The sequence below is a fragment of the Emydura macquarii genome, unplaced genomic scaffold, assembly GCF_026122565.2.
Source record: "Emydura macquarii macquarii isolate MOO-44397 ecotype Brisbane River unplaced genomic scaffold, CSIRO-AGI_Emac_v2 contig_2362, whole genome shotgun sequence".
NCBI lineage: Eukaryota > Metazoa > Chordata > Testudines > Chelidae > Emydura > Emydura macquarii.
In genome coordinates this window covers 3894122-3966210 of record NW_027132499.1, presented here as the reverse complement: position 1 = coordinate 3966210, position 72089 = coordinate 3894122, and the positions used below count along the sequence as shown (strand labels likewise).

The 72089-nt window shown below is 39.1% G+C and overlaps 1 long non-coding RNA gene across 1 annotated transcript; it reads right to left on the bottom strand.

The window, feature by feature from the left end:
* Positions 1 to 19802: 19802 nt before the first annotated feature.
* LOC137161619 (uncharacterized) lies at positions 19803 to 71877 on the bottom strand. Its single transcript, XR_010922141.1, has 4 exons — positions 71820 to 71877; positions 51740 to 51854; positions 50906 to 50979; positions 19803 to 19981 (listed from the first exon to the last, which is right to left on the bottom strand). It is a non-coding gene; the product is annotated as an uncharacterized lncRNA (long non-coding RNA).
* Positions 71878 to 72089: the final 212 nt, after the last annotated feature.

The window sequence follows — 72089 nt, the reverse complement described above, 5'->3', positions numbered from 1 at the left end:
TCCCACCTTCAGTAACCACCTGCTGTGCCTCTTCTTCATTTTCCAACTCCGCAAACCTGTTTCTGAGCTCTATTTCTCCTTCACTCCCTCATCTTTTCCTCTGCCGGGTTCTCACAATCACATGCTTCCACTGGCCTCTTTCCTCACCCAGCATTCTCCCTTCAGAGTTCATTGGTACTGCTTCCATCTGCAAGTCTGAGTTTTCTCCCTTCAGCCTCCTCATTCCTTTGTGCCATCATCTGCTCGAACTACCTTCTAAACTCAACCAGAGTTTCCACCTGCATCTCCAACCCTCAAATCTTCTTTTCCATCAGCTCTGAGGTGGCACTTCATACAAATGAAGCTCTTTTAAGGTACCCCCTCCAGGATCATGTACATCCAATCATCTTCACTGCTTGAGTGACTACCACTACTGCCTCTGTATCTGTCATAGCCTTTCCCCTATTTCCTGTCAGTGAGAGACACAAAAACAAAACAAAAAACCCACCAAAACAACCCCAACGAGCACCCCAACAATACCAGAATACCACACACTCCCTCCCCAAACTCCCACTCAAACTCCCCTGTTTTCAGCTCTCTTTCCTGGTTCTTGTGCCGCTGCCTGATTGAGTGGCTGTCTTTATAGGCCCACTAATTAGGGTCAGCTGATCTCATTACACCACGCAGTTCCCTGCAAACTGAAGGGGAAAAAAACCAAAAAAACCCAAAAACCAAAGACACACAACTCCACAAAACTCACCCCCTACCCGTAAGGACCACTCAAACTGGTTAAGTTCATGGTGAATAGGTCCATGAATGGATATTAGCCAGAATGGTTAGGGATGCAGCCCTATGCTGGGGAGATCCTAAACCTCTGACTACCAGAAGCCAAGAGCGGAAATGAGAGGATCATTCTATAATTGCCCTATTCTTTACACTCTCCCTGAAGCTCTGGTACAGACCACTGTTAAAGGCAGTATACTAGGCAAGATAAACCATGGACTGGCCCAGCATGGCAGTTCTTCTGTTCTAATTGGACCAAGTGCCTTTTAATAACTATTTCCCAAATGAAACACACTATAAAACAAAATTTGTTTCCTCTATACACTTCTAGAAATCAAGAATGATACTCTAGAGGTTTCAGATCAGGCTTCTTAAATTAATTTCTTTAATTTGATCATTGAGCTACCAACTTTTACCTGCTGTTCCATGGCCACTCCACACATACACTGAACTTGGTTCCAAAACCTGTTAGTTTTGAATCAAATACAAAACTAAGCGGGGCTTATTTGTGGATCCATTGTAGATGCTTCACAAAGGGATGGCAATCTCATTAGGACAGCTGAAATTCTGAATTTTCCACCAGTCACCCTAGCAGAAATCTCACCAGTTGGGGTCAAACTTTTGTGAGAACTGTTTGCCATGGAATCTTAGCCTCGGTCGAGTCTTGAACTGGAGTATCACAACCTCGCCTAATCCTAATCTACATCTGGATCTGAACACTGTTTCTGTGGCCCTTTGCTAAACAAAATTTTCTGATTGCTAAATTAAAGCATTAAAGGGTAAATAAGACCTAAAATTAAGTGTATTCAAAATGCCAACTGCACAATATGAAAAGGGGTCTGTTCACCTTGTCCTACAAAGGCAACTAAATCTCATTTATGTCTATGGGAGTTACACACATAAGGAAAACTAGACCCCATTTGTTTTGTTTTTTGTATGATGGAGAAAAATTACACTCATCACGTCCCTTGCCTTCATAACTCAGCATTTATTGATTGTTCCTTCATGTGCGGGGGATTGTTTGCCTTAGTTCTTGGATAATTGCTGTGATTGTTACTTCACATGCACATTTATAACTGTTTTCAGGAAAATAAAATCCTGGGTTTTGTTTTGAATAAATATTTCATTAAACACCATAATTATATCAGCAAGAATTAAATTGTCCCAAGCAGTAAAACCTGTTTCTTTAACGTCTTTTTTTTTTTTTTTTTTTTTTTTTTTTTAATGAACATAAATTAAAGCTGCGCAAGGCTGGAAAAAATGCTCTCTGGTGTGCAAAAACTGTCTATATAAAGCAAAAAGGCTTCCACGTCTACTGAGCACAAGGAGACAGTATGAGTAAAGTCAATGGAGAAATCTTTCAAAAAAACAAATATTTGTATTTTAAAATGCTGATTTTGTTCTGGGCTCACAAAGTTTCTTTCTTCTTAATTGCTCATACTCCAGGGGGAAAAAACAACTTAACCCCCACTATTAATTGTATCACTATCAACGAAATAGTTAAGGAACCATTAGCATTCCCATTCTAGTTTACACTTTTGTATTTTTATTGATGTAAACTTGGCCAAAATAGCAACAATAAATTTGTCATTGGAATTAAGGGCTCAGTTGAGGCCACATTAACATCTTCATCGGGTCATAGGCTGTTCGGGAGACTGTATCCTCTGCTGAAAGGGAATGTCTGACATACAGTTTCATTGTTGATATTACCCAAGTTGTCCCCTTCCCATCTTCCACTCAACTCAGTTGTCATATTTAATAAATATGAATGTCATTGAAACCTAGTGTTAATATCATAGTTTGATAGAAACAAACTCAATATTTAAAAATGTTCCCAACTTTAGACCTTCTATATCCATACAAGTACATACATACTGAAGGAGAGAATAAAGAGAAACAATGATATTTGATCCATATTGCAAATGCTACTCTAGAGCTAATTAAAAAGTCTCCTACGAAATGTTGTTCCCTCAGGAAAATGTTTCAACAAAATTGAAATGTTTTTGTAGGAATGTTTTTATTTCATCAAAACTTTTGGTGGGGAAATTATCAAATGAAAAATATTTTGGTATTGTCAATATGCTGTTTTGTTGAAGCTCAAACATTTCATGGAGATACTAATTTAGAAAACGTTTTTGTGATAATGTTTCAGAGGTCCAGATGGACTAACCAGTCAGAGAAAGAAAAACCCAATCTGAAAATAGATGTTTTGATATAATTCCATTTTGCAAAAACATTCAAAATGTTTTGTTTTTGTTCCAATGCAGAATGAAAACAAATTTCAAAATACTGAAAGTTCTCACAAAACAGAGTTGTTGTTTTTCCATCACCTCTAGTCAAAATATTTTGAGTTTATCAAAACATTTCAATTCAAATTTATCTTTTAGATAAAATATAATGTAAAAATTGAAACATTTCAAATGAAATTTTAAAATCGTAGCATTTTCCCTGGGATGGAAATTCTGTTTTTCACTGACTCTACCACCAAAGTTTAGGGGAGTCTGAAATCTGGAGTTTTGTTTCATGCTCAACTCTGGACTTCATCCAGCTCTACCAGAACCCATTTTAAAGCAAGAGTTGATACAGTAGCCATCTTTTTCTCCACAATGAGATTACCTCAACCCACTGATACACAGGGAAAGCGGAAGACCAAACCAAGGAGAAGGAGTTGCAGATGGTGAGAGGAAGAACACTTAGAATTTTCTACACAATTCCTGACTGCAGCATTTATTCATTAATAGTTAGTGGATATAGTGCATGATTGATTGTCAAAGTTTTTGAAGGCCAGTATTTATCAAAAGCAGAGGAAGCAGTAGCTTTGGTTTCTCTGGTTCCCTGAGCCCAAAGCTGGAAAGACTGTCTCTACAGATGAGAGGATAACTAAATTGGCTTGGCCCATTCAATAATTGACTTCTCTATCTGAAATTGACAACCAGGGCATCAGTTAATGTCAGCTTTGGTGGTAGGTTTGGGATATGTCCTATGTCCGGTAGGAAACTGACTGAGTCCATCAACTCACTTCTCAAAGGCCACTAAACAGCAATCACAACTACTGACTTGATAAGGACTAGAACAGGCACCCAATAATAGAGTCTCTAAAACCCATTGCTAAGCTTGATGGTTTGCCATGGTGTCTCAGAATCTGTGTTTTTTGCCCTTTTAAAAAAGTCACAGATGTTCAAAACAAGACATCACAGTATTCATCTGATACAGAATCAGCAGAACTGTTGAGCGACAGAAATATGTATAGTGTATAGGCCATCTGAAGAGTGGCCTTTTAAGACTCATACATAGCTGACTCCATTATCAAGAAGGCTTCTTACTCATCTTGTTATCTGAAATGAAGTGTCTCCTATCTGAATTCACTTTGTTTTTTTTAAATAAAAAAGAACAAGAGAAGGGATAATTAACAAGCCCTTTGTTTAAGATGGTTTAAAGCTATTTTGGTCTGTATTCTATATAAATGATGAACCATTTCAAGCTGATTTGTCACCTCTTGGCCTAGGGCAAACAGCATTAAGAGTTCAGGAGCTTTTCCAAGGGGATTTAAACAGGCTAATTTCCCATGGTTCTATTCCTGGGGTGAAATCCATGCCCCATTTAAGTCCGTTGGAGCTTTGGCATTGACAATGGTGCCAGGATTTCATCAGCTCTCTGCAACCATAGTTTCGTTTTAACTCCCATTAAATTCTTAGTGCCTGTGTTTCTTCAGAGAAATGTAAACTTCAGACACTGAGTTCTTACTGAAAGAACATCTGTTCATATTAACATTAGATAGACAGCGTTGGGATGTGTGGGTCTTACAGATCCAGTAGGTGCAATTTTAAACCAAACACAGCTGGAGAAAAGTAAAAAGATCTCATGTGTTGGAAATGCTATTATTTCACAGTTGACTTATGTAAGCCTGTGTGTGTATGTGTTTAAGAAAAATGAAACATTTGTCAGCTTCTGGATGCATTCAGAAGGCTGAGAGCAACAGTTTAGTCTACATTTTTCCTAAATCCACTTTTGGCCAAACATTTTTACAAGTTGGTGCCTAACTAAGTGACACCACTGAATAATGGAAAAACTAAAACTAGTTCTGGGGAATCATATTGAATTAATTACATATGGTGCTTAATTCCTTTCCTGCTCTGTAACTCCTGCGTATATTATTCATTTTAAAAGTGTCAATGAAGCATACAAAGATAATTTTAATATTTTAGCATTAAGAACAGTATTAAAAAGGAAAATTCAGTGAGTAAATCTGTCATCCAGGGCAAAGTTATTGATAGTGAAATGCTAGTGCTCTGCCTGTAAACCTGCAAATCTGTCTTTTAATTGCAGACCACAAGGTCATAGTATAACTGGGATAACCACTCCATGTTTTCCTCAAAAACCTTTGATATCTTTTTTTTTCTTTTAATAAATCTCAATAGATTAGGGGGGAAATTCATAACTTTAACTTCTGAAATTTGGTTAAACAAAACACATTTGTTAGTATATGGGTTTCTCAGTATAAAACATTGTGACAAAGACCAAATATGTGTCTCTTTTAGTCTGGGATTTATAATTCAGCTTTCAAATAACCTTTTAGAGCTGTGATGGCTGCTAATGCTGATCTTTCCCCCTGAAATTTAAATTGTCATTTGCCATTGGCCCACCAGACTGCTTATGACAGATTTACAATGTGTTCTGAAAACAAATGTTAAAAAGGTAGAGAACAAAAAAAGTATATAAATGACTCCATCTTCAGAGCCACTCAGCAGAGCCTGATGTGGGAGAAATAGCTTTTCATGGCACTGCTCTGAGCCTTGGGGTGGTCTCAAGGCTGCTCAACATGTCATTACATTTGATTGCAGTATTCACTCCTCCTTCTTCTGCCCCCTTCCCCATTATGCCAGCTGGGAGTGCTAGGGCACAACAAGATCAAGCCATACCCCCACCATTCTTTTCACACTGAAGGTGGAAGAAGGGGTTGGAGCAGTACTCAGCTGCTTTTTAAAGGCAGCTGGAATTGGCCCTTGTACCATTCTGGGGTCAGACAGGATCTAGTCCCAGCAATAGAAAAGGAGGATCCATTCAGATAATATTTACATTTAAAACAAATCAGAGTTTCATTCAGTTATTTCTGACAATCCAAATATATTTATTTCATACCGTATGCATTAAAGCACATTAGTTCTCTGAAGAATCACCTTTGCAAAGCACGGATAACAACATTTTAAAGAAAATAATCACATCTTTTTTTAAGTATTGTATTTTCCCCATATTTCAATCTTTGCTGGATTATAATTCATATTTGTAACTGAAAATAAGGCCAAGGAGAAATACAAGTCAAAGTTATGATCCGATTTAGTATCAATTTCTCAATGAATATTAGTCGAAATTTGAGAATGAATAGAATTTGCCTAATCATTTCACTGTGATTGTAAGAACTCTGTAGTATTTGTTTAAATTGTATATTTCTCAGCCCTGTTTACCCTCGCAGATGAAGCTAGTAATGTTGACAATAAAAGTTATTATTGGGCAATGCTCTATTGTGTCAGTGCTTTGACAATCCCAGGCACTTGGCACAAGTCTAACACCCTGGAGATTTAAAATCCATTATTGGAAAGTGAAGGAGGTCATTTCATCCGTATCTGAAGCATCTATAGTGAGCTGCTAGCTTTCAAGCACAATATTCACTTGGCCCAATACTTTATGAATTTTCCTTGGAGGAAACTTTTGTTTGACTCATTTCTGATTACATTCCCTTCCACTCAAATGTAAAATAAAAAGAAGGATGAGAGAGAAAAACAACCTAAATAAAAAAGGGTGCTCTCCAATTCCAGCAAGACGACAGAAGCATAGTCAATATGGATTCAAAAGTAATAGTTTTCAATGTCTGACAGGAATAGAGATAGATTTGAAAATCCTTGGGTCTAATGGCTGTGGAGAATGATTTGTTTGTTGGAACTAGATTTAATTCTGTGGGAGTTACACAGCAGACAGCAGATCCAACAAAACAAACTATGAGATGGACCCAATGTACTTATTACTGTGCATAGCAACAAACAGACCTGATTTTCTAACCTGTCCACATGCACTTATAGTGCCTATATGCAGTAATTTGGTAACTGTATATTGAAATGTCCATTAACAACCCTAACTGACCATTTGCATGTGTATTTACCTGATTTATGAGTGGTAATAGGGCAAGTTAGATGTGTAAATTGCTCACATATTTTTCAGAAAGCTATTGTGGAAAGAGAATTTAGAAAAAGAAAACCTGCTAAATCCACATACTTGAATATTCAATAGTATAAACTGCCACTATATAATATAAAAGGCAATTGTCCCAAACAGAAGTCTAGTTAAATTACTGTTAGAAATTGGATGAAGACAAGACTAAAAATCATTGCAAATTTTATCCCCAGGATTTATCTCTGAGTTAATGATAAATAAATAATATATAAAATAAGAACAATAAGGGGCTAGATCATGACTTAATGATCTTGTAACATACTTTGGGCCAGATTCTCCTTTGATTTCTCAGCAGTTCAACATCACTGACATCAGTAGAGTTACTCATAATTTACCCAGGTGTAATGGTTCAAAATTAAGAGAGAACTAGATCACTCAAGAGAATGCATTATATCTAAACCTTCCAGTTAAAGTGAGGCATCAAGTTATATGATCGGCTTGCCTTTCTCAAGATGCTCTCCTTGCTGTTATCATCCCTTTTGGCTAAATTAAACTAGATTAGGTAAAATTAAAGGTTAAAGAAAGCACGTGGCATATTGAGGGTACCTGGAAGTTGTAATCATATTGAGGTTCATATTTTATCTGAATTTCATCTTGACTTGTTACAAGGCAAAATGATACAACTCAGATTACGAGCAAGATGGCAGCAATTCAGTGAACAATTTCAGTTAAAGGAAAGCAACCCAGCTCTGAGAGATAGACATGGGATCAACCTCAAGTCCATCCTTAGTAGTTAAGACTGCAATGCTATAGAGAACAATGAACAACCATGCATCCTAACTGCCACAATCTCATTTAGTTGTATGCTTGATAGACACATGACAATGCAGCAGGTTAAGTGTTTCATTCTTATATACATGTGAAGACTTGTCTATTAGAGTAACAGATTCCTCTCTGCTGCTACAACCAACACATGCCACACCAAATTCTTCCCTCATTTAATGCATTAAAATCAGGTGAGTAAGAGAGTTTAGGGGGTGAGGAGTGAATGAATGAAAAGATGGGTGATTGTATAGTGATGCGGAACAAGAGAGGTGGCTTTGTGGGTAAGAAATGAAAAGGAGAGACTATTGGCAATAGGGAAGAGACTGGGGACGATTTTAGAAGAAGATGAATTGAAATAGCATAGAAAATAAGTCTCCTAAGAGATTGTGGATAGGGTATAAAGACAGAAAGAAATAAGGAGAGAAGGAGAGACTAAGACAAAATGGGGTAGCAAGGTGGTAGATAAATTAGAGAAAACAACAAACGTAAGAGAAGGAAATACATCTTAAGTGAAGGAATGAAAAAGAAAAAAAGAAAGGATAAATTAAAGCAATAACAAGATCAGAATCTGGGGAACTCTTATACACAATGTTAATATGGAAGAAAGTTTGTGCATATTCCACAAATGCATATAATAAACAACAAGACAGAAGCTGTTAAGTTGTTGAGAACTACAGCAAGAATAACAAGATAGGGCTGAAGTCTGTGCATAGTGAAAGGGAGGTAGTTGAGATTAAAAACAGGGACTGATGAATGGAGCATAGACATCATGTCAAATGATTTAACCATTTATATCCTTGCATTTTACAGTTTGAATGAGTGGAATATGCACTCTAGTAGTCTTAATTCAAAGTTAGCAACCTTTTATTGTTTATGGTGGGAATATATATTACACACACACAGAGAACAAATGGTTCATGGTAGATTAATAGAATTTTATGAGCCATTCAAAATATATTACCCAGACTGCATTCACTCACTAGTGCAGGTCTGGGATGGGGCGTTTGGGGCCTCAGAGGAAGTGGCTGGGAAAGTGGAGAGGGAGATGTCAGACTCAGGTGGGAGGAAGAGTGAATCAAGGGAGCTCCTAACTAGAAGGAAGTGCCTATCAGAGGAAAAGCAGGAGGGACGCTAAATCCCTGGGGTAGGGGAAATATCTGGTTGATAAGACTCCAATTAGTCTTAATTCACCTCTGAATTTAAAGGGAAGACTGTTTTTTAACTGTCAGTCTTGTTTTTTCTGGAATGAGATTTAATGTGTTATGTGCTAAGGAATGCAAATTTTATTTCAGTGTGAATCTGACATTGTCTTACACTGTTGGAACAAAGGTATATAAAAGAGGCAGTGAAACATACTGCATATGACAGTTTGAGAACAGATGTATATTTTATGTATAAAGAGTTCAATGGTTTTGAGCTCTAGCTGCTCTGTCTATGTGAAATAAAAATATAAAGGCAGTCTTAAGCACCGTGGCTGTTTTATGTCAGAGAAAAACAATGACAATTGTAATTTTAAATGACTTGGAATTGTACAGCACAGGGCATTATAGTTAAGGCTTTTTCTTTTAAAACTGATGGAAGTGAGATGCAATTCAGCAAGCAGACCAGACCGTCCAACGAGAACCAAATAATAAATGATGAAGATGAACATTGTGGTTTTTGTATAGTTGGTACAGAAATCTTACACAAGATAGGTTTTCTGCCTCCCCCCTCTCTCTGTTTAATTTTCCATGACAAGAAACTTCATTTTGACATCCTGCACTGATTTGATAAAAAGGACTTATCATGGGGTGTCTTGTTGAATTATACAGGCATAAGTGCTTGAATGCTCATCACATGAGTGGAAGTAAACCGTCATCTAAGAGTATGATATGCTTGATCTGTGCTTTGGATGTTACAGAGTATTGGGATTTAGCTGACACCAGTGACTGAACACTATCCTTCTCCACTCTGACAAGTTACCTGTAGACTCAAGATTTCTTACTCTAAAGTCTCTGCTTTCTTATTTTCTCACAGGCAAAAATCCAGATAGATCTATTACTTTCAACTGAAGATTCACCCTGTCTCAATGTTTTAAAATAGGAATTAAACTGGATCTTTTTTTTTTTTTAGGCCTCCTCGAGATTACATAGGATTTTGTTTGAAGCTGAGAAGTATGAAAATATGCAGTGATTGAAAAAAACATTTAATGCTCATATCTTGACTACACAAGTTGCAGCTCAAAATAGTATCTATTAAATAACACACTATTAAGAGTCAGTCCTCTGTATGTCATATGCACTAATACAAAGTCCAGTACACAATATTTGCCAGCCCCCATTTTGGATTCTAACACCAGAGCTCATTGCTGTGTCAGCTTATGAACCTTGTTATTTTTCATAAAAATTTTTTAAAAGAATTTAAAATGGCAGCTATAGCTTGCAGGATGGTACAAATCTCTTCCAACTGTTACCACGGTTTTCACTCCAACATGAATCACATAACAGATTTCAGTCACTCTGGTTTCCGAACCCAATGGAGCGCTATCAGAGAGGATGCACTCAGGAGCAGGAGGACTTGGGGGAGAGGGAATGAAATTGTAAGGAGGTTGGGAGAAAGACTGTGAAGTTTGGGGGGCATGTGAAAATGGTTGCAGGATGGTGTTAGTGCTGGGAGAAAGGGAGACGAGTTTTCAGGTAGGTTACAGAGAGGTAAACTCAAGAGTTCTGAATAAACATTGAACAAGAATCGGCATCTTTTTTTGCCTGTCAAAATCAAACCTCTCAACATTTTAAAACTGGCTCATTACTACATAATTCTTCTCATTAATACACTTCAGTAGGTCTACTAAAGACAGTTATTTAGCCTTTGCTCCCTGAGATATAGTAGATCAAGTAATTGTATGCCTGCTTAGCTGCTCCCTTCAGAAGTTAACTTATTATTTCTGTTTTCCTTGCCCTGGCTGTAAAGCTCTCTAGTCTTCTGCTCGGCTGACATGATCTAGCAGCATTTTTCTCCAGCTACTGTAAATTAGAGGGGTTCTGACTGTTTGTTGCCCTCGGGCTTGGCTGTCTCTCCCCATTGTTTCCTTGCTATCACTTGGCTGGCTAAATCAAATGTCTTTTGTTCTCGCACTTGGGTGGCCTGTAGGTACTGAGAGATCAAAAGCAGAGTACATATTTTAAAAGATTTTAATCTGAGTGGAAATCACTGAGGATTATTTATTTGTAGATCTTATATCTCCAAAGAAATAGTCGCTTGTAAAAGGGGCTTGTAACTGATGAAGAGGATGTAGATTAGCCAGAATCTGCAGTTACTATTTAAGACTACTTATAGAATCATAGGAATGAAAGGGACCTTGAGAGGTCATCTAGTCCATAAGTGCACTTATGGCAGGACTAAGGATTATCTAGGCCATCCCTGACAGGTGTTTGTCTAACCTGTTCTTAAAAATCTCCAGCGACAGAGATTCCACAACCTCCCTTGCCAATTTATTCCAGTGCTTAACTACCCTGACAGTTAAGAAGATTTTTCCTAATGTCCAACCTAAATCGCCCTTGCTGCAATTTAAGCCCATTGCTTCTTGTCCTATCCTCAGCAGTTAAGGAGAACAATTTTTCTCCCTCCTCCTTGTAACAACCTTTTGTGTACTCTCTCAGTCTTCTCTTCTCCAGCCTAAACAAATCCAATTATTTCAATCTTCCCGTATAGGTTATATTTTCTAGATCTTTAATCATTTTATTGCTCTTCTCTGTACTTTCTCCGATTTGTCCACCTCTTTCCTGAAATGTGGCACCCAGAACTGGACAAAAAACTTCAGTTGAGTCCTAATCAGTACAGAATAGAATGAAAGAATTATGTCTTGTGTCTTGTTTACAACACTCATATTTATACATACCAGAATGATGTTTCCTTTTTTTGCAACAGTGTTACACTGTTAACTCATTTAGTTGGTGATCCACTATGATCCCCAGATCCCTTTCCACAGTACTTCTTCAGAGGCAGTCATTTCCCATTTTGTATTTGTGCAACTGATTGTTCCTTCCTAAGTGAAGTACTCTGCATTTGTCCTTCTTGAATTTTACTTCAGACCATTTCTCGAGTTTGTCCAGATCATTTTGAATTTTAATCCTATCCTCCAAAGCACTTGCAACCCCTCCCAACTTGGTATCATCTGCAAACTTTGTAAGTGTACTCTCTATTCCATTATCTAAATCATTGATAAAGATATTGAACAGAAGCAGTCCCAGAACTGATTCCTGCAGGACCGCACTAGACAGGCTCTTCCAGCTTGACTGTGAACCACTGATAACTGCTCTCTGGGCATGATTTTCCAACTAGTTATGCACTCACCTTATAGTAGCTCCATCCAGGTTGTATTTCCCTAGTTTGTTTATGAGAGGGTCATGGCAAGACAGTATCAAAAGCCTTACTAAAGTCAAGATATACCATATCTACCACTTCCCCTCCCATCCACAAGGCTTGTTACCCTGTCAAAGAAAACTATCAGGTTGGTTTGACATGATTTATTCTTGACAAATCAATACTGGCTGTTACTTATCACCTTATCATCTTCCAGGTATTTGCAAATTGATTGCTTAATTATATACTCCATTATCCTTCCGGGTACTGAAGTTAAGCTGACTGGTCTGTAATACCCAGAGTTCTCTTTATTCCCCTTTTTATAGATTGGCACTATATTTTCCCTTTTCTAGTCCTCTGGAGTCTTTCCTGTCTTCTATGACTTTTTGAAGAGAGTCACTATTGGCTCATATCTCCTCAGTCAGCTCCTTGAATATTCTAATAATGTCCTCAGATATGGGCCCCTGGCAGGCAGCATACCTCCTGGGATGCCATGTCAGGCTGACAGATGGGTGCCTCTGTCCCCCTCAGAAGATATCACCAACCACCTCTACCATACATTTCCTCCTGGGAGTGGTGGCTGCAATCCTCCCAGCCATGGGGGTATATGGCTTCTCTTTCTCCAGCTTTGGAGGCAATTTCTTATCGCTCATTGCCAGGGCAACATAATGTTTTTCATCACTAGAGTGGGTGGGTTGGGAGTAGGGGTGGAGTACTACCTGCTGCCAGAACTAACCATCAGCCTGTGTCATTTCTGTGTCAAAGCCACATCCTTCTCCCTCGCTGGCATGACAACAGTCCTCCATAGCTGGATAGCTTCCTCAGTCTTGGACATCTCCATATGAATACTCTCAATGAATTCCTCATGGGCATGGATGCTCCTCAGCCTAGCCACCTCCTCCTGTGCTCTTCTACCTGCTTCCTGAGAGATTCCACCAGCAGACACTGGACACTTTCACACTGGGCGGTCCCCCCAGCCTGGCTTTTTGCGAGTGGGAAATACAGGCCACAGTCTCTGCAAATCCACACCAGGATCTTGGTAGAGGCATCTGTGGTCAGGTGCTCTATCTGGATACAGGTGCAGGGGGAGGAGACAGGAACAGCATTGTCACTGGCAATGAGGCCCTTCCTAACCATAGCGATTATATAACGACTCCATCTTACAAACTCTCCTGTTTGCAGTCCCTGTTTGCTAGCTTCCAATGGTCTCTTAGCCTCTGGCTTTTAAGGCCTTCTCTCCTAGGTCAACCCTACCCCCTTGTTAATCACACAGGGGGAGGCTGATCATTGAGGCTGAGGCTGATCTAGGAAACAAAGGCTCAAACAGAATTCCCAGACACACAATGCCAACTGACCGTGTAACTTTAAGTAACCTGAAAGAGAAAGAAAAATATGAACAGCCAAAACCAAACAGCCAAACAAATTCACACACCCCAAGATTAGTACGCGCAAGTTCTTCATTCAGCAGGGGATCTCCTTCTCTCCCTCTCAAAGTCCCCTGTTTGCAGTCCCCAGTTGGCTAGTTTGAACATGTCAGAATTAATCCCACTTCAGGGTGAGTGTTGTGTATCGTTTAAATATTTGGTAGTGTGCTCTATGTGCCATGAGCTCAGAAGTACATGCTATAAATGCTCCACTAGATACTACACACTTTAGCTCTAGTTGATTTTCCAATAAACATATTTGCTCTTTTGGATGTAAAGGAGGACTTTCTACTATGACTGATGCAAAAGTATGCATATGATATTGGCACAAATATTAAAGATGAGCAGAGGATTTCTGAACTATCTTTGTGGAGGTAATCCAAAAGAGGGTGGGAGCAATAAAGTTGGCTGGTATTATATGTTCTTAGTAACAAAAAGGAAATAAACAGATAATATAGATGCTGAATTCTAAGTTCCTTTAAAAGATTTCTTTTAGATGTAATTGGGTCTTAAAAGTTCCGTTGTGCTGACCAGGTGCTACATGGAAAAATTTGAGATATCAATGAACTAGAATAGAAATTTTAACCTCCATTCTGTTATATTCACAGCATACACACAAAGAAGTTATATAAAACAAATTCTCTGAGTGGAAGGTTGTAACATAACACTACTTTATTTCTTAGAATTCAGAACAATAACACAGATGAAACTTACTTGTCCCAAAAAAGAGAGAGAAAGCAGGCTGCTCCCTAAAAAGAGAAGAACAACTCTAGGCTCATTTTCTGTGGACTTACTTTGATTGCATTCTTCTCAATGGGCAAGCAGGACCAAGAAACCCTTTCCAAACTTACTGTGATAATCTTTATAATTTTAACACAATTTTCATTGCATCACACATTCCACTGACACTCATCGTTCATATGGTGCTGCAGATAGGTGGTTGATGCCATTCTAGGTTAATGTTCAAGCTTTATTAGCATAAGGAGTGTACGTAGAAATTTAGGCAAATCAATCTAGTGCCCAAGCTAAATTTTTCACATACACTAAGCCAACACAAATGGTTTTAAGGTTCTAGATAGTGGGCCTTCTTAGCTGAGAAGAACTGCAATATTGAAATGGCAGGGGGACAATCTAGATGGGCTTAGTCTAAGCCAGTGGTCCCAAAATTGTGGGGTGCACCTACACAGTTGGGTGTGGAGGAACATTCAGTGGAGGGCGCATGGCAGGGTCCAGGCAATCCCCATGGAGGGTGGGGAGGGACAGCCATCCTTCCAGTCCTGCTCCACCATCAGACTCGTTCCTCTCATAGCCCCATTCAGCCTCAAGTCCTTCTCCACCTCCAGGCCCGAGCCAGCCTCCGCAGGGGGTGGGAAGGGAGAGCCACACTTCCAGCCCTGTTCTGCCCCTAGACTAGCTCTGCCCTCAACTCCATTAAGCCCTCAGTTCTGCGCCACCTCCAGGCCAGATACACCCCAATCCCACTTCACCCTCAACCCAGAGGGCTCTTGCCTCAACTCAGAGACGGCTCAGACTCCATCCCCAGCTCCGCTATGCTTCCTGCTATTCCCCCAGCTCAGCTCTGCCCTCATTCTCTCTCTGTCCTCAGGCCAGCTCCGCCTCTAGCTCCAACTCCTCCCCCATTCCCAGTTCTACCCCCAACTCCATCTTTAGCCCAAGTTCTACTGCTGAGGAACCCTTGGCTGTGCAGTAATGGAAAGGAGGGTGTGGACAGATTCTGTTAATGGTAAGGGGTGGGGGATGACTGGAAAAGTTTGTGCACCACTGGTCTCAGATATTCATGTCTTATTTTGTTGCACAATCATCTAGGATCTTTTTTAAGTCACCCCCTAACACCAATAACTGATGGTTTTGTTATGATTTTTATGTTTTGTTTTAAATAACTCAATCTTTTTACTAGTCTGCAAGGACATGCACAAAACTTTTGACCTTATAAGAAGTGTAACTTTGTTCTGGTTTAGCTCAAAAGCAAAATCTAGGAAAGAAAAAAAATGTCACAGAAAGATGTACTTTATCAATAATCTAATAGATTCTGGAGTTCATCTTCAGGCTCTGACCATAAGTAAGTTTACACACAAATTACCTGATGTAAGGTTTAAACACCTGCCAATCTGTCTTGCTTGTAAGTATAAATACCAGAGAATGCTAAACTCTCTCTGACATGGTAAGTATTTCCTGAAAATCTATATGTTTGCAGTTTGTAACCTGAGAGTTTTCAGAGAAAACATGTAGGCTTTAATAAGCGTGGGATTCCAAGTAATTACATTTTACATTTTAAAGGCATTGCTCTTTAATTAGCAGTTAATTCTGAGGCCTCTCTGCCTGTTTTAATAGGATGGAGTGGATTGAAATGGATTAGGAGTAAAGTACAGTTTTGCTTTCAGAAATCCAAGCTCTCTTTGATCAAAATTGCAGCTAATATTAATAACAACTTAAAAAAATATCAGGGAAGAAATATTGTAATTCCCTGTTGGAATCACAAATAAATGCTACACCTGACTTATTAACTACATAAAACATAAAAAATTCAAAAATTAAATTTAAAAAAAGTAGTTAGCATGCTAAGATTCCTCTATTAGCAAGATGTAAAAAGCACGAGTTTAATATGATCACCTGAAATTTTCTATTACCAACCTAGTATTAGATCTCCACATTGGACCAAAATATGGAAGTCTTAAAAACTTACTAACCTGGTAGAACAAAATTCCATTCTTATAGGTTCCTATCCCATGCTTACTGCCATAGTATCTGAGCACCTTTAAATATTGTATTAAGTTATGTGATTAGCATTTGTCATGTGTGGTCCATTCCTTCTTTTATCCTCTCCCCACAAAAAGAGTTGTATGTATGGTGTAAAATGTATTGGTGTGATCTTGTTGTTTTTATGTACATACTGCTGTGTGTCAAAGTAACAAGATCAAAGAAGAGTGCCTTGCACATGGAACAGAAGATGCTGAGGTTTGTGATAGTTTGTCCATTCCATTTCTCAGATCAGCTGCCAAAAAAGTTCCATCTTCTGCACAAACAAGCTTTATTCTTAATGTAGAAAGTTCCATTGTGTCAGAGAAGTAGAGTTGTCATCTATGGTCTTCATTCCAGAATTCTAGATATTGGTCTTGGATATTCTGGGCTCAAGCCATTGAGCAACTTGAAGAAAAGGACAAAGACCTTGAACTTGAATAGATATTCTATGTGAGTGTAGAACACAGAAACCACAAAACACGTTTCTTGTGCTCACAGTAGCCCATGTTCCTGAGAAGAAGAGCTGCAGTTTTCTGTTTTAGTTGGGGTTTCCTAAGGCTTCATTCCTTAGGTATAGTGTGTTCCTGTTGTCCAGACAGCAAGTGACAAAGGCATGTATAACTGAGGCTAGGTTATTGCCTTCCAGGATGGAATGGAGTCTCCTAGTCAAGCAGAGTTACTCAGAGTTACTCTATGTGAGAGCTCATTGTCAGCAAGGAATTCAGGAGCACTCCTAAACCTGCTAATATGAAATAGCTGAGAATACTGATAAAACACACATCTGAATGACTCCTCATCTTCATTCAAGAATAATAATCTTGTTTATACATGTGTGTGTCCAAACTCAATAAAAATATGGCTTGTCATAACAGAAATACTTCTCAAATACTTGACTTCGGAATCCAAGTAAATGCTATATTCTGATACCGTTACCCAGGTTGAGTAGTACTTTAGTCTGCATGTAGTTAGTCTCATTTTCTTCCATGGTGGAGTGAGTTGTCGATAACATAGTATGTGTAAGTGTATCAGAATCTGGCCCTCAAAATAAATGGAGAGTTATTCTATGATAAATTATATAAACTATTCACAAAGCCCCAATTCAGTAGGAGTTCAGTATGTGAATATCTTTAAGTATATGAGTAGTCCCATTGATTTTAATGGAACAATTTGTTTTACACATGCTGTATTGGGGTGGAATTGCAACAGAGGAAAATTGTTACATTAACTGATTCATTACTTCAATAAAAACTGTCTAGTGTATTTTAATAAGTCATTCACAGCCCTTGTTTTAATATTAACTAATACTTAACAAAACACTGACTGAGGATTAATTAAATGTTCACAGACAAAGAGAGGAGATGTCATTTAACTGCTGAAATTAACATGGCAAACAATGCATGAGTTGCTTTAAAATATATGTATATTAAACTTATAAGGAATATGTAGTCATTTAGTTCACAATTAACATGGCAAATCCCTAAGTGTTAAGAATCTGGCAATCTACCTGAAAGAACTGATATCTTAATTTACATTATCTAAAAGTATTAAATATTCATTACTTTACTCATAGCTACCTTTTAAAATGCTAATTATAGTATAAGTAAAAACTGCTCTGTTCAGTTCTAATGGCTACAAAAGGACTAACGAATGTGTGTAACACTGAAATCTCTAGCCCTTACGTGATAAGAACATTTACCTTTTGGTGTACATCGTCTTTATGTAATCACATGGGTGGTACAAACATCATGCCACATTGGACTGCCAGATTACTTTACATCAGGGGCTTGATGTCATAGAAGCATAGAAGATTAGGGTTGGACGGGACCTCAGGAAGTCATCTAGTCCAACCCCCTGCTCAAAGCAGGACCAAACCCAACTAAATCATCCCAGACAAGGCTTTGTCAAGTCAGGCCTTAAAAACCTCTAAAGATGGAGATTCCACCACCTCCCTAGGAAACCCATTCCAGTGCTTCACCTCCCTCCTAGTGAAATTTTTTTCCTAATATCCAACCTACACCTCCCCCACTGCAACTGGAGACCATTGCTCCTAGTTTTGTCATCTACTACTACTGAGAACAGCCTGGTTCCATCCTCCCTGGAACCCCCTTTCAGGTAGTTAAAGGCTGCTATCAAATATCCCCTCGTTCTTCTCGTCTGCAGACTAAACAAGCCTAGTTCCCTCAGCGTCTCCTCATAAATCATATGCTCCAGCCCCCTAATCATTTTTGTTGCCCTCCGCTGGACTCTTTCCAGTTTGTCCACATCCTTTCTGTAGTGGGGGGGCCAAAACTAGACACTGTACTTCAAATGTGGCCTCACCAGTGCTAAATAGAGGGGAATAGTCACTTTCCTCAATCTACTAGTAATGTTCCTACTAATGCAACTCAATATACTGTTAGCCTTCTTGGTAATAAGGGTACACTGTTGACTCATATCCAGGTTCTTGTCCACTGTAACCCCAGATCCTTTTCTGCAGAACTGTTGCCTAGCCAGTTGGTACCCAGTCTGTAGCAGTGCATGGGATTCTTCCATCCTAAGTGCAGGACTCTGCATTTGTCCTTGTTGAAAGTCATCAGATTTCTTTTGACCAAATCCTCTAGTTTGTCTAGGTCACTCTGTATCCTATCTCTACCCTTCACGGTATCTACCACTTCTCCCAGCTTAGTGACATCAGCAAACTTGCTGAGGGTGCAATCCACCCCATCCCCCAGATCATTAATGAAGATGTTGAACAAAACCAGCCCCAGCACCGACCCCTGGGGCACTCCGCTAGTTAGCAGCTGCCAACTAGATATCAAACCATTGATCACTACCCATTGAGCTTGATGATCTAGCCAGCTTTCTATACATCTTATAGTCTATTCATCCAATCCATACTTCTTTAACTTGCTGATAAGAATACTGTGGGAGACTGTATCAAAAGCTTTGCTAAATCAAGGTATATCACATCCACTGCTTTCCCCATAGCCACAGAGCCCATCATCTCATCATAGAAGGCAGTTCTATGTGTGTCACAACATGGACTGAGGCACATCGTTTGCCAACAAGTTTAAATCGGTTTCTTTGTGTGTGTTATAACTTTGTAGGATTGGAACAGATAATTTAATAAAGCAGAAAAATGGAACAAGTTATGGTTTTTGTGTGAAGCCCACTGGGAAAGCTGGAATTTGATTGAGTTTCATTTTGATCCAAAAGAACCCAAGATTCAAAGTAAACTTCAAGGGGTGCAAATCTCCAAAGATTAAAACCAGAGGAAAGGTTTGCATGAGATCTGCCAACCAAAACTTCCAAGTACTGCACAACTTTTATGTGGCTTGGAAAACCTTAGTGATAGTGGGGAAGCAAAAGGAGTCACATAATTTTCAGGGAATCTAAACTATTCTCATTAGAGAGAACATGACTCGTGTAATGTACTCCATGCTATATTACAGGGCAAGCATTGACCAGTTTAAGAAGCTGCACCTGAAATAAAAATTCCCCTTTGGTACACAATAAGTAGTTGAAGAGCCAAGTACATGAGTGAGCACTAAAAACTGGGGCCTTGTTTATTCAAGCACATCATTACAACATACACAATGCTGACTGCTGAAAATTGAAGTGCTCCCACAGGGTGGGAGCAGGAAATTCAGTTTTCCACTCTCCAACCACAGGGATGTGTCACTGTTCTGCATCGGCACTCATGTTTGAATCATTTGGGTTGGAGGCTAATAAAAAACAAAGGGTTGATAATCAGTGTTCTTTAAATGCAATGGATGAAAGAATGACAAATTAGACAGAGACAGTTGGAGGTTCTTTGTATCATTCTTGGCTAAGAATTTGATCATTCAGCCAAGTTATGAAAGGAAAACAAAATACTTTCTTGCCAATGTTAAACTGTTTAAGAGTATCTAGAGACTAAATACTAGACATGCTTAAGGAAATAATTGAACCCTGATTAAGTTTGGATGGACGATTCAGAAGCTTAGTGCTGGAACAGGCATATTTTATTAGAATACATCATTTTAATATAAATCATATTCCCACATTTTGATTTAGATTTCAAAACAGTTTAGGAAAAGCATTTAGAGATGTGGTGGATTATAATGCTGTACAGATTTCTATAATGTCCTCATGCACTGCAGGAGGCAAGGTATTTTGCAAAAGAATTACTGACAATAAGACAACGTTATTGGGAGATCACAAATCCTGCTGTTTTGGGGAAAGGGATAACATGTTATCTGAACATCAGCAAAATGCTTTCTTTAGTTGTGCTACTTAATCCAGTTCAACTAAACATTTAAAGGCCCAGTTTTCTTGAACAACATCAAAGGAGTTACTAATTAATTATTTGAGTTCAGGGATACTATTTTACCTGCATAGTTATATAAATGCATGCCTTGTGTTACGTAATAGTAGAATTCAAATATTATTATGATCACTATTATGGTATAGACTGCAGTATGCTAAATGCTGTCCAAACAAATAGGAAAATCCATGCCAAAATGACACACTTCACAGAGATATAGTACAATAATAAGAATGAGGGTGTTTTATTGTTGTTTGTGTTTATTTGTTTGAGTTGTTTTTTTTTCCAGTGAACTCTGATGTGGAAGAAAACAGAAAAGGCATTATTAAAACCATCTCATCACACACAAGCTATCTTAAAACTTGCTTCATTTGGAAAAAATCAATATTGTTACACTGATTATAACTATCTCCTCCTTTGCATGCTTTGCTCTCATAAGTAGAGTTGGGCAGGAACTGGAATTTCAATTTTGCAGGAAATTCTACAATTTTGAAATCTGTTTTAATTCCAAATCAAAGAATTTAGAAATTTCCTGTGAAACAAAATTTTTGAAAACATTTTTGTTTTGGGTCAATCATTTCAAATTCAACTTTAAAAAAAATTTACAGCTTAAACTAAAAGAAATTTCTAAATGAAAACTCACTTGAAACAAAATATCAAAACATTCCATACCAAAAAATGTCAAAACAGGATGGTGCAATCATATTAAAAAGTTTTTTTCAATTTTTTTTCCAAATGAAATTTTATGGAAATAGACCCATATCCATGGGAAGTTTAGGTTTTGATGAAACACCATTTTTCCAATCAAAAAACATTCCATTAGGAAAAAAATTGAGTAGCTCTACTCATAAGTCAGCGAGTTACTGCACACCATAAAGGCTGAGGAAAAAAAATTCCCTGTGTCTGACAGTGTGGCATGATTAAGGCAAATCTAAATGTTTTTTCTAGCTCCATACTCCTCATGTTGATGTTGGTTGACTCCTCATGTAGATGGTTGACGTTCCATCATCAGCTGGCTCTGTATTTTTGTCTAAATTTGCAAATCTCTTGTTAGTACAAGATTTTGGACAGCAATTATGATCTCATTCTTAGTTTCACCTTTCTTCTGAGTATTTAGACAGTCAGTTTACTTTATTGGCATAGGAGGGGTCAGTACTCTCAGGTATCTCAGCCTATTACCATCTGACCAGGACAGGACTTCACAATAGGCTTAGGGTCTTATCCCCTGTGCCCACTTGGTTTTTTTGTGCATTTCTGAGGCAATGGCAGATAATTACATAATGATAGTGCTATTTCTGCTGTATCTTTCTTTTCTTACAGACTCTGTGATCCACTTAATATATAGTTAAAAATGGAGTCCAAAAGCAATAGTCTTATCTGATCCATAATGCCATGATGGAACTAAACGGATATAATGAAAACATATCCCAAAAATCAAGTAACAGTCCAAGACTGTGCATGAAGTTCAAAACACTGGCACCAGTGTGCACCCAGTACTAGAAAATGCTTTATAAAGTGTTATATTTATCCATTTATTAAAAGGAAAGAAGAAATCACAGCAGGAATAATAATAGCAAAGAAAGCTTTTCTGCTTTTCACAATCAAAGTAACACGATCACGTGTAGTAATGTCACCCCTGCCTGCTTGGTGTGGCACTCTAGCCCTTTCCAGTGGCAGCTTAACCATCTAGAGATTGATGAGCATACCACACCCTTAACTGCTAGAGATGTATTTTTAGATCATGCAGTAGATGCTCACACATTAAGCTACAGAGGTCCCAGGTTTGATCCCAGTCCATGATGACCAAGTGTAACATCATGTATTACTCAAGAAACCTCTGATTCTGTGTATGTGGAAGAATGCAGATATGGGGCCCCGGTATCTGGGACTGTGCCTCCCAGCCTGGATAGAGAGGCAGGTGCTAGTTCTGCTTGAGCTAATATGCTAAAAATAGCATTGTGGCACTGGTGGCAGCTCAGGTTAGCCCCAGTATGATTTCACCTGCTCCTCTTGGTCTGAGCTCAGGTGGCTAGCCCAAGCCATCACCCATTGCACAACATCAACACTGCTATTTTTAGCATGGTAGCTCGAGTGGAGCTAGTACTTGTCTGTCTGCCTATGCTAGGAAGTATGTTTCCAGTTGTGGTGTAGATGTATCCCTTGAAGTCACCAGTAGTTTTGCCACTGACCTCAGTGAAATCAGGATTTCATCATAAAATACTGTGGCGGGGTGCGCCTGTTCCACCCTGTGGATCCTGCGCTTCACCGGCTACGCCAGTGGTGCAGCTGGGAGGGGAGTGAAGGGGGGGGGGGACCTGGTCCCGCCCTCTGCCCCGGGCCCCCGACCCAGGGACCCTGTGAGGAGTGGTCTCACCCTGATTAGTCCCTGAGACCGACTACCTTCCCTGGGTCACCTGTCTGTGGCCCCCCGGCCGGTAGCCTGCTCCCTGGTACCGGCGTGAAGGGTTGTTCAGCCTTCCCCAACTGAAGCCTCTCCATCTCAGTGTGGTAGCAGCAGCGGATGATAGTCCCAAGCCCTGCGGCTATCACTGCAGCAGGGCAGGGCAGGGCAGGGCAGGGCAGGGCAGGGCAGGGCAGGGCAGGGCAGCTCCTCTCCGCTCTGCTTCTCTTCTCTTCTCTTTGCTCTGCGTTGCTTCTCTTTGCTCTGCCTCCTCTCCTCTGGCTGTTAACTCCCTTTCAGCCCTCCTGGCCTGCCTGAATTGGAGGCTTTTAACTGCTGGGGCAGCTTCTTTGATAGGCTCCAGGTGGCCTAATTGGCCCAATTGTCTTGAATTAGCCCCAGCTGGGTTATCCAGGGAAGAGGGCTTTATGGAGCCTGGGGCTAATATACATGCCTTCCAGCACTCTTTCATAGCCATGCGGTCTGGCCCTGTCACAATACATACCTAAGAATAATCTAATGATTGGAAATGAGTGAATACCTTAAAAAAAAAAAACCTGAAAATGTTAACAAAAATAAAAATTTTAATTCTTCCATCTCTGTGGCCTTAAAGTTACACACCTAGGCCTCGATTAATCAAAGTACTCGAGCACACACCTAACTTGAAACCAATAGGATGCCTAATGAGTTTAAAGTAGAATTTGTGGTTAAATACCTTGAGGAACTAAAGCCCTGAATACATGTGTAGGAAGTCGCTTGACTTACAGAAGTGCTGAATATCTATACTATCCATTGAGTCCAGTGAAAGTTGGGGTACTCTCCATATTTGATCTACAAAACACAGGCCAGTTTTTGGATCTCCAAGCGTATTTTGTTCCCATTATCCTCAGACTAAGTTACTGAAATATTTAAAATGTATACACACAAAAATGTCCAAATACTACCTTTGTTTTTCTTCGATCATTTCATATTGTTTCAAAACAATTAAATTGGCATTTAGTTCAAATGTACATGTACTTTATCAAAATAATAATGCAACTTTATCAAAATAATATTTTCTCAGAAGATAGATGCAACAATCTTGTTTCCAGTTGATAAATTAGATTATGAAAAAAAATGTTCTCCTTTAGATTTAGTGTGACAAACAGAGCATTCTGAATGCTGTTTTTGGTTATGTTCAATTCTGAATTGAAACATAACTAATAAAGCTGTGCCAGTTCTTCACCATATTTAATTGTTTGCATGTTATAAGCCTGTTCCTTATCCTTCGTCTGTTTTGTCCTTTTAGACTCTTAACACTCCAAGGCAGAGTTTATCTTTTATTTGTTTGTATGCCTGGAACAAGGGAGCCCCAATCCTGATTGGGGTGCTTGGACGCTTTCATAATATAAATGTTTACTAATAATAAAACAATTATTTTTTCTATTTAGTGTCTCTCCCTTTATCACTGTTTTATTCATAGACAGATGGTCTCCACAAGAGATCTTTCCAAAAAGAGAAAGAATATGCAGACTTTTATTTCCAGACCTAGTGGTTCTCCAAAGCCACTCTCCATTCTGCCTCCACTCCAGTAGATGTCAATGGTAAAAGTGCTTCATGGTCAGGCCCTTTAGGTATACATGAGGACTTTCCTAAGTGCCATATTCCCTAATGTGTCTTCCAGTCCCATTATACAGTTCTCCTCATCCTCTCATTTTCTCCTCCTAAAAACCAACCAGCTAGAAATTTGCTTCAGCCCTCCAGCAGCCATAAACCGAACACTGCTGAGAGGGAGATGAATGGCGGGTGGGATTTATAAGCTGTGGTTGTTCAAATCACCTTGTTATACTCACCATCTCAGTCCTGGATCTAGTTCCACATGCTGCCAAATTGTCCTCCAGCACTAGCTCTGCTCCTACACCAGGCTTTCAAACTAGCAAAGCCAATCACAGCACTGCAATTTTCATTGCTGGAGATACCAAATAGAAGGAACAAAGGAACTGTGAGCTTTGCATTAACAGCAACAAAATCTATTTGTGTTTAGATTTTAATTGGTAGTGTCTGAAGTCTAACTGGCATTTGATGAGTTTAGATATAAATCATCAATGGATAAATGAAAAGTGCTTACCATCTAATGTCAAAAATTTTAAAACTGGGTGCTTGAAGTGCTTTGATGTGCTTGACATTTTTGAAAATCAAGCTTCTTATTTAGGTGCCGATCCATGGGCTTAGGAAACTAATTCTAGGCGTCTTCTTTAAAAAAAATCTTGGCCTAAAACTGTTCTCCAGATTTGCAGGAAGCTGTTTGCCAGCATCGATTTACTTCATCATTTTGAAATGACTTTCAGTTTGAAGCATGTTGATATACTGTCCCGTTAGAACACACATCACTTAACAATAGCTGGAAAATCATGTGGAACTTTAAATCAAACCAATCAGTTTGGAACTGTCAGAAACTGATCAGGGTGGGTTGCAAGTACGTGTGTTTAGGGAAGATATAAACTGTTAGAAAAGATTTTATTTGTATCATTTTTTTAAAAATTGTTTAACTCTTATTTTATTATCGTTTCCTAAACCGGGAGCCTAAACAGTCTGGCATAATCCAACATGCAAAAGAAAGGTCTGACAGCTAAAAAAGGGAGGGACAAGTCCAAACAATGATAAGATCTTGATCTGAACTTTCCAATCATCAGAGGAGGTTGAATCCAGGGATTTGTTCAGTCTAGCAGGTCCTGTTGGCAACTGTCACGATTTTATAGCGAGTTTTGTGACACTTTGTACTTTTCTTAAAAGCTGCAGCTCTTAAATAGAAGCAGAATTGGACGCATTGTTTGTATAAAGGGATAACACCATAGATCATAAACATATTAGGGCATGTCTACACATAGCAACAATGCACATTACAGGGGTGTAATTTCTAAAGTACACTAACGTGTACTATGTTATCAGTCTAGACATGCTGGTCATACTAGAAGGTCCCTAGTGCACTTTAATGTAGTGCTCTTTATGTTCATGTCCCCTAAGGACCTTTTACTGTACATCATTCGTGTCTACATGGACCAATTAGTACACAATACCTACGTTCACTTTAGAAATCTCACCCCTGTAATATGCATTGCTGCTCCATGTAAGCAATCCATAGGTAACAGCAAGCCTGAATTTTCAGAAGTGACCATTCATTTTGGATGCCTCTGTTTTGTTAGCCAACAAGACAGATCTTACAGAGCTCTGATTTTCTGCAATCCCTGAGTGCAGTACCCTACAACTGAGGTTCCCAAAAATCACTAGTAAACTTTTTTTAACTGACACCAACAGCACCCAAAACTTCCATTGTTTGTTGCTTCTCCCTTGCAGGAGCATTGCCTCAGGAAGGGAGAACACAAAGTTAAGTTACACAAAGTTATAACTACAAAATAGAGTTCAAGATATTCTCTGAAACTATTCACACTCACTACACTCTTCCATAAATCATTGTTGTCACTGAATAAAATGAAATAGAAATTTAGAATTAAAAAAAAAAAGGCAGGTTACTTAATAGCTCATGGTAGAAAAATAAATTTCAGAGATCAAAAAATGGAGAGGGGCTGAGAACCAAGAACTGCCTGTGAAACTTTCCAGTACCATTGAAAAAGTGGCTTAAAATAATAAAGCTTATTTTAGAAGTCCTGAGTGGTGTGATGCCTCATCTGTAGCATATAACGAAGAAAAAGTAGCATATAAAAGAGGAAGTGGAACTGCTGTTAAAAATAACACAGAAAGTCCTTCTCTGAAAGTTCCTGGAATAAGAGCATTTATTATATTGTGTGGTAGTTGGATAAGTCAATTTGTGGTCTTTTTTTATGAGCTGTATTGTCTTTGAAGGTTACACAATCTGGTTGGAGAACACTGTTGTCTTGTTCCTTTTGGAAGAAGGGGAGATGAAATGCTAGCTGTACTCTTCACTGTAAATATAAAGAGCGAATGTAGCTCGGTGTTTCTGTTGAATGCCATTTTTTTTTGGTAACTCTTTATCTGATTTTTAGCATTCTGTGGAGGTATAAATAAATCATTCTTCTACAATCCAGTACAAAATTTACTTTTCTGCTTGTATTTTCTTTTGACCTAAGCATGTGTGAGTTAATTTAATGCTCATGAGGGACTGATAGCACTGGCTAGAAACAGTATTGTGCAAACTCCTGCCACACAGTTCCGATGATTCACCTCAACTATGAATTTTCACATTCTTGCGATTGCAGTTCTGTGCCTCCCTAGAGCAAAAATGGTCTATGAGGAATCTTGCCATTTTTTCCTCTGTAGTTTTCTCAGCTCAGAAAAAGGAAAATTCAAACTGTGGGGAAATTCTTAGTAGCTACATGTCTTTTAGAGTTTAATTCTGTAGTTAATTATTATTGACCTTTATATTATGATAACGTTTAGGGACCCCTCTCCCAACCAAGTTTGGGAATCCATTATGTTTGACACTGTACAACCACAGAATAAATTTACGTGTACACTGCAAACTGGCATATGATTGCAACATGTGGTAAGCATACCCAAGCTAACTTTAATCTGGCTAGATCAGGTACCAGTGGCAGGGAAGCACAGATTTCAGCCTGGGCTAGCCAGTCAAGTATGTACTCAGGGTCCTGGTTGGGTTTGTGCAACCCATGCTGAAGCTGTTGATGCTTCAGCTTCCTTGATATTGATGACTGAGCCAGCTAAATTAAATCTAGCTTGGGTATGTCTACACATGTGGCTTTGTCTAAACTTGTGGTGGCATATGTACGGTACATGTAGCTACACCGTGAAAGATAGGTTATAGCTATATGCAGCAGTGAAAGGCTCTGGTAGTTGGGAGGCAGCAAGAAAAGGTTCCAGTGGGGGGGGAGGGGAGGGTCTGTAAGGTTCTGAAACTGCTGGTCATTATGATATATGTGGTTATGAATCCATGTAGCTGTGCATATGGAATAGTATGTTCATGGCCAGTATGACCATTTCAAGTACACCTCACAGCACAGAGGGGCTCCTCTCAGACCAGTTGTTTACATGAAACTAACTTCAAGTACCCATCCATTGTCCAGCCAGGAAAAGAACCATGAGAGTTAATGGGGGGGGGGGGAATCTGAAACAAATGGAAACTAAAAATAAAACCGTAGGCTATGGCTACACTACAGAATTTAGAACAGTGCAGCTACAGTGATGCTACTGCAGACACTCTAAGCAACGGAAGAGAGCTCTCCCATTGACTTAATTACTCCAGCCCCCACGTGTGGCGGTAGCTCCCGCCTTCATAGCACTGTTTACACCGGCACTTAGGAAACCCAAGGTTATAGGGCAGGCTGTGACAGAAATCCTCACTTTAAAGAATAACATGAGTGAATTTAGTACACTTGAAAGCTATAATAAGCATATACTGCTGCTATCCAGTGAGTGGATAAACACGGCATGTTGGTCTTTAGGCCTGACAATCAGGCATCTTTCCCAACACTAAATTCACTAAAGAAGGGCAAAGTGAATGATTGTGCATTTACTATACATGCTTAATTTTACCACTGCCAATTATAGCAGATAACACTCCAGTACATATTACCTTTAAAGGAAACTTGCAAAGAATAAAGATGTTAAACTCCAGCAATGTTAAAAGTAAAGAGCAGCCATGCTCCAAATTATTCTGGTCAGAGCATTTGACCTTAAGAGTATAATGAGAATTTGAGTGACAGGTTGGACTCAGTAATCTGGGTATTCACCCTAATCCTGAAACCCTTTAGAACTTCATGTGAATTCCTCTTCCTGCTGCAGGACTTTTTAAATCCTCCTGCTGAATGTTCAAAATACTCCAATTGCCTTAAAGATAAGTATAGCCTCAAGGGGCCTGTAATAAGATTAGGAGCAAATTAAAAGGTTAAATTGCAGTCTTGTTGAGAAATTTAAACTCACATTTGCAATTTGCAACCCTCCATCTAATCTTTGTGGCAGAGATTAAAATAATCTATGGATTTTTACGAAGAATCAATAATCCTAAAAAAAATTTGATTTCACTTCTGGAAGACGCTGATAGGATACAGAATGATACTTCAGCTCAACTCAGAAGAATGAAAAATGCCAAAAGTTAAAAAAACTGTAGCCATGTGCACTATTCTATAACATCCAAAGAGATTTATGGATTTCTGTCAGTAAGAAAGCAATACTCAGAATTTAGGTATTAGAGATGAGGTTAAAATGGAAATAACTGCACAGAAGTACCATAAAAATGGAAGCCAAGAATCAAGAACCCCATATGTAATAGAATTCTCAGAGTGCTAGGTGGCCAAGTGGGTAGCACACCCAGCATCTAGCCTCACTTCCCAGTATGAAGGCCTTTGAGTCCAATTCCTCACCTGTGTATGGGCTCAGCTTCACACTGGGTTTTCAATGTCCTTGCCCTCTTATTACCAGAGTGTGAGTGGGGTCGGAATGAGGTTTATGCTGCTCCTGCTGCAGAGGCAGTTGGTAGGAGAGACTGGGCCCTCCCAGTTCATCGGGCTCTGACCCCTTAGGAAAGCCAATCACTGTCTGGCACCCAGGAGTGCCCCTGAAGTTACCTCCTCTGGGAAACTTCCAACCACGCATCTCTTATCATGGCTCCAAGTCCAATATAAAAGAACAAATGAAAAAGAACAGACAACTCAACTTTCAGCCCCAGCTGGGCTCAGCATGCAATTCTAGTCTTCACAAGGCTTCTTCAGCACCCTCATTCAGGAATCCTCAGGGTATGTCTTGTCTTCCTCCCTAGCCTTTCCCTTTTAAGCTTCCTCTCCAGTTGGAACATGCTCTGCAGGTCTGGCAGGGCGGGGCTAGATGGGCCCAGGATTGTCTCTAACCCCTTCAGGCCCAGGATGGGGTCTGTACTACCCATCATACCATACTGAAGAAAATACAGGGCAGGTATTCAATACCTAGAAATGACAGCAAAGTAGCAGGCAGGGGTGATCCCAGAAATGTTTTTCATGGTAGACCCATTCACAGCTTAACTTAGTATGGTGCCACTCTTTGTCAGAAGACTAGGAACAAAGAACATAGACCATTCTTACAAGATGGGAGACCCTCGCCTAGGAAGCAGTGACTTTAAAGTGATGCTTGGATATATACACAGGGGAATCTCGAGTAGGAGTAAAGAGGTTCTTTTATCTTTGCATTTGTCAATGGTGTGACTGTTGCTGGAATACTGTGACCAATATATGCTGACTATACACATAGAATCATGTTAATATGAATCATTCTCACTATCTATTATAGCAGTTAGCATATGTGAACATGATTATAATAAAGATGTAGGCCAATTTAGGCTAAGTACACATAACATCTTGCATTTACTGAAGTAAGGTTAGATTTAAATAAATAGGAAAACTGTCAGGAATCAGGATCAGGACATATCAGATCAGTTACTCTGACAGACCAGGACTGGACTGTCTCAAAGGAAAAGGACAAGCTATACGAGTGTTCTATCCTGGTACAAACCTAAAAGGTGCCTTTGCACTCCTAGGTACCTGGAACGCACGTGTTCGGACCAAAGAGATAAAAGATACACCATGGTACCAGAAAAACAAGGTAAAAAACTGATTAGTGAAATCTAGTTTCAGATAACTTACACTGTACTTTTTACTTGTAAACAGGAAAGGTATAAAAAGATGGCTCGAGGGGTGTAAGTAACTGTGGGAGCATACCTTCTGCATAAGGTGAATGTAACGATGCAGCACGCCACAGCTTCTCAGAAACTATCATAAAAAACATTTTCCCTGTACTACATTATTATTGGCTTATGGCAATAAATCTGACTGACAGTGGTTATTTGGTCTCTCAAGTATATTTCATAACAAACAAAAGTGTGGTCAAGCAATTGACTATACAATATATCAACTACTGTGTCCAGTTCCAGTGTCCACAATTCAAGAAGGATGATGATAAATTGGAGAGAGTTCAGAGAACAGCCACGAGAATGATTAAAGGATTAGAAAACATGCCTTACAGTGATAGACTGAAGCAGCTTAATCTATTTAGCTTCACAAAGAGAAGGTTAAGGGGTAACTAGATCTCAGTCTAAGTACCTACATGAGGAACAAATATTTAATAATGGTCTCTTCAATCTAGCAGACAAAATTATAACATCCAGTGGCTAGAAGTTGAACCTAGACAGATTCAGACTGAAAATAAGGTGCACATTTTTAACAGTCAGAATAATTAACCCTTGCAACAATTTACCAAGGGTTGTGATGGATTTTCATCATTGGCAATTTTTAAATCAAGATTGGATATATTTTAAAAGACATGCTCTAGTTCAAAAGGAATTATTTTGGGGAAAATTCTATGGCCTGTGTTCCACAGGAGGTCAGACTAGGTGATCAAATTAGGCCCTTCTGGCCTTGGAATTTATTAATTTGAATTTATTAAAATATAATCATATCTGTAATTAACTTATGAGGTTCACATGAATAATTATATGAATCTTAGATACCTGAGAGACCACCTCTTCCTCTGCAACAAAGACTTTACATGACAACTGTGTTTCACTGGACCCATGAACCTGTGCTGACCACGAGGAGAGGCTTGTGAGCAGAGGGAAAAGAACTTTTACAGCAGCTGGATCTAAACTCATTTCCCACAAAAAATAGATAATTCATATCTTATACATAGTGAGCACTCTTTCTCTTTCTACCACACACATACACATACACTCTTTCTTTCACACACACACAATAAAAAAACAACCAAACTACACAATAAAGCTATTTCTATTATAACCTTTATCAAAATTAGTCAACATCTATATTAGGAGAAACTTTGGAGTGAGTCCTTCTTTGAATATAGACTAGCACTTGCTTTTCTAAATTTGGAGGAAAATGGGTTTGATGGGGACACTACAGCCTATAACAGTAAAAGTTTGGTTTTGGTTTATTTTAATGAAAAACCGTACACTTCTAGCAACTTCATAAACATATGACCCAATGTACCCACCACTATGTTACTCCAGTTTTACACTGGTGGAGGTTAGCTGAGATCAGTGGAGCTACCTTGGCTTAAAACTTGAATAGTGCAATGATGAATCAGGCCTTCTGAACAGGATTTTCAAAAGTTATTCTATTTTGGCCTAATGTTGCTCCGATTAAAATCAATGGGCATTTTACCATTGCCTTTGATGGGCGCAGACTTAAGCCAATGCTGAGCACTTTTGAAAGTCCCATCCATAGACTACTTCAAGTTATCCAATTTGTGCTGTTGCGTATATTCTCTAAATCTCTTCTAAATGCATTATCATGTTTACTTTTCTAAATACTTCTGCTTTTAACACCATATTTCAAGCTTTTAACTGCCTCATATTAGTGGCAGGGAACATCAGCAGACCACAACTAATTTGCCATGTCAAAGTGCAAATACCACCTACAGATCAATCGGATCCTGTTTACATAATGCTCTGGTGACTCTGAGCCTGACAGATGTACAACATTTTAACTGTTGCAAAAGTAGTTTGCAAGCAATATAACCACTAAAGCGTACCAAAGTAGTTTATCTCATTTATCACACTTAAATGTTATATCAATGAATTCATTTACAAAGGCTCAGTGGTTTCCTGCTGTACATTTAACAAAAAATCACAATACTGTCAATGAAATGAGATAGTCAGTAAATATCCCATTTTATTACAGAGATTTCCAGAAATATAGTTGTCAGTTGTCCCTTATATATACACCCTTATTTTCAATTTTTCATTGGTAGCTTAGGCCCTCATCCTGAAAATTCACGCATGCTTAACATTACTATCATGAGGAGTTCCATTGAAATCAACAGGGCTACCCAGAGGGGTAAAGTTAAGCACATGTGCAATGTTTTCAGGAGCAGGGACTCGGTGACCAATATATTCTGAATTGAAAGATGACACAGTAAATTATGAAAGGGACTAAATATGTTTTCAGCTACTTTGATATAAATCCAGAATAATTCCCTTAAATCCAAACCTAATTAATATCTGAAGCCAGCCTTTAAGTCACCAGTTATTAAAAGGAAAATTTACCATTCTTTTGTTTAAAAGGAGGACTACCTTCTCCCCATACTTGTAGAGAAGTGATTTTATTTTTTTTAGAATTTTTTTCTTCCCTCAGCATTATATTAATAAATATCTGGTGGTAATAACCCAATCAAGTTGCTAACTATTGAAAAACAAAATATCTTGGATGCATCTGGGGTTCTCATTTTAAGACAATATTAGTGTTATCCCTCTGTGCCCACATAGGGGATTAAATAGGCATAAGGCATCCCTTTATTCTGGTGCACAGGCTACTTCCATCACAGCCCTGAGGGAAGAGAGGCGCCTCCAGGGATTGCTACTCCTCTCCACAATCATGTGGACTATCAGGAGTGAGGATTTGGCTGAGGCCTTGGTCCTCCATCCCCCACCAGTGTACTGGCCAAAACAGCTAAACCATCATAGAGGGAGAAGTAATCTGTTCTAGCTACTATACTAAAGTGATACTCACAACCTCTCTACTTGCAGCCTGAACTGCATTTATACTGATAGATTTTACTCTGAGCAATTCTTACATGATATGGGTGGCTGTGTGGAACCAGGATTTTTATGATGAATCTGCTAAGGAGGGGACTACAACTCCCATCTACCCCCACCACTTGCACATCTCCTTTTTCCTGGCCAGGTGAGAGGAAAGGTCCTGAAACTGGAAGTGGCTGTGTTCTGTTTGAGGAAATGGCCTCATGGCTAGCAAGGAGCTGCAGAGATGCTGAAGCAGCAGCGGGGAGGCAAGCAGGGAGCTGGAGGGCAGCTGAAGTCAGAGCAGAATCCCTAGGTACTGTTTGCAGAGCCGCACATGGCATAGGCTGCAAGTGCCAGATACTACGGCTGGGTGCAGGCCTGTGTGGGACTTATGGGGGAGCAGTAGCAGCTAAGCAGAGAGCCAGTACAGAAGACTCTACTGAGAGACTCTAACTGAACCTGGCCCGGAACCTGTAATCACCTAGTTGCTTCAATAGGGACTGGAATGGAGAGAACACCACAGGCCCTACTAGGCCTGAAGAGCCCTGACTCTCAATGGGACTGACCAGGGATGCAAACAAACTCACATTGAACTGTACCGAGGATATCGACAACCTTTCCTACTAGGCCTAACAAAAGGCTTTCCCTTAGTCATGTGTCTGAGTGGTTACTGGGACCCACCAGGGTTAGTGCCTACAAGGCCAAGATACTGAGGAACCTACAGGGCTTGCCTGAGTCACAGTACACCTGGCACGACACCACGGGCACCATAGGGTTTGGTGAACTGAGCATCCTCACTTATTATACATTGTATTCTGTGTAGTGACCATTTCAAAGTTGTTTTAGATTCCTTCTGAGCAAACCTAATTATTTGCAAATCCACTATTCCTTTAGTTGTTCCAATAGACTCTGGTTACCCCATAGTGCAGTGCTATTGAACATTAGCCACGTACACACTTTGAATCTATCGCTGCCTTCAATATGTATGAGGAAATGTTTGATTAATAGCTAAAATATAATAATATATTGCCTTGACTCTAAGGTATCCTGAAAACATTAACTGTGAAGTAATTCCAAAGTAATAAATCACGCAGTATGCTTTTCTAGGGACGCTAGCTCTGTGTAAGATGTAGAGGTGAATTGACTGGCACAATAATGCAAGAACATGTTTCTAGGTGACTTTAAGAAGTGATAGATTAAATATGTAGTTTTTGCTGCTGATGCTGTTCTTGTCTTGGCAGTAAATTCTCTGCCCAATATCCAGAGATGTGTTTGATAAAGCTATTGTTCCTTGTTCTATTTTATGGATGCTATGTCCTTTTAGAGGGATATATTTGGGGACAGGAAATGGAGCTTTGGATTGTTATGTCAGAATTGTAGAAGTGATTAAAATAAATTAACATGAATAAAGAAAGGCTCCATGTAAAGTGTATATATGCTGCTTTTGATCAGGTCAAATAATTGAGCAAAATAGTCAAATAGTAAAAAATGATCTGTAAATATTTTCATGAATAATTATGTGTGAATATTCACGCAGCTACCATGTGTTCACTGAAATATTTGCACATACCAAAATTTTCCATGAATTGTATCAGAAATATGTATTACTTAAAAACCTCATACTGGAAGCTTGTTAATCATTATATTCCTAACAAAAACATTTCAGTCATCCAATTAGGGATGAGAAATTAATTAATATGCTGTGAAATCCTAGCCCATTGAAATCAATATGAATTTGTTATTGACTTTAGTGGGGCCAGGATTTCACCCTTAATTAAAAAAATATTAATAGTAAAATAGTTACCTTAGGTAGTTTTTTCTTTTTAAATTCACGTTTTTATATGATTGCATGTGCTACTTTTGGAGAAGTACGTTTTTTATAAATAAAATATTATTATGAATACATAAAAAACACCATTTACTGACAATAGAAACACAAATCAGCAGGTTGTTCTGGATGTCAGCTTTTTCTCTGAAGCTCTGGAAGCACTACCTCTGACACTGGCAGACCAGGAGCCTAAGTCTCAACAGAACACTGATGAATACGTAGCTGGAACCAGATTGGCTCACTTGTGTGTTAGCAGTGTTAAAGTGGGTATTAGAGTTATAAGAATGTGTTTAGTGTTTAGACTTTATGAAATGCTGCATGCATTAATCTCACTTATAATATCTATATCCCATGTTATAAGGTAATATTTAAGTGTGTTCTCTGTAACTATAAATCACCAGACAGGAAAGAAGCATGAATGAGTGTGATACTATTTTCCAACTGTAGGTATTATCTCCAACCCAACAAGGAGGCCCATCAACATGAGATGAATCATCAGAGGACAAAAGGCTGATGTTTGCTCTCTCCTCCTTGCCCTCCCATGAAGAGGAGATGTGCAAGTAAATTCCTTTCAACAGCTGAATTTGCAACTCAAAACAAAAATAGAGAAGGAATAATAAGTCCTAACAAGGAGAAACTGCATCTTTAATGCTCTTTGGACTCTGAGGGATTACTAAGCATAAGTGAAAGATTCCCAGGGCTTGGCCTGGGTTAGCACTAAAGAATATATAGAGCTTGCTTAGTATTGAAGCTTCTATTACTTTTTTAAACTAACAACTGTATCTCATTTGTGTGTGCATATATATTAACCTGCTTTAACCTTCCAAATAACTCTTATTTCCTAGTTAATAAATCTTTAAATAGTTTATTATAGGAATGACTACAAACATTGTCTTTGGTATGAGATCTAAGGTGAAATTTACCTGGGGTAAGTGACTGGTCCCTTGGGACTGGAAGTAACCTGAATATTGTTGTGATGGTGAAGGAACCATCTATCACAAAGGCAAACTTACCTGGACAGCAAGACAGAATGGAGTACCCCAAGGTACTGCCTGTGATTCCATATTAAGGCTGTCATAGTGCTTGAGGAGTTTACATTTGATACTTGGTTAGTGAAATCTAAGTATAGAATTCACAGCCAATTTGGGATTTGTACTCTGCTTCTTAGTAGTCTGCCCTGAGATTTGTACCCACATTCCTGCAGAACTATATTCAGTGCAACATACTGTACTGTCTATCATATTTACTTAGTAAAACAAATTCTATTTACGTATTATAAAAATAAATTACATATTAAAAATTGGCAAACAAACTAAATTGAAAAAATCAAAATTTAAAGAATAAAAAGTCAGTGTGGTCTGATGCTACCATGTTGTTAGCACATTCATCTATATTTCCAAGCTATTGTGAATGTACATATCATAATATTAATAAAATAAAAGGCAACTATAATGTTCCAGGTAGACATTCTGTGGGGGTAAAGATCCAGAGCTGGAGATGGTTAGTAATGTTTATGCAAAAAGTATTTTGATTATGTAGACTACTCTTCAGCTCTTCAGCAGAGTATACCTTATTATTATATTAATTATTATTAAGTAATTATATTGGCTTAATTCACTAAGATTTGCACTACCCCAAATTTAGGTCTTCTATCATTATATTTTCAATCTTTCACCAGTCAGACTGTACCTTAGAGTCAACGATTGGAGGGATTGATCTCAAAGAGGAACGTATATAAATCAGCAAGTGAATCTTCCTGAGGATTAATGCCTCCTACCAGTTGCTGAATAGTTGATGTCCCAGTACAACACAATCCAAACAGCTGTAGCAATTAGACATGACAAGACATTTTCCACATACTGTTTTGTCTAGTGAAACTGTCAGAAAGTGCAGTTTTCCTGGCTTTTAATTACCACACCACCCACAGTTAGTATATGTTCACCCACCGCTTCTGCTTGAGAACTAATCTATCTTCTACTCAAATGTATGGTTATTAAAAACAATGGGATCCTGTCAGAACTTGTGTTTTTAAAAGGGTAATATAACAGAAAGATAGAATTATCTAAATTGTCTTGGAAGGTGGCCACTTTTTTTTCTCCTGTAAAGATTGTACATTTTTTAAAGGGGTCTAATCCTAGTCCTATTCCAGTCAATGAGTATATTTTGCCATCATTTTGAATGGCATATTTAGGCCCTATGTGAGCTATATACACAAATAATTCCTCGGTTAGGAAGATCTGTGGACAATCAATAGGTTCACAGATGTTTGAGATGAAAAAGATCATGAGTATTAGATCATATGCACTATCCCAAAACTAGTGCAGTATTGTTCCCTTAAGGCCATTTCTAATGTGTTCTAAAGTCTCACTCTAGCTATTAATAAATAGTGACTTCATTGGTACTACTCATGAAAATAAAGCAAAGCATATGCATAAGTGTTTGGAGGACTGAGGCTGGGGAGGATATATGGAGGATAAAGGCAAACACATTAAGGAGGATATCACTTTTTATTCCATGAGCACAAAGTACAACCTGTTTCCATCATAGATTCCTCAGTGGTTAATTTTTAACTAGCTTTTTGTGTTTTAAATTTTAAAAAGTTTAATTTATAAACATAAAAATTACAGTTAACGGAAACATAATAAGATGTTTTCTTACCTTTCATAAATGTTTTGTCAGATACCAAGCAGGCCTTTATAATAATAGTATAAGAACTGAGACAAAGCCAGGCTGGTTGGCTACTAGAGGGTACTTGAAGGCCAGGATGTCAGCACTAGAATATTAAAGGCCCTTTTTCCTGCAAGCCGGAAGGAGGCTACTTCAGGTCAATTAGAGGCACCTGAGCCCAATCAAAAGCTACTCCAGGCCTATTAAAATCCCACCTCTGCTACAGAGAAGGGGGGGGGGGGTCAGAAGGCTTGTGGCAGTAGGGAGATAAACTTCTCCAACACAGGAGATGGTGCTTCTTCCCACAGGAAGAACAACAAAAAACCCCAGGTACCAGCTTGGGGGAAGGGCTGATACTGCCCCACCACCACCACAACTGTAACCCCACCGAAGGGGCCAAAGAAAGGTGCTCCCCTTGGGTCTGGGCTTTATAGACTTATGCCCCCCACCTGTGTCGGAGGGGCATTTCTCAGGCCCAAACCAAGGCCCACTCTGAACACTGTAAACCAGAGGTACTGAGGGGAGAAGCTAAAAGACTCATCCAGGGTGGGGCAGATTTATCCCAGTCCCGTCCCAACAGAGGAGGCAGCCCTAACACCGCAAGACTGAGCAGGTGCTTTGTATCACAGAACATACAGTAAAAATCACATAATTGTGAAAAGCAGGTATAAAAAAGAAATGTGCACGGGATGTTTCTTCTGCAAATACAGTGCCCCAGTAGCCATGAGAGCAACAAAAAGAGTTATTCTAAAATCTAATCTGCAGAGATCTTGGAAAAAGACTTCCAGGCCTATCTGTTTTAGGGTTATGTTTTGGCTTCAGACACAACTCATTGCAGAGGACTGTGCAGAGCTGTACAATCCCTGAGGAGTTCTTACAGACTCTGGCTCAATTGCAGGCAACAGGCCGGGAAGAAGTTTGTGTCAGCCCTATTGCAGCTAAAGGCAGGTTGGGCAACAGTAATCCCTAATACTCAGGTAAGACTGATTTTCCGCAAAAATAAAGGGACCTCTGACCAGTAGTTTCTCCGGCCCCATGGGACAAGATCTGGGTGTCAATGGGGTGACTGTGAATAACCTTTGATTTTTAGGAAAAAATGTAATGACAAATTTACAACACTAAGTTAAAGGCCTAATGTGACAGGATGAACACATTGGTCAACATGCCTTGGGGGAGGCTTGCAGTCTTGTGGGACCCCACTCCAGAAGTGCGCCAAAAAGGAGACTCCAAAGTGCCACACAACTGGGCATCAGTCGGGGTGTTTGTTTTTGATTGTTTGATTAATTGTTTTTTTTTGCTGGGGAGAGAGAAGTTGCGAAGGGTGAAAAGCACAGAGGGGTCTTCGATGCCCCTGCTGGGAGCAATGAGCTAAAACAATCAGGAATGTAGTTAGGCTCAGAGTGCTAGCTCCTTTGCCTTCTATGCAGCTATGCAAATTTACACCAGCTGAGAAGCTAGCCCAGAACCTTTGCTAGACTCTGAATTACTTCCACGTGGGGAAGGAAAAGATGTTTAGTTGTTTAGATGGCCGGCAAGGGACAGAAGGATGCTCTGGCTATATTGCTTTACATTCAGGGATTTTAATGTATGTGGGGTTACAGATTTAAGATGCATGAAAGAACATGTGCAGAAGTTGGGAGGCTTTATTTTTTCTAGATGAACAACAGTACTGTTCTTCCCCCTCTTTCTCCTAACACATACACATCTAAAATTAGTTGGGATAGTGTGTCTTGTGTAATAAATGAGGAATGTTACATGCAATTTGGAGTACTAACAGATATTTAAGATAGAGTTGCTTTAACATAGTGGATGCTGACTTTCCAAGAAAGTAGTAATTAACCCATTTCCCCATGAAAAAGAGGCTGGATTTCCTACAGTGCCTTCCAGTCTCTGGGGGGTTGTGGAGATCCTGCTGAGGGAAAAAAAAATAATCTAAACAAATTGTTTCAAAAGTGCGGTGTTCCTATAGCATGATGTGGTAACTCCATTGTTTTCCAGAAAATAATTTAAGACAATGAAATCTCATCCTTTCCCAGTTCCATCACAGGAGGAAATGCCATTGAATTCTCAACAAAAATAAGTAATTTCCAGAGAAGTTGCATCAAAGTTGAAATAATCAACAGCTTCTTTTTCCCTCCAGAAAGAAACTACACAAAAATGAGATGGGAAACCTTAGGGTTTCTCTACACAGCAACTAGACCCCTGCAGCTGGCTTGTGCTAGCCAACTCAGGCTCATGGGAATCGTGCTGTAGTACTGTTTCATTGCTGTGTAGACTTTTGGGCTCAGGCTGGAGTCAGGACTCTAGGACCCTGCAGGTGGGATGGTCCCAGAGCTCGGGCTCCAGCCAGAGCCAGGAAGTCTACACAGCAATGAAATGGCCCTGCAGCCCTAGTCTTGCAAGCCTGAGTCCACAGGCATGGGCCAGCCACGGGTTTTTCTTTGCTGTGTAGACATACCCTTGAAGATCAAGGATTAGATGCATTGATAGAACTATTTTGGGACACTTATACATTGTACCCTGAGACAAAGGGTATCAAATTCATCCTCACGTTTGTTTTAAAGTACACAAACACTAATCATCAGTAAAATTCCTATTTTATTGTCAATAAGTAAAATTAATTCTACAAAATAAAATAGGCCAAATTGTGCTCTGACTAGCACCAATGTAAATCCAGGATAATTTCTCATTTAACATTTCCCAGATCTCCAGTTTAATTTTTAGTATTCATTCTTTTTATTTCACTCAATACCAATGAATGATATTTGAAATTCCTCAGACAGCAATATTCATATATATATATATGATCCCACACCCATTTCTGATAGTTTTTTAACTTATTCTGCATGTACTGAGTGTGCAGCCAAACCTCCACTGAGGAAGAATGAAGTTATGAATGTGCAAGGTGTCCTGGATTTGTTCCTTTTGCCTTTTTCTTACATGTTCTCTTAATATTCTTCAATAAATTGTGAGCCTTGACCATTGATTCAGCCCTCTTCTTAATTAGCCCCTTCTTTTGTTCACTTTTCCATACTCACATTAAACAGTCACTATAATCATGCAGGTATCAAAAATGTTACATAATTCCTGACAAAATTGTATCCTAAAGATGGGATACACTATACATTAGACAGTTTGAACTTCCTAAAGACAGACACAATTAAGCATAGGATTTCACATATGGTTAATTCCAGAAGATGAGAGACAGGAGATATTCATGGCTAAATTTTTGTCCTAATAGATCATCATCCACTGTACCAAACATTTACCCTGTAATATTTTAAGGTGCTGAAAGAAGAAGACTGTCTCACTTTAGGCAAAGATGTTTGAGAAGTTTTTCATATCTTTTGGCTAAAAACAGTTACTATGTCTTTGCCAAACTTTTCTGTCTTTAATTGTACAGTTCTTCCCCTAATTAATATTCCTCACTATATACAAACCAAACGTACTTTTAAAATCAGATAAAAAAAAAAACTGCATTCAGTATGACCGCTTTTCCAGTCCCAAGTTTAAAGTGCACCTCCAAGAAACAGAAAGCCACTGACAAAGACAAAAAATTCTGTGGTTTAGATTTATTCTACTGTTTTACAGTTAGTCTTTATTAACATTTTGTTTGAGGTTTTGTTTTGTTCTAAGACTAACTCATAATTATTCTTGAATAATGAAAACCTGGGATCCCTCCCAAAAGTGATCATAACAGATGGCATTTTATCATTTCACTGTATGTCATCATTGTTTACATCTTGGTAATTATATTTAAGAGGCAGAATGCATATTTGGTGTGCAGTGCCCCTGCTAGAAAAATAGACCCCTGAAACACTCTTAACTCTCAACCAGTACTGAAGAACTGAGATGGGATGGCTTGTTTCACTAGCTCTTTATATTCCATGTATTCATCACTTCTTAGTATTTATTTCCATTTAGACTCCCATATTAAATGAACTGTTGGAAATTATTAAGTGCTATGTTTCCTTTTGGAAAGTATAAATCACTGCAAATGCATTGGGAATCAGGAATTAATAGCATCTTTGTTATATCTCTTTATTATAGTTCATTAATCAACTGCCACTGGGAAAGGAATACACAGACCTAGTTGAAAAAAAAGAGTATATGTGTATATACATTATATATCTGTGTACACACACACACACACACACACACAGGTAACATTGTTGGTTTTAAGGATTTACTAAAAATCCCATTGCTAATGAGAATTTACTTTTCTCCATCTTAGTGTGCACAAGCTGACATTTTTCTCAAGAATCCACTCTGTGTAGCTCTTTCCTGTCATTATCCCTCTTAGGAAATCCATTGTACGTAATGGTTTAAGTATAGAATAACAAAAGCCACACTGCATAAATTCTGTTGATTAGGTTCTGTTGATAGATTCTGTTGAATCTGCCAAATTAGTAAATGAACTTGGTTGCCAGTCTGAGGTGCCACAGCGGTGCAACCCAATTGCAATTCTGAGGGAAGGTTACCCATTCATAGCCTGCCATATCACAGCTACGCAACAGCCCACCTCTTTGGAGGCTCGTCTCAGGGAGGAATTACTCATATGCAGAGCCTTTCTGATTATGCAAAGGTAGGGATGGATCTCTGAAACTAACCAACCAATTTAAATTTCCATAGGGTAGATCAAATCCTAGGTTATAGCTGATGAGCGCATATAGCACAAATAGGGTGTATATGTGGAAAGGTGATATACAGATCACCTTTGCAAATCTCCATTTGAGATAGCTATGCTGGTATCCAGGCATAAAGCAGAGTAGCACGAAGACTGAGCTAAGGGGCCAAAATAGAAGTTGGGGCTCAGTGGGGCATAAGGATGTCCCTTTTGATTTCATCACGTACCTTAACCCAGCAGCAGGGTTTGGTGGGTGGCACAGGAACCACTACTCTCGCTACAAAGGATCAATCTACACCTGGATGATCCTTTCACTGCATGGGACATCAGCTATTTTGACAGAGTCCACTGGGAGTGTGACGTTCCATAGCTGAAAAACTAATTTAGCTGTGAATTACAATGGGATAATTATGATCTGTTTATTTCTTAACCACTCAGTGGCAGAAGATATGATTTAAAGCCAACTGAAAACATCCATTTTTACATGAAACAACGAGATAGAAGAAATAAGATCAGATCTATGATGTTATCATTCTTAAAATGATTTTCCTTGAAAGACTGCATGAAATAAAAACAATATAGTTTACCTTCAACCCATTTTCTAATGTTTACATGGAAAGATGAGGTCACATTAGGGTGGAAAACTAAACAGAAGTTGAAATCAAAACATTTTAAAAGTTTAAATTAATACTACCACCAAGAACAAAAATAGATTTAGGCTTCTTCATCTATAGTATTCACATTCCAATATAATGTAAAGTTTTCCATCCAGAGGTGCCCTGGAGACATTTCTTGAGAACACCAAAAAATTGATAGAATTTCAATGGCCCTTTTTTCATGAAGTGAAACCTTTGTCGTTCTGGATGATCATTTCACAAATCTCATGGGGATATTGTGCTGCCTGTAGTTTTAAACTGCAACACATTGACACATGGTGTTAATGAATGTTAATGAATCCTTAGGAATTTTTTAACATTAATTGGTATTACGCAGTAGTAGCACATGCTGGTGTATAAATAATCCATGTTTCCATTTCTTAGCTCCCTACTAAACACTGCACATTCTTCTTAAAGGGATGAATTTTAAGAGATAAATTTGAATCTCAGTAACTTTAAATAGAAAAAGAATTATCTATGCATTTAGGTCCAATTTCAGTGGGACTACTCATGGTAGTAAAGTTAAGCATTTGCATAAGAAGCCAACTGATCCGGAATTCCTCCACAAGCTCCAAGGCAGCACATGCTGCTGTGACAGATCTGTTAACATATTAGGTAGGGGCAGTATGAACTAAATTCAGAATTGAATTCAGGCACTGAGATACTCAGCGTCAGCATGCCTAACTTTTAGGTGCCTAGAAAATCCCTGGGAGTCACAAAGCCTGAAGTAGGTGCTTACACAATGAATGAGGAAAACCAAGTGCCTCGGCTAGGATTCACAAAAGCCAGCACACTATGTGGGTCCCCACATATGCTAGCCAAGATGAGTGGGTACCCTTAACCCCACCTTCCTCAGGGAGGTTGCCATCTAAATATAGGCTGCTGGGAGACCTCTCTCTTGGCTTAGGATTCTCAACTGAAAACTCTCTCTTGGCATTAGGCACCCATGCCATTTTTGCAAGCAGCACCACCTCCCTCATCATTACTAGCCCAATGACTAGGGTACTCACATACATGGAAAGCAAGAAACCCCTGGTTCAAGTCCCTCCACCACCTGAAAGGGAGACGGGATTTCAGCTCGAGTTTGCCTCTTCTCAGGTGTGTGCCCTAGTCACTGGCTATGAAATATTCTGGAGTATGTGTGGAGGTGGGATTGGCCTCCCTCTATCTCTCCTATTGAAGTGGTTCCCCTGGGTAAATTTTAAAACATCACTGGAGTAGGGGCACTGGATCCTGTTTCTCCCATTTCCTATAGGAGTCATCTAACCACATGGCTAATGAGTCATTCTCTTCCCTCTTACAACCCCCCCACAATGACTTTTTAATTTACCTATCCATATTGGAACACCTTCAACAGAAGAGGGAGATGCAGGGGCTAGGGCATGAACCTCAGAGGTATCAGATCCCTGTTCAAATCCCTTTTCCCCTCAGGTGGAGGAGTGTCTTGAACTGGGGGGGGGTGTCTCCCACATCCCAGGTGAGTACCCTAACCACTGGGCTAACCATTATGAAGAAGTATCTCTTCCCCCCACCTATTTCATGTTTGTTTGCCTATAGGGGACCAGGCCGGTAGGTGATCTCTTACCAGATTGAAACCCAGGGATGAGGTAGGTGGAGGAACTCTTTTTCCCCCCCAGTTCATGCATCACTCAGGGACTTAGGCACCTGGAGTGGGACTGCAGTGTACATATGCAGAGGCAGAGACATAGGTACCTAGGGAACTTTCACTGCAAAAGTTCAGGAGCCGAGTGTGTTTAAGCAGCTACCAGGTTCAGTAGCAGCTGAAGGGGGTTTTGTGAATCCCACTAAGCCCTGATTCTGGGATATAGGTGCCTCAAATGGCAGTTAGATATCTAGGTCATTTTGTGAATCTAACCGATGTGCTTTACTCAATGCTGAACCAACTCTACTGTCACTAACATGAGCTACAATAACAATGATGGAGCTGCTTTCTGTATGCCTCATACCCTGGGGAAAATAATTCAATGCCTCCAGTCTCCCCTGAATTCCCCTGGCTTTTGTGCAGGGTGAGAAGAGTGGCTCTTCAAATACAAATTAGAGAGCAGTTGGGTTGCAACAGAGGGAGCCCTGTAAGCTATCCAAACAGCCATTATTATGATGTATTATTTCTAGTGCAGTAGCAATGAAGAATCAAGCTGCATTGTTCCAGGCACTGCATAAATATGTAGTCAAACAGACAGGTCCTTTATAGACAGCTCATAGTTCAGCTTTACAACAGGTAATAAGTGGATGAAACAAAGGCATAGGGGAAAGGGAAAGAGGAGGTAACAGTAAAACAAGCTGGTTTCTATATAGAAAGAAGTCCCAGTTTGCCATCTGTTTAAATGCTTAAGTTAATAAGATTTACTTAGAGCTACTTGGTCTCCTCATGCATCTGAAATTCATAAACTCACCTGTGGAAGCTCTGAGTTGTCAGAGGGGAGCCAAGTGAGCTCTCATTTTTCTTGTTTACCTTGACAATTTATATGGCTACTTTGTTTCTATCGTGGCTGTTTTAACAGATGTCAAGTCTTTATAGCTAGGCTTGGCAGAATTTGAATTTTTTTAATTTTTTGACAGATAAAAAATGCTTAAATATAAGCATCGATATTTCTATTTTTATTTATTTAAATTTTCACAGTGGTGAGAAATTATAGTGGGGGCCAGACAATAATTATAGAGTGATAGTAGTCATTGAGATTCAATAAGTTAAGGCTTTACAAACATTACAATACAAATTGTTAACATCACATGTCAAAATATATAAAGCAAATATCCTTAAATCAAACTCCAATAAGCTCTCATGAAGCATTTTTCTTACTTTGCCTATATTTAAATTTTGATTATCAATGGAAATTTTTTCATCATTTTGTGTGTGTATGGTGAAATCAATGTTTACCAACATTTACCAATAAAAGTCTATTCCTTCCACATCTATTTATAACTTTGTATGGTGGTACTGTTCTTTCTGTAGGTTGTCCTTCTGACATGAGAAATATTTTGGATCTGACAACATAATGTACTTTCCAAAATAGTCTCTCTAATTTTTTGCCTTTATCCTCTACAGTGAAACATTCAGTGGAAAACATTTTCAAATATTCAGGAAGTAGTGAACCACATGGATAATCAATTACCAACACAAGCCAAATGTTACCTTATGACCCCTTGTTATAAGAGCACAACCCACATGATCTGTCTAATTCTTATGGCAAAAATCAATGCTTGACCCTTTCCTATCTTCATAAGAAAGTGGGGCTCAGTGGATATGATTATTTCAGAAGAACTCATTGACTCATTGGTTTGTTATGACAAGTTCTGAGTTCAAAGAATTTAAAGATAAGTTGTTTTTTTTTCCATTTGCTTTGGTAAAGTTTAATGAGGTTGCTAAGAGAAATTATACCAGTCTGTTGGTGTTTTCATGAAAGGAATAATTATCTACCTGTAATTCTGCCTCCATGGAGATATAATTTGACTGGATTCCTGCTCTTAGGTCTCAGTTCTAAACAGAAGACTGGCTAAAATCCATCAGTTCCAAAGATTCTTGGCCTTTTGAGGCACTGACAGATCATTTTGAGACCAACTAATAGTGACTTAGAACTCCTTTCTAGAACATCCAATGTCAGTTCCTAGATGAATGAGAAGCAATGAGCTCCTCAAATTCTAAATGTTGAGAGGGGAAGACGTTTTCCTTAGGCATCAAGAAACAAAATCTTCAGTGAAGGGGTGCCAATAGCAATCTGACTACATTGTAATAATATAAAAATGAATGAATGTCAGTGTTGAATGTATACTCGTTGGATGTCTTCTGTTTCTCTGCCACTGCTAATGCATTGCTTTGCTTTTTGAAATAAGGCCCATTTGTAAAAGCTATGGAATATGAACACTTTAGGTCCTTGTGATTTGTTAGTCAGAGACAGGACTGCTACCTATATAATAAACAAACTGGGATTCACTCACAAAGTTATTCTAAGTCCATTATATCCTATCTGGCAATTCCATTAGCCTGCAGCTCTACTGCAAACATACTAGTATAGAAACAAGAAATATGTCAAACCTGGGAAGAGAGATAATATCTCCCAGAATTCTCAGTAGGACTTTAGAGACCTTGCCATAGTTGGTCTAGCTGGTTAAAGTTATAAGGACAGGCCCCAAGACTACCGAGATATAGACTAAATATTGGCATGTGTGTGTTTGTTTCTAGGAATGTCAATCCAGAAAGATACTGAGAAGAGATATGACCCATTTTTTTTGAGAAAAAGAAGAGCTAATACTACAAAGAGGGGAGTAGAGTAAGTGAGAGAATATTTATTACATCTCTACATTCACTTCTACATTCCATATTCCCAAGCTAGAAAGATAGGAAGAAGATAGCATTCCTCCCAGTCTATGTAATAGCACTATAAAAAAATAGTGTGAGCAGCAGTTTATAGAATGACACAGTCATTTATCAGGGAGTCATTACTCAAAATAGATATCAGGATTTCAGGAAGGTGAAAAAGACAGACATGCGGCATATAGGTATTATGCACTTGGAAGAAAAGGTATGGAGTCATAAACTGCACTCAAATTGTTCCCTCAAAGGGAAATGCATAATCCCTTAAGGATACCTGGGAACTCAATAACAAAATGAAGAAGCAACAAGTCTGAAGTGCTGGAATGAACTGAAAACTGTTAATTATGTTCTATCCGGTATCTGATAAGTGACAACTAGGAACATGCATTCATAACCGAGTTCTAAATTTAGCAAAACAAGTTCTCCAATTCCTAGTTTTAACCTCACTTTTCTGTTTTGATCAGTTTCTTATGAGGATGGGTTATAAGAGGATACATTTTCATAAGCGACCTTTAAAATTGCAACTAGAATGTGTCACACACAAGTTTATGCATGCATTTTTGCATGCAAGATGTCTTATATGCCAAATCTAGGATTTGCACAGACACACACTTGTTAAGTAGGTGCAATTTATGTGACAAGCAGATACTATTGTTATGAACAAATGAGAGACTTTTATACAGATCATTCAAAAAAGTATGCAGCATTCGGGGTATAGCACACCTTTGAAAAATTTGCCCTTTCTATACCTCAGTAATATATATTTGTGTGTATATATGAATTTATGAAGGCTTAAGTAAGGGCTGGAAAGAAAAGTTCTTTGTTTTTCCAAAGGTTATGCATGGTGTAGTAGCAACAGTGCACATATGCAATATAGCCTTTTAATGACAATTTCTGAACCCAAAGAACAATTTTTTTGCTGATGGAAAAAGGTAATTTAATCTCCATTGTACCTTAGTTCTGGGCCTCTTAGGTCTATTCTGTTTAGTCATTCTGAGAAGTGAAATGGTTATTGAATAGGCAATGAGAACACCAAAGTCATTCAACTCAAATACATGATCTGATATTGAAGTCTTAGTAATGAAAATTTTATTCATCTGATCATCAGGCTCCCAAGAAATAATAATTGCTCTTAACTATGCCACAGTGAAAGCAATACAGATGAAACTGAGAAATGTCAATGAATCACTTCTTTTTTGTCACTGTCTACAAAGAGATAGAGGTGCTTGCTGAATTGTATACAGAAAGAATTGCATATAGAAAGATCAAAGGATAATACACAAAAGTCAAAGATAAACAATGTTTTTTAAATTAATTATATCTGGCTAAAATTTTTATTAATACAAGCTGTTTCTTGTAACAATATTCAATATAAATTCATATGCAAAAATAGACTTTATACTGAATTAGAGGCCTCAATATTTCCTAGTTCAATTCTAAGACAATAAAAATGCCCTGTTAATAACTATATGATCAATATTTCCCCTCACCCCTGCTTCTCTGGGAGTAGAAATTCCTAAATGTAGATGAATTACTATGGTTCTCTTGTGCAGAAGGGGATGGGCTCAAAGAGGCTTTGGAGGAAAGAGAGTGTGGTAACTGGCAATGTGGTGGAAGGGAGTCAGTAGATTTATCATTAAAATGGATTCTTGGAACACAAGCCATCCCTACCCCCTCCCCCCACACACACACAAGTAGTAGTGGCAGTGGAGGAGTTGCCCCACCATATTTGGCATGAGGACTCCATCCCTGCAAACCTGATAGAGCCCTTATGCAAAACCTGTTCATTTGTCCTCTGCAGAAGTTGTGGCCTCATATTGGAATTGACACAGCATAAAGTAATGGAAAACTTATTGAAATAATGGTACATAAATGACAATTTCAGGGCAATATTTGGCAATATTTCTCTACACCAGTGTTTCTCAGCAACCAGTCCCATGGACCAGAGCCAGTCCCCAAGATCTCCCTGACACAGTTTAGGAAGGCAGCAAGCTGGTCCCTGGTATCAAAAAGGTTGAGAAACACTGCTATACACTCTCTCATTATTTTAAGATGGGAAGGAGATACACATAGGACAGGTCAGAGAAAGACCACAGGTTTTGGTGTTCAGTTATCTGCACTGAGCTGCAAATCTTTTTGCTGTCCACTCATCACTGGAGCTAGGCAAACTATTTGTAGTGAACAACTTACTTGAGGCCAGAATACATCTGGCCCTTACAAGGTACACAGTTGGGATAAGCTGCGAGGATAACAATTACCACCATTGGTCTTCATTGGTCTAAAATGGACCATGCACTGAAGCATGACAGCAGCCACTCCTATCACCCCACCATTGAAACCACAGATCTACTCCATGTCTCAGTGGTCCTGGCATTCAAACAAAAGTTTAAACAAACAACTTTTAAATAACTTGTTTTACAGCCCTTTAACTGGTATTATTTTTGCCAGATGGAAGGTTTTGTTCTGTGCCCTGCAAAACACCTTCCCTAAACTCTCTGGTTTTCCCCAGTAACACATATGTGGTTGTATGTTGTGGCCTGTTTATTCTTTAAATTACATTGATATAGATTTAATAGGCTAGAGGGACTTCCTCATTGGTGAAGCCTGTCTCGTTCAGATGTAAATTTACTGATCTGAGAGGTCACTTGGCATATAAATCTAGAAAGGCTTCAGCATTAATTTCTTTAAAATTTATGAAAGCCTCCCCTTGGTGCTTAAGTAGCCATCTGAGGCCACACAGGAACGGTCATGCTGTGGTTAAGTCTCTTATTATTCGAGTCTTGTAGAGATCCTCTTGTGCCAAATGGGTAATGTATTTGCCTCACTGTGATGGATTAAACATATGACAGGGAGCCAGGAGGCTGTAGATGGTGCATCTTTAGATTAAAACTTTCATGTTCTCACCCACTGCATAGGTAGCCACAACAAAAGGTTAAAAAACACAAAGATTTAGGTGTTCTTTCAGGATGTGAACTTATTATCCATCTCAAGGGAGAAATGCAGTAAGAATATAATACTTCCTAGAACAGGACCAGGTCAGCCAGCATGGCCCTGTGTGTTATGGTGAAATCTTAAAGCCCCAGTGAGTGTGAGAGGAATGTTTTCAATAATAAACTCTGTAACTGGGTTCAATAGGGAAGCTGATGGTGATTTCCTGATCTCCAGAGATTTCATTCCTCTTATATTTAATCACATACAATAGATATTTGTGAATTTGCAGCTCCCCGTCTCATTCTGCAACTGACTTCTAGCACTAGTAAAGGGGGTAGAAAAACAGATGTGCTAGCAAGTTGTCTCTCTCTTTCACAAAGCTTGTCATTTTTTCAACATTTTCATCATATCATCTGTACTTGCCTGAAAACAGCAATTTCTGCTGATGTGTGGCATACATGGCATGGATGCAGATAGCAGCAACGAATATCTAGGATCTGGAAGACATTAAAGATCTATCACAGTCCATGCCTGCTTCAACTATATCACTGATTTCTAATAAATTGCCATCAACCAACAGATTAACCAGTTCAAAAATTACATCAGAAGAGCCTGCATCCTAGTGCTAAGAGTTTCTTGGTGAGGCCAAACTCAGTTTGCAAGAAAGGACCGTAGCTAGTGCCATACCAGATCAGACCCATGGAGTTTATCTAGCCTAGTATCTTCTGTTTGACAATAACCAGATGTTCAGAGGGTGGGGGTAAAACAGCACCCTTGGCTTACAGGAACAGTGCAGACCCCAGGCTGTTTCTGCTCTGCATGCCTTCCTTTAAAATGCAATACAGGCAGAGTATAGAATTTGCTTTCTTCCCCCCATCCACTGTTGCCTGATTGCTTATTTACGGTTCCACATGGTGTTCGGTTGACCAGTCAATTCGTAACTCTGGTGTTCGTATCTTTGAGGTTCTGCTGTATTTATATCCCTTCCACTTTTTTTGTAGCCAGATCTACAGTGAGAATATAGATTATAACTGATTGCTTACCGTACAACACTCTGACAAGGTTCAGCCAGGCCAGCTACAGCATTAGAATGGTCTGTAGGGAGTGCACCTCCATGAACCAGAACAACTTATATGTTGCTTTTTTAGCTTTCTATATCATCAACAATTTTACTAGCACAGTGCGCAGAATCACAAGCACCATAAGTAGCAAACGAGATAGAGATAATGCAAAATGTCCAGCATTTGCATTACTTACTCTATACTTTGTAGGGAAATCTGAAGTCTCAGTCTTTATCCTCCTCCTCTTCCTCATCACCACCACCACAGGTGGTCATCCTGGCTTCTACCATAGCAACCAGCCCAGGCAACATCTTTTATAATAAAAACAACATGAGTTCTGTACCCCTCTGGAAATCTTTTATAATGTGTTATGCCAATGCCCCTTGAATCTTACACATTCATGAAGGTTTTCATTATCTGAACTTCCACACCCAACTTTGGTTGAGGTACCCCAATTCCTACTGGTTAGTTAACCATTTACATCAAAGTCAATAGCATTTATGTCATTGGTTGTCAGAGTATAATTACAGTCAAATCATGTGAGATTAATTTATACATGTTGCCTGAAAATATCCAGAGCTAGCAGTAACCCAAGTTTGTAGTTGTCTTACTTCACATCCATCAGCACTTGGCACATCTTATTTGTGGCAGTGCAAGCATTTTATGGCTTAGGATCACTTGTCTGTCATCTAGTCATCTCAAGACTAGGCCTTAAAAACCTCTAAGGATGGAGATACCACCACGGTAACCCATTCCAGTGCCTTATAACCCTCTTAGTGAAAAAGCTTTTCCTAATATCCAGCCTAGACTTCCCCTACTGCAACTTGAGACCATTGCTCCTTGTTCTATCATCTGCCACCACTGAGAACAGCCAAACTCCATCTTCTTCAGGTGGTTGAAGGCTGCTATCAAATCTCCCTTATATGCCTTGGGCCAGGTAGTTTTCTACTTACATTACAGCATTAATCAATACTTTTCTTATATATATATATATATATACACACACACACACACACACACACACACACACACACACACACACACACACACACACACACACACACACACAGCTACATCTTGTTATCCATTAATTATCCAGGAGATTTTTTTTTTTTTTAGAAGATAAGTAAATTTGCTTCCTTCCAGTACTTCTCTAGGAACCTATGACAATAATAAGAGAGATTAGGTCATAAAGAAACTCTCTCTTTGTCGGCGAGAAAAGTAATTATTGGGGGGTTTTTTGGTTTGTTTGTTTCCTCCCCTTTTCCAAATAATAGTAAAGGGAAATAAAATGTTACTGTACACTGTCTTATCAAAATCTTTTCTCAGGGCTTTTGCCTCCATTCACTGCTCTTGCTTCTCCAGACATGGAGAAATTATACTTCTGAAACTAGTATTTTAGGAAACTGTTGAAGTGAATTCACTGATTGTCTGATGTGTCATCTATCTTGAGACTAACACATATTTTTGGTAGGCACACCAATAAATGTGCAATAATTAGACATCATATTTCAGTACCTCAAATATTCGCTTATATTTTTTAATTATTTGATCTAAAAAAATAAAATATACAACAGAAAATCTATGAAAATATATAAGTTAAAACAGAAATTTATAATTCCTTACCTAGGTCTACAATGAAACAAATAGTTACAAAGAATACAAATTAAACTACAGTAAACAAAACATTATGGGATAAAGATTCTTATCTTTATCAACTCAAAGTCCTTCTTAAGAAAATCTACTGCATTTTCCTTTCAGGTCAGGACAGAACTTTTCTATAACTCTCAAGGCCAAATTCTGCCTTCATTTGAATCCTGCCTTCGACTGCCTCATTGGAAATATAGTTTCTGATTTTAAGATTCTTCTCTCTTTGAAATACATTTTGAAAGCACAAAAAACTAAGTGTTATTTTGTCTCATTTTAGTACAGAATAATAAATAATTTCACTTTTCACTAGAATTTCACTTCTGAATGATTAACAAAGAAATTGCATTTAGTCCGAGGAATTTGCATACATTTCATACAGATACATTAAACTAGTACCTATAATTCCAATTCCTCCCTGTTATGTATTCTTGCTTCAAATGGAGGGTATTGATTAAGTGGGATTTTCTCTTTCAGGGTATGTCTACACTGCAAAGTGCAGTCAATTTAATTTCTGTCGACATTCACCTGCCGACCTAATGAAGTCAGATGAGCGTGATCTTGCCCCTATAAGCAAAGCAGTACACTGTGGGTAGCTATCCCACAGTGCAACTCTCCGCAGGAGCTTTTGGAAAGGTCCTCATCCTCCCATAATGCAACGTCCTCCCTCCACCCTCCCTAGCTGTCATAAACAAATAGTTTTTCACACCATTTTTCAAACCCTAACTCTGCCACACGTATGTCATTGCTGGAGAAGCATGGAACCTACTCAGCTCTGCACTGTGATTGTGCACATCACAAACACCTCACAACTTATCCTGCAGTATTTCCAAGGCTGAGACAGGCCACAATTGCGATGTTACTCAAGATACCCTGCTACAAGCCTTAGAATGAAACAATTCTTTGAAGCTGCTGCATGACAGCCAGCAGCAACCCTTAGTGGAGCACTGCTTCTGGTCCCTGGAAACAAGCACTGACTGGTGGGATTGCATCATTATGAAGGTCTGGGATAACAAGCAGTGGCTGCAGAACTTTCGGATGTGTAAGGCCACTTTCCTGGAACTTTGCACAGAGCCATCCCCATCCCTGAAGCGCAGAAATACAAATTTGAGACCTGTTCTCCATGTCCATGTTCAGTTCTTCTGATAATTAAATCCTCCAGGCTCCTAGCTCTCTGTCAGCAGCCATGGAGGAATTCATTATCTTGTTGAACATATCATCCTGACTCCTTTTTTTCCCACCTTCTAATCTGCGACAGCCACTCAGCAGGAATGGAGGATGAGCTGAAGGCCGCGCTTTCCACTGTAAGGCAAGTAAAGTACAAGGTACCCATTGTTAGCATGTCCCGTGGATGAAAAGCAATGTTGCGACGTAAAAATAACTCCCCTTATTATTCCCAAGTGAACGCTAGCTCGCATACCAATTCCTACCTATTGCACGGGTTGGCGTGGCATCCCAACCATGGTGAGTAAGGGGCTGGTGCATCCAGTTTTGGGGAATCTCCGGAGCACTGTGTATGCTGCACAAGTCCACACTTCCACAAGCAACAGTAGTGTTTGTCTCCAATTACCCACCCAAAATTCGATTGGATAGTTGCATTATGTGCTCTCTGCTTTGGGAGAAACCAACTTGAATCATGAAATGGCTTGACAATGTTATTTTATTTTAAGATTAAACCTTATTTTTAAAAATAGGAATTCCTTTATTGACACAATTTAGAACCAGCCTTTAGCCATGACAGAGTATCACAGATATGGCTCTCTAAGAGACTTGTAAACATATACATCTGACTCCTACACTTGTTGTAATATGTAATGTCTCCAAAGGCTTCTAATCTGCCTTCAGATTCCAGGGATGTATTGGACTGAAAAACTGACACTTTATAAATATTTATAAATAAATAAAGCTGTAACAGAATAGTAATCTCTAATCCATTTCTTATTTCAGCGTTAGGGAATGTGGGTATTTTACATTCCACTCTAATGATAATGAACCAACTCCTGAGGTCCTTGCTCAGTTTTCATTTTTTCTATATGGACACGAATTCAATGGGAGTTTGTCTGACATAACTTTGTAGGAGAGAAAAAAAATCTGAGATTCTCTAGGCAGAGTTTCCCCCATATAGTTCAATGTTTGGACCCAGATGCAGCTCAGCCTTCAAACTTTGTGGATCCCTTGTAATCCCAGAAGGCAAAGGTCATCTGGGTGAAGTCTGTGTGTCTGAGTCAGCCCTGAGTCCCAGGCACCTCACTTTCCTCCATTCCAATGGACCAGGACCTGTCAGGAATTCCTTTGACAACAGCGTCCCAAAGTTTCCTCTTCAAAAGGTAATGGTAATAAAGCCCCACTTGCATAATCTTTCCTTTCTAACCTCCTTCAGGTCAGTCCATAAAACTACCCAGCTCCTACCACTTACCCCGACACAGATGCTGACCCCACATAGAGCTCTTTCACCGGGATTCCACAGACGAGGCCACGCTTCCCCTCTCTTCTGCATAGAAAGGAAGTAATCCATGCACAGAGGGCTTTCTTCTGTCCACAGATCAGTAGGGTGCCACCCAGCCCTGAGTAAGGGCATCAAGGTATTGCTCACATAGTTTATTTTGCAAACCCATGTGGTTGCTCTCATGGTACAAATATTTCTGGCCATTCAATAGTCTTTTTTCCAGCAGAGTACTAGCTATTTTCTCCCTATTTTCACTGTCTGTTTTGTTTGTTTGGTTGTTTTTTCCTAATTAGACTATAAGCTCTTCAGGATGTTGAACTGTTTAATTATACTTGTATTCAGCCTTACACACCATTGGGTCATGTGAAACAAATAAGTAATAACAGTAATGTGGCAACAATGTGTTTTGTGTGTGGTCTTCTATGCCAACCTCATCATGAGTCACACTGAGGAAGAATTTCTGGAAAAATGCACCACAGAACCAACATAATACCTGAGATACATCAATGATATGTTCATCCTCTGGACAAAAGACAAACTCTCTCATAGATTTCCACCACAACTTCAATCACCACCATCCAACCATTAAACTCTCTTTAGAACAACCGTATCAACTTCCTGGACACCACAATGATTAGCTTCATGAATGGAACCCTACAAATGACTATGTACAAGATACCTACTGATCACCACAGTTACCTCCATAGATCCAGCAACTACCCTAGATGCACCAAAAAATCTGTTTTCAGCAAAGCAATCAGATACCACAGAATTTGCACCAAAGAAAAAGTCTGAGATACACACCTAAACACATTTAAAACCACCTTCACTAAACAAGGACACTCCACTGGAGAAGTAGATTTTATTATGGAATGGGCCACCCAAATACCCCGGGGAACCTGCTTCCATACAGGGGGGAAAAAAAAATCACTAACCGCACTCCCCTAGTTGTCACCTATCACCCCACACGGGAACCCATATGGGGTATCATCAAAAAATTACAACCCTTATTTGATATGGACCATATCCTGAAAGAAATATTTCCTGAACCCCGACTCCTCACCTTCAAACAACCCCGCAACGAAGTGAGCTTCCCACAGACCAGGACATGCCAACTCAAAGTGTCACCAGACCCTGTCATTATAGTAGATGCAAAACCTGTAGACATATCTACATTGCTATGAAGATGAATACCTCTCAGAACACACCTTTCAAGATTCATGGGTTTTACACATTTAGCATAACATGTGATGTACCTTATCCGATTAATCAAATCCCCAGTAACAACTTTGTGGGGGAGATCAACAATCACTGTGCTCTCGAATGAACTTACACAGAAAAAAATATAAAAAACAAAAACACCATATAACCCATAGGTGAACACTTTTCACAAAGTGGTCAGTCCTTATCTGATCTTTCAAACACTTATCTTGAAAGGCAACTTGAATACCACCTTCAACAGGCAAGCCTGGGAACTTAAATTAATTACTCTGCTAGACATGAAAAACCAAGGATTTAACATAGATACTGGTTTTAGGACTCATTACAACAATTTTTGACACATACGTCAAACTATTTATGCATAACAATCTAACCCCCAATTGCCCCTTAATTTCAAGGGACTGCTTGCAACACGTTCTACACCTTCTGCTTAATAATTTGTTCCAACTAATATTTAGCTCAGACACTCTGTTTCCTTCCCCAAACCTGAAGAAGAGCTCAGTGTAGACTGAAAGCTTTTACCTTCCACCAACAGAAGTTGGTCCAGTAAAAGATTTTACCTCACCTATCTGTTAAAATTGCTCTTTAGTTGCTTAGCACAGCTCCTCCTTCATGATATTGTTCATTGGAACAACAATAACAATTGGAACAACAATAGTGAACTTCAGAGCTGGTTGAAAAATGCAGAACATTTTTCACATACAAAAAAAAATCAAATGTTTTCATTTTAAATTTAGGATATTTTGAAAGTTTCAGTGACAATAAGGTGGTTGAAAAGGAGCAATAATTTTTGCAAAATATTTTCAGCAAAAATTCAGATATTTTCACCCAGCTCTAGTGAGCTCAGTGAAAGTTAGTACAGGACAGGACAGGACAGGATTCTGACCAGTCCCTGCATGAATGAACTATCTCCTCACCTCCCTGCAGTGGTTGGCCAGATTTCCAACAGAGAGAATTGCTGCTTCCTCTGAGCGCTAGAAAAAGGGTGGGAGGAGCCTTTACAGAACTGTCCATTATCATGTTGCCCCATTGGCATGGGTGGGTCCAGCAGGCATGCCGGTGTGCACTGCCAGGGAGCCCCACTAAGGAATTCTAGCTGAGTCTACAAGAATTTCTCCTGGGAAGGTTAGGTACTGCAAAACCTCTCAGCTGCCCTTCTAACATCTATCTCAGCAAACATGGCATAAACTGGCCCAGACGAGCATGCAAAATGCATTCAGCTTTATTCAGAAATGTATTTCTTAAAAGATGAATTGTAATGTAATTGAGCCCAAATACTCACAGTATATTACAATATTTTTTAGATTTTTACAATAGCTAGTTAAAATTTAAAAAATTGCTTCCATTATCTTCCTGGTCTTCTTTATATCCTTTGACTCCACTGTACGATTATATTTACAAAAGCCAATGCTCATTTCCAGCCAGTGTTTGCCTGCTTTAGCCCAGCTACCTACTGACTTTAAATGTCATTTAAACATGTAATCTTAGCTCTTTGCAATAGCTCTAGTGTTTGCCCTTTCAATAAACTTTTTTTTCCCCAGTATGTGGACACTTGCACTTTCACCTGCAGTTAAAATCCGTTCCTGTTACTTAGAGAGGCAACTGCTTTGCTACAAGAGCTGCAATCTGTAAAGAATTCCAATTTGTTTCATTATTATTATTATTATGCTTCCCATCTATCACCCTAGAAATTGATATTCTTCATCTGATCTGTATAGGTCATCTTACAGGGTCACTGTCTGTGTTACATTATACCAGTGTTTTTCAGCTAACCTGGATAACAAGGTTAACTGGAAATGTGACAGGCAGAAGAGAGAATCTGGACACATGGCACATATTATTTTGTTTAGGAATTAATACACATTTCTTTGTGGCAAAAGGACCCTCCATGTACAAAAACACACAAACACACTATTTTGACAAGAACAAAATCCTTCTGGCTTCTCAGTCCTTTATGAATGTCAAAACTCCTAATGTCCCTTGGGAAACCCAATCATCTCCTTCTGTATTACAGCAAACTCATTTAGAAAATGACCTATTTGCCTGAAAGGGAAAGACTAAATCTATTTTGGATGCTACTGAAAAGACTTACGAAAAGTGCTTTATATATGTAATTGTCAATATGCCATCTGCCTTTGCTGCTCGTTTTAACCTGGACTGTATCTATAAAGGGTGGCAAAAAACTAACTCTTTGACCTTGTAAAATAACAATTAAAACATTAATAATAATTAATGGAGCACCCATAGTACAGCTAGCCCACAGACGATGGATATTTATTTTGGAATATATGTGTCCCCTGTTTAAATTTGTAGAGATAAGAGGTAACACTTGATTGAACATCTAAAGGATTGCGTGACTCCTTTAAAAAGTAGTATGAATTTGGAGCCAGTAGAGGCCAAAATTAAAACAAACAAATTAGTTCCATTTCTCAACTGTGTTCCAGCCATTTTGCTCTGCTCCAACATCTCCAAGGGACCTGGCATAGTCAGTCAAGGAAGTATAACCCTAGTGTGAGGGATCCGCTGTGGGTAACAACGTGTTGTGAAAGATTCTGTGCCACTACTCTGAGCCCTCCTGGTGTAGGGTGTGCCTAGAGGAAAGGTGGTATGGCGAGGGCTTCCTTGTGTCCCAGAGATCTCTTGGTGCCTTATTGGCTCTTGAAGGTCACTGACAGCTAGCACAAAGTAAAGTTGCCCTCAGGCATCTCTAATTAATACCAGAAGGCTGCTTTACTTTACACTGGAGTTGTCTGGTGCTCACTTACAGGATCAGTGAGCTTTAAAGCACCTTTATGCGTTCCCTTATGCCCTCCAAGTTGTTTTGTTTTCTCCTTGACCAAAGTCCAGGGCTGAGTCTGTCTGTCTGTGCCCAGCATTCACATCAACTGTGCCAGAGTGGAATCTGATGGCTTCCTCCAAACAGGTACTTTGTCCCAATGCCAGATCACAAGAACTTAATATGGAGCCTCCTCCTTTCTTTGTTTAGTACTTGAATGGTTTTTACTCCAGATCCTTTGGGTTTTATTTATTTATTTAAATTTTGGAGAGTGTCCAAAAAGGAATTTAGAGAGAGAAGGTGGGTGAAGTAATCTCTTTTATGGTGCCAACTTCTCATGGAGAGAGAAACAAACTTCAGAGCTACACAGAGCTCTTCTTCAGATATTACCTCACCCACTTAGTCTCTCTACTATCCTGGGACTGACACGGCTACAAAAACACTGCCTCCATAAAGGAATTATCAGTTTAGTAATGCAATACTCAGCTCCTCCATTATTAGCATGTAAGACCTAGGAGACAGACCTAGGAGTTGAACATATAATAATTAATGTATTTGTAAATTTCACTGAGCATGAAATCCATTTCTGTCAGCAAACAACTGTTCAGAGCAAAGATACTGAGTGTAATTCTTTTCCCAGAACAGAATTGTGACTTTGCCTGAGGAGGAATTCTGCCATTTTTAGCACTGAAAGCAGCTTGCAGTAAAATTACGCTCATTTCTTTGGAGGTTTTTGGTCAAAAGGCAAGTCTGAAAAATGCTTTGTTTTTAATAAACTGAAGAAGACCAACAGTAATTTTCAATGATGGTGAGAACATTTCTATTCACTGTTATAAATACAGTCAATATTCTCTTCTTGGCTAGGTGGATTTTGACTGGATGGAGGTAATCATGAGCTTTCAAAATTATGAAAAGGTATATTTGTGGAGCAAATATGCAGACCAAATAAACCTGGAAGAAATAAACCTACTGACATCAGAAATTTCTGCAAACAACATCAAAACTCATGAACACATGAGTCTGAAGGTCAAATGCCTCTGTTAAATGCTGAGAGTAATCTAATAGTAAAGAGAAGACCAAACAGATGATGATTATCTGCTTTCTAGGTCCCTTAGCTCCTTTTATCTTTTGCCTCTAGCTAATGATTTCTGAGTGGGTTAAGACATTGTGAATTATAATGTTTTGCACTAATCATTGTTTTAATGTTTGTTTATTAGAGTTAAGCAAATTAAGTGAATAAATGAAGCCTGTTTTTATCTTCCACTTGTTATCCAGAATTTTTTTTTAAATATTACAAAAAGTTTGGCTTAAGTATTTGAGTTGTGTTTTGTTGTAGTTGTCAGATAAATCACAATAATATTTCTGTTCCATGATTGGATGACCATGTGGCACTTCCAGTGTGAATTCTCACATGAAAACTTAAATATTTATTTATTTATTTTAGATTCTTGAAATGTGTGTTGTGGAGGGTGTTGATCATCATAGCAGTGGAGATGTATCTGCAGGCAGGGTCTGGTGCCACTTTGTGTTGGTGTATTCTGGTCTGTGGGGAGCTTGCTTCTGATGATGAGCTTGGGGAGGTTAGGAGGTTGTTTGTAGGCCAGAAGAGAGGTTCAGAAAAAATTTCTTTCAGGATGTGGTCCCCATTGAATATGGGTTGTAACTGTTTAATGATACCCCATATGTGATGTACCATCCAGTGTAGAGTTGTAGGTGACAAGATCCCTGAGTCCTACATATTTCAATTACAACATGTGGTGTACCTCATCCAGTGCACTAAATCCTCCAGCAACAACTATGTGAATGAAACCAGACAATCACTATACTCTAGAACTGGGTTGTCCAACGCACGACCTGTGGGCCAATATCCAGCCTGCCAAAGGCTGCTATCCGGCCTGCCAGGGCAGAGGAGCTGCCCCTCCCTTCCAACCCCATGCTGGCCAGCCAGGTGTAGAAGTAGCCCCTCCGCCCTAGCTATCAGTCCTCATCCTCAAAGGAAAACTGCACAAGACCTTCAAAAGATGAGCTGGGGAGCTTAAATTAATTAAAAAAACCGAGAGTCCTGTAGCACCTTAAAGAGTAACAAATTTCTGTGGGCATAAGCTTTCGTGGGCTGCAACCCACTTCATCAGATATCAGTGGGTTGCAGCCCACGAAAGCTTATGCCCACAGAAATTTGTTAGTCTTTAAGGTGCTATTGGACTCCCATTTTTGCTGTATACAGACTAACATGGCTACCCCCCTGGAATAAATTCATTACTTTGCCGGACACTAAAAGTCATGGGCTAAATAAAGACACTGGATTTATGGCTTGTTGAAACAATCTCCCCTCCTCACCCCAGCTTTTTTCCCTCATCTCCTTTGCCCCTATGACAGGAGAGGTGTTAAGTAGCCACTTTCCTTGAATGGTCCCTTGAAATATATTTTAACTACTTATGCTAAAGAAACAATAATAAAGAAAACAAATCCCAACTATACCTATGGAATGATGAGGTCTAAACTAGCTGTTACCACTCAAGAAAGAGATCTTGGAGTCACTGTGGATAGTTCTCTGAAAAACATCCACTCAATGTGCAGTGGCAGTCAAAAAAGCTAACAGAATGCTGGGAATCATTAGGAAATGGATAGAAAGTAGATATTAGACAGTAATTAAAACTAAATATCATATTTCCTCTATATAAATCCATGGTACTCCCACATCTTGAATCGTGCATGCAAATCTGGTCGTCCCATCACAAAAACGACATGTTGGAATTGGAAAAGGTACAGAAAAGGTCAACAAAAATTATTAGAGCAGCTTCCATATGAGGAAAGATTAATAAGATTGGAACTTTTCAGCTTGGAAAGGAGGCAACTAAGGGAGGGGGGGATATGATAGAGGTCTATAAAATCATGACTGGTGTGGAGAAAATAAATAAGGAAGTGCTATTTACTCCCCCTCAGAACACAAGAATTAGTGGTCACCAAATGAAATTAATAGCAGCAGGTTTAAAAACAAACAGAAGTATTTCTTCACACAACACATAGTTAACCTGTAAAACTCTTTGCCAGAGGAAGGTCAAGACTATAACAGGGTTCAAAAAAGAACTTGATAAGTGCATAGAGAATAAGTCCATCCATGGCTATTAGCCAGGATGGGCAAGGATGTAAAACCATGCTATCAAGTGTCCCTAACCTCTCTGACAGAAGCTGGGTATGGGCAATAGAAGACAGATCACTTGATGATTACCCATTCTGTTCATTCCCTCTGAAGCACCTGACACCGACCATTGTCGGAAGACAGGATACTGGGCTAGACGAAACCACTGATCTGACCCAGTGTGGCTGTTCTTATGAGCACTGGTTCCTTTTATCCCACCAGTGGACACCAAGTACTCTCGCAAACATCTCTGATGGTATGCATTAAATTCTGTGTTGTGGGTTTCTGGCCTTTGCCAGATTTCAGGAGCAGATAAGAATGTGGGTATCACAATTGCATTGTATTACTTTTATCTTGGTTCTCATATGAATTTCATTACGTTTCCAGATTTTGTCAGTCTCGAAAAGGCTCTACTTGCCTTCCTAGTTCTTGCTTCCATCTCCTTATGGAGCTGGGCCACCAGCACTAACTGCTTCCAAGATATAGAGACTTGTTAACCAGACTGTATTCTTCACTAATCGATCACCTATGCACCATCATTGCAGACTCCTTTTTCAGCAATCATGACTTTCATTTTCTTTTGGCAGCCTCACATTTGACATTGGTAGTGGTGTTTTTCACAGCATCATCCATCTGTATCCCAACAGAACAATATCACCTACACAGTCAAGACCTTGAAGTTTTCCTCTGCTCCACACAATTCCTGTATCTTCCTTTGATGTTGCTTTTCACATCAAGTAATTGATCACAAAGGCTTTGGAAAAGAGCAGAAGGGTACTGGTTGCCAAACCTCACCCCTCCCCTCAAAGACACTTTCCTGAGGAGAAGTAGAGAGTCTGACTGAGGAGAGAGAGATTAGTTTAATAGAATTTAAGGCTAGAAAGGACCATTAGATCATCTCATCTGACCTTCTGTATATCACAAGCCTTTAAATTTCACCATCATACTCCTACATTGAGCCCAATAACCTGACTTAGAATAAGGCCTTTCAGTCCTCAGGAGGCTGAACTATTGTGAGTCACAGAAGAGAGGGAGGTGTCACCAATGATCAAAGCCTCTACAGTGGGAGTGAACTGATTAGGTGAAATATGTCTACATGATCCTAGCAGGCTGTCCACACTCAATGGCACAGAGGAAGGTGAAAAACCCCTGAAGTTCCTGCCAGTCTGACCTGGGGGAAAATTCCTTCCCTACCAAATCTGGCAATCAGTATGATCCTGAGCATACAAACAAGAATCAGCCAGCCAAGCATCTAGAAAGGGAATTCTCTGTACTGCCTTAAAGCATTGGTTCACCGGGAGTTAATCCTCGGGCTAGGAGGAAATTCATGGACATCCTCATCCTACAAAATTCCTTTCCCCAGGTTCATGAAAAAAAGAGAACCTCAAACCAACTCTCACTTAAGTCAGATTCAGTGTTTGCTATGCATATCTCATCTCATAGCATTCTAATCTTAATTATTTCCCCAAGCTATGTAAAAATGGATTGGTACATATCAGCACTTGTCTTCATTATGCAAAAATGACGTTGCATTGAGTGAAATCATTTAAACAACTCTTTTTGTTTGACAAGCACAATATAATGCATAGTACTAAATCAAATTTTCCTGAAGTCTTGGTTGCAGGTAGATCACTTGATATGAACTAAAGAGCAGGTTGTGATTGAATGCTGTAGCATTAAAGTCATTTTCAAATTAATTTTATACTTGTAATCTTTAGTGTCTTTTCTATTCAGGGAAGACTACAGACCTCTGCTTGAAGCTAATTTAACACCTGTACATTCCTAATAATGGCAATGAAAGTCTTTGTACTCCTTGAAAAATAATCCAAATCCAGATAGGAATGAATTACTCTTTCATCATGTTGAGAGAAAAATGGCCATAGAAAATCTCATAAAATTACCCACCCTATCACTTTACTAAAGCAATAAAATAAAATATAAAATGTTTGGTATGTAGGGGAAAGAAGAAATTAGTGGGGAAAACCCAGTTCAGCTGCTAAACAAAGAAGTGATAGCTATCCTGATGGAGGTGGCTAATTAAATAATCAAAGTAAATATAATCCTATTGTCATCTGGGGACTTGAGATAAGCAACTCCCTATGACAGACAGTGGCACAGAAGCTGGAGAAAATAAAATGGAAACTGCCTACTTACTCTGGGCCAGTGACCCAGCACAACAATGCAGGCTGGGAAGAGACTAAAAATAGGAATTATTAGGCTAGGTGCTTGATTGATGTGCCAAAGTAACCAATCACAGGTCATGGATATCCAGCACATAGCTGGGACAACCCAAGTCTGCATGGGCACAGTGTTTGGGAAAAGGGGGTCTGCTGAAGGGAATCAGGAGGAAATGTAGTCCCTCAGTTACTTTCTGTGGGGAGGAAAGAAGGCATATAAAGAGCCTGGGGCCCAATAGCTTTACGGCATGTCACAGAGCCACTAAGGAGGAATGAATAAGTGGGCTCTCTTACACTTATGGATCAGGGGTACTCCAAGAGGGGGGCATATACTGTTAAGGTTAACTTTAGGCCTGTATTCTAAAGTCTTGCTCGCATAAATAGTCCTATTACAATAAAAGGAACTACTTGTACAAAGATAGCTCTATAAGGATTGTAGGATCAGGCGTTTCATCTCTGTTTATCATTCTGCATATGGAAGTTATGAATTAGAGAGGACCACATTCGTACTAACTATCTTGGCCATTTAAACAGCTAATTCATTCCTAAGGTTCTGCTAATAAAAATATCACATCAGTATAGAACCTCAGTGTTCTTTTTAAACTTGCCTTTTTGATAGTGTGTACTGGGTTAAACTGTGTCATTTTTAAGAGATACATTTGCACTAATGTATTGTGTGTTGTCTGCAACAACAATACTAGTAAAATCCTTTCAAAATATGTTCTGTGTATTCAAGTTATTTGGAGCAGACCGTGATCCTGAGATGGTTTCTTGGAATCTCAGACTAATAACAAGCCATCTGAATCTTCACAGTCATTCTTCTTCAGATTATTCTTATAGCATGTGTTGAAGATGGTGTGGAAAGGGAATTTTAGGAATGTTTCATTAGCCAAAGCAGGATAAAGAAAATATATTAAAGGAGGCCTTTAGGCTATTTGGCCTATTATTTTCACTGATCTTGTTTTTATAAGGTCAAAAATCTTGGAGTGTAACAGAGGTGAATACACAAAGGGGATGAAAGATCTCTTGAGTCCTTCAAAGCTTGGAAATGTTATCCTTTTGTCATCTGGAGGAAAAAAAATGTGAAGGCTAGTGTCCTGAGAAGACTCCAAATTGAACCATTAATGCCAGCTAGGCCAGGTGCCATGGAATTTAGCCATGTTTACTGATCCTCTCCCTGATAAGAGCTGGCAATAAAAGGCCACTGTTCATTTATAGTAACAATGAGGAAATCCTTCTTTGCACTGAATCTGTCATGCTGGCTGCTCTGCCAGGACGTTACCTGCTGAGGGGCAGTGCAGTGGAGCTCAGCAGGGGTAGCAGTCCATGACAGGCTATCATTCAAAGGCCTCACATTGACCCAACTGACTTTTATGAGAAAAGGAAAAAGCTCAGCAGGAGAAAACAGACAAATGAGAGAATGAGGGGTCAAATATTTATAGCAGAGCACAAGAGGTCTGAACTCCCACAGCAAATGGAGCAGGGTGGCAACGAAAACAAAATATGGAGAAAAGTGTAAACATGCTCCAAGTCACCGCAGAGTTCAATGTAACACGGCGTCAAATAGGATAATTAGCAATGCTAATAAGTCATGGGTGGTACAAGTCACAGTTTACATCACTTCAGACTCTTGTGTTTGATCACAGGGATTGTCTTTAAAGCTGATATGAATCTTTCCTGAAACCTTTTTTGCAGCAGGAAGTGGCTGTATTCTAACAGTCAAACACTGAGCAGCTGGTCAGGGAAGGAAGGAACTGACAGTAAATAGGTACAGTGACTGAAGATACATATTTAAACAAATTGAAACGGACCAATTTGAAGTCTATGTAACTTAAGCAAAATCTGTATGTTAACACTCAGAAATGCCTACAAGAAAGTCAGAACAGAAATGCCATTTGGCACCTACAGAGTCAAGGGACAATACTTGGTCCCTTGCAAGTTAGCACCAAACATTCCATTTCAGTGATGCAAAAGTGATTCAAATATTATATATACACACATCGTATTAGCTCTTATCTTACCCAAAATCCATCTGAGCACCCTCATTTTGGCAGTTCGAAGTAATCACTCTTCTCTCTTCCTCACTGGCCAGCATTCTGACCCATTTGTCATGGCTCCCCTAATCATCATCTTATACACTTTGCTCTTTTGTTTACTTGGCATATGCTTATTGCAGAGAATTCCCATCAGCTCTCTCCATTTACAGCAAGTACTCTTCATGTGATTCCTAACATCCGCATCCCCATTCCTGTCATGGCTCAACACCGAATCAAGGTATTTAAATTGTTGCATGTACTTTAACCAATAAAACTAGATGGTATATGGTTTCTCATTGACCTTCTTGAGAAATCACCAGTGTTCCATCTTTTGTGCACTGATTATTAAGCTATTTTCTTCTAATACAGCCCTCTACAGTTCTAAGTCCATTTCCAGTTTGTATTTCTTTTCAAAGCACAACAATCTCACTGTCAAAAAGCTTGCTTCCTGAAGCCTCTCCCCTAATCTCATCAAGGTGTCCATTACAATCACAAATAGGGATGGGTTTAAGGCTGTTCCTTGATGTAAACATACACTCAAAGTGAATGATTCACTATAGCCGCAGCTGTTTCTCATTACTGTTGTACTACCTTTGTACACATCCATGATAGTCTGAACAACTGATTGGCTCCTACATCTCTCAGATATAGTTTCCTGCAATGGGGAGAAAGACTATGAAAGGTCCAAGAAACCTCAATATGGGTTCCAGCACAGGAATTATTCAGAAATAATAATGCTTAGCTTTTACATAGTACTTCGTATCTCCAGAGCATTGTTGCTACATATCCTTGCTAAGGATGATCATTCCATAGATTTCAGACCACCACCCACCTAAAATCACAAATCCAAAGCAGAGGCAAAAGAAAAATAAAATGCAGCAGCTGCTCCCCTTCCCAACTCCAAAATCACCATCTATTTTTCATTACATTAAATTGTAAAAGCCTCTTTACCTAACTCACCACATGGCTGTAAAACTTAGTTCAAGAATAGAAAATGCAATATTTGACCATTCTCTGTGCAGCTGACTAGAATCTGGGTTCTAATTTCTGCCACTAGCACTGAGTAGAACATGAATGGAGCCTCCCCCACTAATTCTCTCGTCAGTTTTGTTGAAAGAGTGGAACAGACAACCACCCTGTCATGTACTGGTGAAACTGTGCCTTCGCTGACTGCCATCAACCAGAACCTAAATTCTTTCTCAGAGGGAATCTGTTCCCCCTCATTCCCCACCACAAAGCAAGGAAGTCTAAAGAAATTCTTCAGGTTTGAGGCAGCCAGCTTTCAATGCTTTTCATATCTCCAGGCAGCCATACAGCCATCAGTAATGGGGAACTTCAGCACCATGGATGAATGGAGTACCAGAAGTTTTCCAAAAACTCACACATACAATTATTATTTAGGGTGAGATTCTAGGCTGCAGGTCTAGGAAGCATAAACACAGAAACCACAGCCCATTGGGAGAGGGACTAGGATTTTCTGGTGACTGGAGCAGCCCCTGACATCACTTAGACAGCTCTGGCAGCCTCACCTGGCTATCCTATGGGCCACAATGCTGCCCAGAATCTCCACAATGCTACATGCTATGGGCCTATCCCCAGCATGCCTCTCCCCCAGCTAACCCTGCACCTGGCATATTCATACTCCAGGGCTTGCTTGCAAGTGGGTCCTTGGAGGACAGCTTTACAGTTGTCTTGCACAGTTCATGTACTCTCCCATTTGGATAGAGGGTTCCTGGAGTCCCTCCACACTGCTTCACCCCTTTTAACTATTGTAAAGGGGTCAAAGTTTGAGGGGCTTGAGGATCTCATTCTTAGATTTATAAAAGAGCCATAGCACATCTGTCCATAACTTCACAGTAGTCTACAGGAAAAAATGTGCCTTCAAGATGTAGGCTGGATTGCACCCACTTTACATGGATGTGAATAGCATGCTCAAGTGGTAAAACCATGCAGAATCAACCTTATTGGTTTGCTGCAGATATGTTCTGAGAGAAGGTCATACATACTTCTTCCCACAATATATCTACAGCTATATCTAGAAGTTGTAGAGATTGATGATATCACACAAAGAAACTAACATGAAAGGCTAATTTTTAATCTTCATCCACATTCATGGGATAATGCATACATGTTGCAATAACTCATGAACTAGTGGCCATCCTACTATGCCATTTTAGGCCATTGCATATGCTAATTGATAATTAATTGCAGAGAGAGTGGTCACTGCATATTGTCATCCTAAAGTAGAAGGTACTCCAAGGAGGTTTTCCAGGCACAGTTTTGGTCTCTGTAGAAATCAGAGTTTTCTTCCTGCAGTAAATTATGAGTGCAGTTAGACATATTTACAGTGATGGTATTTGTGCTCACAGGTCATGGCTCAGGAAAGCATCTGTATGCAGGAAATCACTTGAACAAGTGCTTAAATCCCATGCTTACATGTTAACCTGAATCAGGGCCACAATGAATTGTGGGAACAAAACTCCACCTGCAGTAATGCAGGAAACGTTTGAAAGTTAGTTATGAACAAACAAAAATATTAGAAAGCTTAGAATTTAATTTATTGATAAAAAATATCAAAATCATTTTATGAAACTGGATTGAACTTGTTGCAGTTACTTGATCATCAGTGCATATGCTTGTACTTGTCATGAGAACCATTTGAAAGGATTTATGCTTCCACACATAACAGCAATTTCTGCTTGAGCTCTGAGGACACATCCTGTTGTCAGTTACACCTTTTACTTCTCTGGGTGATGGCAGAACTTGTCACATTTAAAATACTTAGCTTTCTAGAGAACATCTTATGCAATATACTTGTTTTATTCTTATTTGAATTTTTAGAAAAAATAACCTTTTACACCAGCAGATGGAGAAGAGACAAAAATGGAAAGTGTTCTCTCTTTAAACAAGATACTATTAGGCTTTATAATTCCAGGGGTTTTGAAGAATTCAGTCCTAACATGCATCTAATTTGGAGGAGAGAATAGAACTCCAATCATGTCTTGTTTTCATGACCATCTGCTTTGCTAACTAGTTTAACTATCAGAAGCATAACCTTAATGTTCCACATCCAGACTAGATGTTTAATGTTTGACAGTGAAGTTATAATTTGTATTAAATCAGTAATAAAACAGGTTGATTTACAAATGATTTACAGTTTTCTTGGTACTTTGCTACTGTGCTCCTGGTGGCACAAATTAAGTCACTTTTTAGCAAGAGAGAAGAGTAAGGAAGTAGCTTAGAAATGCTAAAGCATTAAAAAACTTTTAATTACAATTCATAGTTTCCACAGTGAAAACTATTTTTGTACAAATTCAGACTGCTGAATTCAGACAAACAAAATACAGTTTTTCTTAAAATACATACGAGGAACAAACTATATTTAAACACACTGGTCTGCAGCAAATGAGAGATGATTGGTGCAGTTAGCCAAGCCTGATGTTTTCAAAGTGATAAAAACATTCTTGACAGCACCTGTTATAAAGTGATAAATTTAATGTTGATTCCAGTAAGTTTAGGATCAGACATTTTTAGTCGTTGGGGGGGGGAGGGGGGGGGCAGAAAGATGAATATGAATGATACTTTTGATTAACTCCAACCTCAGCCCTGAAAAACAAATTAGAACTTTTGCCAAATGCTACTTGGAACAGTAGCTGACAGATGGATACTGGCAGAAATCCATAGCGCCTGAGTCATCTCCTGTCCACCTTCTCAGGAAGATGAATCTATCTATTTCTTGAGGTTCCAAAATCTCTACAATTCCCTTTTTTCCCTACAGCATAGTAAGTTCTCTGTCAGCAGACAATTGTCTTATATTCCAAACTTTTCATATATTTTGGAATTTAGCTTTCAATTTTGTAATAATACCTAATAAGGTCTTGAAATTTGTTCTTCTAAGTCTGTGCTTATAATGACGTCCAGAAACTGGAATATTTTTAACTCTTAGTTTTCCCTAACAAAGGAAACTCTGAAAGTGAAATGACCACTGGAATTAATTTTTATGGGAGGAACACAGACAGACAGACAACTAGATAATCTCCTGTTATTTATAACCATTTAGGAATGAATAAATGCAGTTTATTAGGCAGACAAACTGAAACAAAATGAAAACTAATATTATATTAATAAAAAAGAAATAATGTGTAATTTTCCCAGTTTCTTACTTGTGGTTCATTTGGATCCATTTGAGGATTTTTTCCCCCCATGTAATTAAAAAAAAAAATAGAATCTGGAATGAGATCAATGGCATTCATACCACATCTTAACGTCATTTACATATCAAAAAGATACACAGCAAAATAACCAATCTGTTTTAGAAATGTTATGGACAGTTTTAAAACATTTGATAAGAATTTCTCTACCTATAAAACCACATACCCTTAGTACCATGACTCCAACTGTAGAGGCTTCAGAGAAAGACAAATGGTAAGCAATAAAGCTTTAGAAACCACAAAACAAAAAGAATAGCTAGAAAGAAAAATTGCTATGCTTCTCTTTGAAAAACTGAGAATAGCCTCACATGGGTTGTGATTTTCAGACCTAAGTCATAAGACAGCTGCAGGATTGAATAATGAACATCCTACAACTCAGATTAGTGCAATTTGAGGGAGATATTTCTTGTTACCCAGGCAAACACAGACTATTTCTGTCATTTTGTCTGAAGCCATTCAAAGGTTTGGAATGTGAAAAGTAGTCCCACGTAAGATAGCTTATTTAGAAAAACATTGGTCAAAGAACCAAAGATGTAAAACAAAAGAACTGTATATCATGGTTCCACAGTGCATTCAGGATTATTCACTCACGCATTCATAGATATGGAAAAGCATTCTGAGACCTTTTGGGATGAAATACAGGATTGTAGGAGGGCATCCCCTCACTATGCCTCTCTTCAGTGTCCCTCTGGACCATAAAGGACTTGGAGATCCTCCAGCTTGTAATCACAAGTGGTTTATTTACAACATGAACAAAACTCCCTGCTCCCCACCATCTAAGACCATTGCTGGGACTGCTCAGGGACTAGCACCTTTTTCCTCTAGCCTCTCAAACCTTCTGGGGTCTGGCTTATAAACCCTGCTGGGCCAGCAGGGCAGCTACAGCTCATGGC